Source organism: Dasypus novemcinctus, chromosome 14 (assembly GCF_030445035.2).
Source record: "Dasypus novemcinctus isolate mDasNov1 chromosome 14, mDasNov1.1.hap2, whole genome shotgun sequence".
NCBI classification, from domain to species: domain Eukaryota; kingdom Metazoa; phylum Chordata; class Mammalia; order Cingulata; family Dasypodidae; genus Dasypus; species Dasypus novemcinctus.
Window position 1 is genome coordinate 105,923,566 of NC_080686.1, and position 61,715 is coordinate 105,985,280.

Below are 61,715 nucleotides of genomic sequence, written 5' to 3' on the forward strand. Positions count from 1 at the left end.
AGAGACACCGAGTGCCAGGGCCCCTGAGCAGGGACAGCCAGGGCTCGGGCCGGGCGAGGATGGCAGAGACCCCCGCCCGGGCCCCTCCCACCGCCTGGGTTCTTGGGGTCTGCTGAGGGAAGGGATGGCAGGGCACAGGGGTGACCAGGCCTGAGGCGGAGCTGGGGGCAGAGACCCTGGGGACCTGTCCAGCCTGCCTGGCCATCACTGGCCTCACTTGTGTGTAGGTTTCCGTCCCCACTGCCGCCGGCTCCGAGAGAGGCGCTCAGCCTCTCTCTTCGTGGATTCCCCACCCCCCAGGTCCTATGGCCAGTCCCCTCCCCGTCCCTCCCCCCCCCGCCCCCTCCCCCTCCAGGAAGGGGTCTCTTTGTTGCAGCCGCCAGCCTGGCGCTGACTGCTGGGCTTCCCTGCTACTCCGTGGCAGCCTTTCCAGCTTGCTGCCATCCGGACCACCGCAGGGGAAGGGCAGCACCCAACGGGGACGGCGGCCTGAGCCTGGGGGGAGCCAGCAGCAGGCCCCCCCGCCGCGCCGCGGGTGGTTCAGGCTCGCCAAAGTCGGGCGCCCCGACCGGCGAGGGGTAGCGCTGGGGCTCGAGCCCGGCCCACCCGAGTCGGACACCAGGGACCTGCAGAAGGCGCGCCTAGGGCTGCCGCGACCCCCGCCCGCCAGCGGCCGCCCGCCTCCCCAGGCCCGCCCCGCGCAGCAGCGTCCCGCCTGCCCAGCCCAGGCCGCCCGGAGCAGGCAGCGGCCCTCTGTGCCTCAACTTCCCCACTGATACCGAACAGAGGAGACCAGGTGGTCTGGAGATCTGGGGGGGCAGGGGGGACACGGGGGGAGAGCAAGGGACAGCCGCCCCGCCCCCCCGCCCCCGTCCCTGGAAACAGAGACCCTGCGCCCCGCCTGGAACCGGGAAACGTCCGGCGGAGCTCTTCCTCTCACGCTGGGGAGCGGGGCCTGTGAAAGGGAAACGCGCCCCCCTCCCGGCGCCGGAGGGCGGGCCGCAGCCCCCAGGGAAATTACCGCCGCTCCGGCAGGTTCCGCCCGCCGTGCCGTCAATTTCCTCTCCCCGCGCTCGTGCGCGGCCCCATTATTCTACAAGAAAGAAGGAGAAGAATGGAGCGGAGGCGGCGCTGCCGGCGCCGCGGGGCTGCGCGGGGTGACAGCGTTTCCTGCGGGCGGCCCTGATCCCCGCGCCCCCCCCCCCCCCCCCCCCCCCCGCTTCCTGCCCTCCCCGTCCCCGCACGGCCCCCGACGCCCCGTGGTGGGACGACGCACCGCTCCCCCGGGCCAGAGCGGCCCCTCCTGGGGGCCAGGGTCGCACCCCGAGGTGACGAGCCCGAGCGGCGGGGGCGGTGCGCCCACTTGGCGAGGCCCGGACCCGGCTCCGCAGCCCCAAATGCAGGCGTGGGGGGCCTGCCGCGGCCGGCGAAGGCCCCGGAGACCCCCCCCCCCCCAGGACGGCAGCCCTGCGCGCCCGGCCCTAGCGCGGCTGCCCCCCCCTCCAGCCCCGGGTCTTCCCGCCCTCCCCCGGGGCCGCCTGGCCCTGCTGGCCCCTGAGCCTGCGGCCCACAGGAGCTGGCCCGGCGCTGTCCCAGGTCCTGAGCCGGCACCGGCGCCCGGGGCCTCCCAGCCGGACTCCCTCCCGGACACTGGCGCGAGGCGCCCCTGGGCCCACGGCCCGGTGACAGCTGAGCTTCCGGCGCCCCACCCCGCTCACCCCACAGCCTCACAGATCTCAGACCCCATGACCCCACCCCGCCCCACGGGCAGAGGGGGGGCACTAACTGGGGGGCCTGGCCTTCCTCAGCTACACCCAAAGGGGCCCCCAGAGCCACCCGACACGCTAGCTGCCCCAAGACGGGGGGGGGGGGGGGGGTGCGCACGGCGGAGGGCAGGCAGGGCACGCCCCTGGGGGATGACCCTTCTGTCCTGACCCAGGACCCCAGAAGCCCTGCCCCCAGCCAGGCTGGCCTTGGGGTCCCCACCCCCAGGCCCCTGGAGACCCTCCCTCTGCACCCACGGGGTTCCGGGCGCCCTCTGGCCGCGGGGCCGCACGGCCCGCTGAGCACCTGTGCGCTACCCAGCCCAAGACAACCAGAAGCAGCAGCACGCGCCTTCAAGAAAGTTTCAGCGTTTTATTACCAAAATCTTACAAAAGACTCTGTCTTCAGGGAGGGGGCGGCAGGGACACAGCCTGACAGTCGAGGGTTCCCAGGGCTCCCCCAGGCCCCAGTCCAGCCTGCAGATAGGGGGGCTATGCCTTAGGTGCAAAAATAAACTTTGTGGGCGGCTGGCAGAGGTGGTTTCGGAGGGCCTGTGAGGTGTCCGCAGACAGCGGGCCCCAGAGCCTGCGAGCCCCAGCAGAGCAGGGCCGGCTCGGGCTGCAGACACGCGTCACTCGCCAGCACCGGGGACAGCTGGGTGCTGGTGGGCTGGGGAGGGGTCCAGGCCTGGGCAACAGTGGGGTGGAGGGCCTGGGGTGGAGGGCCTCTTTTAGCCTCTGGAGCACAGGCTCTGAGATCCCTGCTGGCCTTGGGGCCACTGGGCAGGGGCGGCCTGGCAGAGACAGCCAATCTGGGGCAGCCAGGCACAGGCCACTGGGCAGGGGCTGCTGGGCAGGGGCCGCCAGGCAGGGGCCACCGGGCAGGGGCCACTGGGCAGGGGCAAGGGGCTGCCAAGCAGGGGCCACCAGGCAGGGGCAAGGGGCCGCCAAGAAGGGGCCGCCAAGCAGAGGCCAGGGCCACCAAGGAGGGGCCACTGGGCAGGGGCCGCCAAGCAGGGGCCACCAAGCAGTGGCCGCCGGGCAGGGGCCGCCGGGCAGGGACCACCAAGCAGTGGCCACCAGGCAGGGGCCGCCGGGCAGGGGCCAGGGGCTGCCAAGCAGGGGCCACCAAATAGGGGCCACCAAAAAGGGACTGCTGGGCAGGGGCCACCAAGCAAAGGCCACCGGGCAGGGGCCACCGGGCAGGAGCTGCCAAGAAGGGGCCGCCAAGAAGGGGCCACCAGGCGGGGGCCAGAGGCTGCCAGGCAGCGGCCACGGGGCAGGGGCAGCCTGGCAGAGGCCACCAAGAAGTGGCCGCCAAGAAGGGGTCCCCAAGCAGGGGTGGCCAGGCAGGGACCGCTGGGCAGGGGCTCGAGGTCCCGCAGGAGGCTCTCCTGAGGACGGCGTGGGCGGGGGCTCTGGGCGGAAGAGAGGCAGGGCCCGGCTGGCCCACCCCGGCTCCTGCTGCAGCGGCTCCGGGGCGGCTGAGGGCAGGCTCCTGGCACGCCCGCCCTCGGGCTGGCGGCTGCCCTTGGCGCGGCCTCGGCTTCTGCAGGCAGCGCCCGCGGCGGTCCTCGGGTCTCCTCCTCCGCGGGCAGCTTGCGCGGAGGACAGGGGAGGGGCTGTGCCAGGCTCAGCAGACGAGACTCAGGGGGGGCCTTGGGACCTGCACAAAAGAGAAAGCAGCAGGGGGTGAGGGACAGCGCCAGGCGCGCAGCGGGAGGGGCGTGGCAGGAAGCCGGGGGCGGGGGCGCGTCCCAGGGATCCCGCTGGGAGTGGCCGCAGGCTCCCGTGGCAGTGTCGCCTGCAGGGCTGCTGAGGGCCGGGGCTGGGGTGAGCCGCCCTTACCTGTCGTCACCCTCCTGGCTCCATGGGTGTCGGCCGAAGCGGCGGCCAGGCTGGGGGCTCAGCTCCCGTGGGAGCGACGGCCTGCCGCGGTGACTCATGCCGCCGTGCCGCGCTCCTTCTCCAGGCTGCCGTTGAGTCACTGCTGCTGGGGCGAGAGAAAAGCGGGGTCCGTGTGAGAGCCTGGCTCGCAAGCCCCCCGGCCTGCCTCCGCCCCCAGGCCCCCTCTCCCTGAGCTCTGCTGGCCTCTCCCTGCATCTTCCAGTGTCCCCAAGAAGCCACTCCCACCCCCACCCCTACCGCTAAGCTGCCGGGGGTGCCCTGGCCGCTCGCGGTCTCCTGGAAGAGGGGCCCCGGGCCAGGCGCTCTAAGGAGCCTCAAGGGGGCAAGGGCTCACCTGAGGTGCCAGGAGGTTCCAGGGTCCCACGCCTGCTGCTGCTGCGGCCCAGCGGTCCCCGGGGAGGCTGGCCAGCTGCCCTGGGGGGCCAGGCGGTGGCTGTGCGGTGGCATCACGGGAAGGTGAGGTTCCCGTGGCTATGGATCTGCTCTCGGGTGGCCCGTGCCACCTGGTTGCTTGGCTTTGTGAGTGCCCAGAGGCCCGAGGCTGGGGGAGCTCGGGTCCCGGAGTGTGGGGTGGGGGGTCGCTGGCCCAGGGAGGTGCTGGGCCAGGGAAGATGGGGGAGAGGGGGCTGCAGGAGCCTGGGGGGGCTCCGGTGCCATGTCGGGGGAGTTGTCCAGGTCTGGACCGCGTGTGTCCTTGAGTCAGGCTGGACGGCCAGGGCGGGGCGCCCGGCCAGAAGGGGCCCCTCGGCAGGGGCCGGCCCCGGCGTCCGGTCCCGGTGCACGCAGGCCGGCCGGCCGCCCCCACGGCCCGCTACTCGGGCTGCGTCCGGTCACTGGCCACGGACTCGTTGGTGAGGGCGGGCGTGAGGGCCTCGGCCTCGTCCTCGGCGCGGGGCCCCGCGGGCTCGGCCGCCTGCCCCAGTCCGTCCTGCACCTCCAGCCCCCGCTGGATGAGCTGCTCCAGGGTCTTGGGCAGCGGGTGGCGCAGGAAGCGCTTGAGCTTGGGCTGCAGGGTGCTGACCACGTACTGGATGACCTCCTCCTCCTCGGCGTCCACGTGCAGCGTCTGGTACAGGTCGCGCTTGCGCCACAGGAACTGGTCGAGCGGCTCGCCCTGCTTCTGCGGCAGCTCGAGCTCGCGCTGGATGGCCTCGCGGGACAGCGTGCCCTCGCTGTACTGCAGGAACTCCTTCTTAAACTCCACCCAGTTCCGCACCGAGCCCTGCTTGAACTCCCACCACTTCTTGGCCGGCCCGTTCATGTGGTTCTGGATCTGCGACAGCCAGTACTCCTCGGAGCCGCCCACCTGCCGCAGGTACTCCTCCAGGTGGCTCAGGAACTCCCGCGGGTCCTCGAAGATCTGCGTGTCCACGCCGGGGCTGGGCTGCCCGTCCTCGCCCGGCCCCCACGGCGGGTACTGCTGCGCCTCGGCCGGCTCCTGCCCGGGCAGCTCGCCAGCGGCCGGGGGCGGCGTGATGGCGTAGGGGCTGACCGTGTAGTCGTAGCCGTCGGCTTCCTGGCAGTAGCTCTCGGGACCCCCCACGCCCACCGAGACGGTGTGGCGCGCGGGCTGGCCGCCGCCGGGGTACTTGGCGCCCAGGGACTCCAGGCGGTCGGCCCCAGCGCTCCAGCCGGTAGAACACCTCGCGCCACACGTGCATCTCGCGCTTGACCCAGCGCTCCAGGTTGGCGATGGTCTCCTGGCAGCGGCTCAGGCAGGCCTTGATGGACTTCCTCCAGCGCTGCGACTCGCCCGTGGGCACGTAGCCGTCCAGGTTGCTCTCCAGCTTGCCCACCGAGCGGTGCAGCCCCTTCAGCTCCCGCTCCACCTGCTTGGACACCTCGGCCAGCAGGTGCCGGTGCGTCCGGCGCACGTGCTCCAGCATCTCGGCGCGGCACTTCCCGATCTGCAGGATCACGTTGGGCTTGGCCACCGGCGCGCCCCGCGGCCCCGGGTAGGCGTGGAGGCCGCCGCCCGTCATGCGGTCCAGCTCCATCTGCGCGCAGGGGCTCGCCGCTGCAGCTCGGGGGGACGCGGAGGGCGGCGCGGCTGCGGGCTCTGCTCGGGGCGCTGGGGCGGCGCAGCGGCTGCCCGGGGGAGCACGCGGTGCAGTGCGGCGCGGTGCCCGCGGCGGAGCGGCTGCCGGGAAGACGGCGCGGCGGTGCGGGGGAGGACAGTGCCTGCCGCTCTGCGCCGCGCGCGCCGCCCTTTATGCTGCGGGCGCCGGCCGTGGGCGGCCCTCCCGGAGCCCCGGCTCCCATTGGCGGAGCGCGCGGCCCGCAGCGCCCGCCCGCGCCCCTGCGCAGGCCCCGCCTCCCCCGCGCCCACTCGCGCCCTCCCCGGAGCCGAGGGAGGACCCACCCCCCGCACACGTGGCTCCGCCCGGGCTGACTAATCCGCCGGCCCGCGCCGCCGGCCCGAACAGCCGCGGGGACCCGAGGACCGTCCTGGGGAGGCGACATCGGCCCCCCCTCCGGCTCCACGGGACGGCCTGGGCTAAGGGACGGAGGGCCACCTGCCGCCCGCCCTCCCTGGGACCCAGCGAGACTGGGGCCGCCTCCCTCCCAGCCTCTCCAACGGGGAGGAGCCGGGGCCCTCCTCTCCTGGGTGCTTACCCCCTAACCCCAGGAGACTCGGGAAGTACACCCACCCCCCGCATTTAGCCCCTTACTCACACCCAGAGCGGGGCTGGAGTCCACACTCACACACACTCACACACACTCACACACACTCACACACACGGGGCTCCAGGCGTCTGGGTGCTTTGCCAGTAGTGGCCACAGGCTCCTGCCCGCCCCTGCCTCCCAGTCCCTTGAGCCTGGGACCTGGGCTGTCCCCACCCCTTGAGGGACACAGATCCTGCCTGGGGGTCGGGGGTCTGCCCAGCCTCTGGCACTGGTGTGGGTGTGGCCAGGTGCGACCCGGTGTCACCAGAGGCTGGAGAGGGGTGCCTGGTGACCCTCACCCAGGTCCTTGGTAGAGCCCAAGACTTCTCCACTTAGGGGCTCCCAGGAGTCGGGGTGCTAACTGGGGAGGGGGTGTGGGGGAGATGGAGGGGCCCTGGGCCCTGGATCTGGCCCAGGATCTGCAGCTGGCACCTGGCCAGGAGCTCTGAGGCTTCCAGGTCGAGGGAGAGGGGCAGAAGGGGGAGGGGGGAGGGGGAAGGGGGGAGCAGGGAGGAGGGGGGGATGGGGGAGGGGGTGGAGGGGAGAAGGGAAGGAGGGAGGGGGCACCCAGGGCCTGCAGTCAGGAGAGGCTGAGGCTGAGCGAAGGCGAGCGCCATATAAGGAGCTCCGGAAGCTGAGATTCCCCAGGAAGGGGGCCCTGCCGCTGCCCTGGCAACAGGGTGGGGCGCGCCCTTCCTGGGTTACCCCCGCGGGGCCTCCCTGTTACCTGGGCACAGGTAGCTCGCACACCACCACGGCCGCAGCCCAGACCCCCAGGCCCCGTCAGTGACCCCGTCAGCCCCTGCCAAGGCAGCCTCCCCCACACGCCCTGCACACTCAGGACCACAGGCACTCATGCCCCCCACTCGGCCCCACCCCCCTGCACTCATGCCCCCCACTCGGCCCGCCCCGCACTCATGCCCCCCACCTGGGCCCCCACAGACACACTCATCAGTCCTATTACACACTCACACCCCCCACGCACACACTCATGCCCCCCACTCATCCAACCACCCCTTCTCATCACTCGGGGGCACACGGGTCCCACAGGCACTCGGTGCCCCCTCCCCCCGGCCCCCCCTTCTCCGCCGGGGAGTCCCCCCCTCCCCCGGAGCCAATCTGTCTCCTCCTTCCCCTTTGGGGCTTCCGCCCCTCGGGGGAACATCTTTCTGGCAAAAGCTCCCAGCAAAATCGCTCTCCTGGCATTTCTAATTAAAGGCGAGTGGGTGGCCGAGAAAGGAGGGAGGGGGCACCCCAGAGCGGGAGGGGGTGCCGAGCGAGAGAAGCTGCGAGAAGGGCGCGGACAGGAGCCTTCCCCACTGCGGAATCCCGCGCCTGCCCGCAGCGCGGGGGTGGCGGCTGGGGGGCTCCGCAGCGCGGAGGGGTCTGCGCGGCCCCGTGGGGCGGTGAGATTGTCCCTGTTCCAGGGCACCGCTTGTGGAAAGGTGGCCGGGGTCCCCCGGCGCTCTGGGTGGCGTGCAGGGGGACTGCGGGCGCCCTCACGGGAATGAGCGGGGACCCCCGCCCGCCTCCTAGGGTGTACGAAGCCCCCGTGGCTCCAGGGCTGCGCTCAGGCCCCGGCTGAGGCTGGGCCACCCGTGGTGGCCTCCGGCTGCAGGGCCTGCTGGAGGAGGGGGAGCCCTGGCAGGGCCCCGAGGGCCAGGGAGGGGTGACCAGGCTAAGAGGAGCAGGGGGCGGAGGGATGAGTGAGCAGAGGAGGTGGGGAGGGGGAGAGGTGTCACCCTCGCGGGGAACCAGTGCAAGAGGGCGGAGCTTGTCCCCAAGGTGACCAGGGAGGGCAGGGGCTTGAGCCAGACCCCTGGGGACAAACCCACGCCCCCTCCCCTCACCCCTGCTCCGGTGCCCACGGCCCCCTGCCCCTGATGCCATGTCACCCCCATCCTCACCCTGCTCTGATGCCCACATTCCCCCCACCCCTCAGCCCTGCTCCGGTGCCCACGGCCCCCGCCCTGCCCCTCCCTCTTCGCCACTGGAAGGCAGGACCGAGGTGAGCACTCAAGGCCCATGTCCAGGAAGCAGAGGGGGGGGGGTGTCACACAGCGCCCCTCCCCCTCTCAGGCAGCCTCTGCTGGTGACAGGTGACAGCAGCTGTGGAACACTTAATCGCTGCCCAATTATCGCCCCAGAAGCCCTGGCCAACCCCCGCACTGAAGCCCGGGCTCCTTCTGCCTCCAGAACAGAGGCTGGGGCCCTAACTGCGGCGCGCCTCCCCTCCCCTCCACCTCCACGCCCGCCCCTCCCCTGACAGGCAGGGGTGAAGCGCAGGGGGCCCGGCCTCCACCCAGCATCACCGTCAGCACAGGGGTGCAGGTTTGGGGGGCACGTGGGGGGCCTGAGAGTTCCCAGCTCTCAGAGGCAGGCCGGCTGGCTGTTCCGCCGGTCGACAGCTGGAGAGCAGCCTGCCTGAGGAGCGGGCCAGGGGCGCAGTGGGGAGCACAGGGGGGCGCAGGGCTCCCCGGCCGGGTGCTCGGGCCCCGGCCCTCTGCCCCGAGGACTCAGCGCCCCGACCCCACCTTCTGAACTGTGGGGCTAAGGTGCTCCCCACCTTCTGAACTGTGGGGCTAAGGTGCTGCTTTCCAGGTGGGGCCTCCCAAGCCCAGACCCGGGGAGCCCTGGCCGCCCGGCCTGAGTCTCTGCAGCGTCCTGCGCAGCCCCTGGGCTCAGCAAGCCCCCTCCATCCGTCAGTCCTACTGCAGCGCAGCGGCCGAGCCCCGCCCCCTCGGCGCGCACCTCAGTCTCAGGACCCCAGCCTAGCCCCGCCCGCCCGCCGGGCCCCGGATGCACTGCGGGTCCTGCCCCTTGAGCCTCCGTCCCTGCTCCAGGCCCCCCAGGCCTCCTTCTGGGGGTGCACGGCTGTGCCCGCCAGGCACGGAGCGGCCCTCTGTTTGGGGCGGTGGAAGTCACCTCCCTCCCTGCTGGGCCCCCCAGGCCCGCCCTGCAGCTCTCCAAACGGCCGGGTGCTTCCCCAGGGGCTGGGCTGGGGGCCGGGGCTGCCCCTGGCTAAACCTGCTCACCCCCAGAGCCTGCGATCAGCACCCTCCAGGAGGCCCAGCGTGCAGGCCCTCACGCGAGCGTGCGCCCTCACACACGCACGTGCACGCACACGTTCCGCGCACACAGCCGCACACTCTGCCTGATGGCTTACCACCTGTCCTGGCCCCTGCGGCCTCCACCTGCTCTGAGCCCTGCCTGAGGCCTCTGCCAGGCCAGGCCGCCCAGCCCCCTGCCCGCCCCCCAGCCTGCCCATGGCGCCCTGCTTGTCCCAGCGCCTGCCCGTGGCGCCCTGCGTGTCCCAGTGCCTGCCCATGGCGCCCTGCGTGTCCCGCCGGCTGGCTGGGCAGGGGCCGGCAGGCAGTGCTTTGGACCCTCCCTGGAGGGTGAGGTTCGGACTGGTTTCGGTGAGGACGAACCCGCCAGGCCCCCCACCTGCTGCCACCCCGCAGCTGCCCCCTAGGAGCAGTGGGCTGCGGGCTCCTCTGGACTCAGGGGTCTGGGTCCCTCGGGCAGCACAGGCCACGGCGACATGTGGGGGCAAGAGGCGAGGGCGCTGGCAGAGGCTGGCGGGGGCCATCCAGGTTTACCCCTGCCCTGTGGCCGGCTGGCTGGGCCCTCCGTGGGGGGATGCCCGCAGGGGCAGTGGGGACAGAGGCTGGGGAGATTAGGGACCCCAAGGGCATGGGGGGTCCCATGGGCCACATGGAGTGGGGCCAAGACAGGGAGAAAAGGCAAAGAAGGAAAAGATCGAAGTGGGAAAAATGGAGCTGCAGAGAGAGGCAGGGAGAGGCGCAGGGAGAATGGGCAGGCCCGGCCGCGGGCAGGTGCCCAGGGCAGGGTCTGCCACCCTCCTGCCGGCCCCCCACTGGGCCCGCCTCCACGCCGCGCAGCGCAGCAGCCTGGGCGGAGAAGCTGGAGGAGGCCGGGGCAGGCGGGGGTCAGGGAGATCCTGCTGGCCCTGGGTGGGCGCCCCGAGGAGGTACCCGGCCAGGGGGCCCGAGGACCAGAGAGACCCAGGGAGGCGGGGCGCGGGCAGGTGCCGGAGGCAGGGACCTGGCAAGCTCTGGGGCCCGGTCGGAAGCGGAGGCAGATGGGGCCCTTCTAGCACCCCGAGCTGCGGGAAGGAACATTTTTTTCCGAGCCTCCTCTCCCTCCCATCCTCCCTCCTCCCTCGCTTCCCTCCCCCGCCCAAGTTTGGCAGGGTGCGCGCTGCGTCCCGGTCCCCGGAACAGGCAGCCTGTTCGTTCCGGGCCCCACACACCAGAGCCCCCCTCCCTCCTCCTTCCTGCCTCCTGCCTCGGCGCCTCCTGGTCCAAGACGCCCAGGAAAGTTTTGCAATTTTCCAGCACTCCAGCCCAGCGGCTCCCAAGCCGGCTGCCCCTTGTGGGCTGCAGGCATCCCAGACCCCCGCTGGCCCCCTGGCGGCCACGGGCAGGGGCCCAGGGCAGCGCTGGTCCTGAGATGTCCAGGCCCCCACCCAGCTCTTCGACGGCCTCAGTCTTCTCACCTGTAAAAAGCACAATGACCCCTGCCCTGCTCAGCCCATGATCCATCAGTCAGTCAGTCAACAAACCCTTCCCGAAGCAGACTAGGCAGGCACTGGGCCAAGTGGAGACGTGTCCCTGGGAGGGGATGGGGTGCAGGGAGGTGCAGAGTACACCCCAAAAGGGGAGGGCAGCACGCCACGACCCCCACGCGGCCCCTGGAGGAAGATGGGCTGCGCTTGCCGTGCCGTCGTGTCGCCAGCTGAGTCCTGGGGGTGCCCTGGGGGTCTCCCGGGGGGCTCTCTGGGGTAGTTCAGGCTCTTCCTCCCTCTTGCCCTCTTGCTCAGGAGCCTCCCAGTGGGGGGACGGCCCCCAAACCAGCACAAGGAGAGGAGGGGCCAGCCACGTGGTGAGGGCCCCAGCGCCCCGGCCAAGCGCTCCCCGCCCGGGAAGTCCTCATGGGGCAACGGGATTTCAAACGCCCCCTGGGTCCAGCCAGGGGCTTCCGGCCAGCCCGGAAGTCCCAGAGAGCCCTGGAAGGGCGCGGACGCCCTGCCTCCCAGGCCCGCCTCTCTTGCCTCAGCGCTCCGGCCTCGGTGCTGCACTAAACGGCGCCGGGGTTCCTCTCGGCTTGGGCGGGCGCGGGGTCGGGGTTCGGCACTGGTGGGGTGGGGTGGGGGCTGGGCCTTTGGCTCCCCCCCCCCCGCCATTCCCCGTCTAGCTGTCAAATGATCATAAAAACACAGCAGGGCTTTCCATGTTTTCTGAATATTAACCCAAAGGCCGTCTCCTCCGGGAAGCCTTCTGCTGTGTGCACCGCCCTCCCCCACCGTGTGCCCACTGTCAGAGTCCTCAACAGGGCACCTACTGTGTGCCAGCCTGAGCCTGCTCTGGGCACGTGGAGTGGGTAAGACCTGCCAGGCCCTGCCCTGGAGGACACACTGTCTGGTCAGAGACACCCCAAACCCCAAGTGTGTCGGCAATCCTGGGGGCCGGCAGCGGTGCAGCCCGAGGGGCCCCTGACAGGGCAGTGGGGGCAGGGGGCTGCCCTGAGGGCGGCCCTACAGGAGGATGAGGAAGCAGTGACCATGCCAAGGGGCACGGCGGATGCCACATGAGCAGACAGGAGGGCGAGGGCTGGAGAGAGGGCAGGTGGCAGGGCGAGGGGCTGGAGAGGGCCGGTGGCAGGGCGAGGGGCTGGAGAGGGCAGGTGGCAGGCCTGCCCTGCCCGCTGGGGGCCCAGCCTGGCAGAGGTGGGCCGGGGCCTGGGCTGCTGCTGGAGGAGAAGTGGAGCATAAGAGACAGGCGGATGTGGCTGCTGTGGGGTCGACACCCCAACTGTGGGGGGCTGGGTTGGGGAGGGTGGAGAATGGGGGACGGCTGGGGGACCTCAGTTTCCTGCTTGCCAGGTGCTGAGCTCGGGAGCCCTTGAGAAAGGTGCACTGGGACACGGGCCTGGGGGGAGAGGAGCCGGGGAGCCACCCCTCCTCTTGCCCTACTGGGACCCCAGACAGGTCGAGGCCGCCCCCCACCGCCCTGGACGCCCACTGGGACTGGTTCCTATGGCGGGAGCCCAGGAAGGGCAGATCCGCTGCCAGCTGGCCAGCGCCCCATCCCCCCCAGGCTGGGGGTTCAGGACACCCGTGCCAGGAGGGGGTGGCATCCAGGCCAGCCCGCCGCCCCCGCGCCACCCTGCGTCCCTGCTGTGCTCTGCTTCTCCATTTAAACCTCTCCCAGCTGCCAGCAGCCGCTGCTCGCTTCCGGCGCCATAAAAGGAGAGCAGCTGAGAATAGCTCCGGCGTGACGCGGGGAGGATCTTCTCCACGCAGGCAGGCTCTGCGCCACCCTGGCGGGTGAGGAGCACCCCTGCCCAGCCTCCCGCCGGAAGCGGCCACAGCCAGAGCCCTTGACCCTGGCCGCTGTGTGACCTTCGCGGGGCACTGCCCCTCGCTGGACCTCGGTGCCCCGTCTGCGGGGCTGGCACCACCCTGTCTGCCTGCTCGCCCCAGTTCTGGCCCCCGAAGGGCCCTCTGGGTCCCCTGGTGTGCGGCAGGCCGAGGGGCCAAGGGCACCCGCCCTCCCGAGCACCCCTCAGCCTCCTGCGAGCCGGGGACGCCCCGCGGCCCCCCTTCCTGAGCACCTCCTGCTTCGCATCCCCCAGCACCCCGAGACCTGAGACGCAGGGGGCGAGGGTGGGGCCTGTGGGCGGGGTGGGGTCTGGGCCTGCAGACCCGGGGCGGTGGGGTGGGGGGGTACAGTGCTGGGGCAGCTCCGACCAGCCCTCCCGGCCCCCTCCGGGCCCCAGCCCCTGCGACCCCTCAGCTGGGTCCCCCACCCACGTGCCATTTCCTTGGCCAGCTTCTCCCTCCCCTAGGGCAGGCGCCTGGACCCCTCTCCTTCTCAGGCCCGGCCCCCTCCCGGGTCATCTTGGCCCCCCTCGGGCTGCCTGGCTGACCTCTCTGCCGGGGCCCCTGGCCCGGGACCCTCGGCCGCTGGCCCTGCCGCCCAGCACGGCACAGGCCCCTGCACCGCCTCCCCCCACCCCCCTGCCACAGCAGCCCGTCTGCTCTCCAGGGGGAGAAGTGGCGCCCCAGGGCCCCTCTGCCCCACCAAATCTCCTTCCTGCAGGTCTCAGCTCAAAGCCAGCCCAACCTGCAGGCGGGGTGTCCCTGCACCCCCAGGCACCCCGAACTCCTCCAGCTCCCCCCAACAGACATGCCACAGGGACAGGAGACGGGCCTCTGTCCCTGAGGGACGCCAGGCCTGCCGCAGCTCAGGAGGGCGCTGCCGCTGGCCTTGCCCCTCGGGGGACAAGCCCCCGCCCTGCTCCCCCCCGCCCCCCGTTACCACCACCCCGGCTGCTCGGGCCGGCCTCCTGACGCCACGCAGGGCCCCGCTCGGAAGGCCCCGTGCCCAGCAGCCGGCGCTGGTCTCCTGTCGAGCCCCCGTCAGTCCCACGGGCCCACTTGCTCTGGGCCCACACATCCTGCAGCCCACCCTGCCTGCCACGGGACCCCTCCCTGCCCCAGGGGGCCCGGTGTTCTCTGGTCTCTCAGGGGAAAGGGAGGAAGCCCCCAGTGCGGGCAAGCATCTCCCTGAACCCCGGAACAATGTGGGAGGTCACTGTCACCTCATTTTACAGAGGAAACTGAGGCACAGAGAGGGTGCGCGATGAGCGTGGGGGCCCCCAGTGGCCGATTACGATCTCGTCCTGTCCCCCTCGCCTGCCCCTTGTTGGAAGAGAGCATGGAGTCGCGTTTGCAGACGGGTGTTTATTCCAGGCCTGCAGCTGCGCGGTGGCAAAGGCGTGGGTCCCTGCTGGGACGGAAGCGGCTCTGGGGCTCCGGGCACCGGGGAGGGGGTGGGTGCAGAAAGGAAGCTATCCCGGGTCCTGCTGACTGGCCGAGGGCTCGTCCAGCCCGCAGGGGGGATTAGGACGGGTGGCCTTTGTTTGGTACTGAGTCGAAGGTAACGAACCAGGGTCGGCCGCCTTGGTGGGATTTCAAATATCAAAAGATGAAGAAACTCGCGAGAGCTCAGAGAGGAAGCAGGGTGCGAGTCCGGGCTCTGAGGATCCACGGTTTCTCCGCAACCTCATCACACCCGCCAGCTGGGATCACGGAGCCCCGGGAGCTTCGGCCTCTGCAGTCGATGGGGCCGCCTGCCCTGGGGCTCCGCGCAGGTTGGAAGCCCCCTGGGCGGGTCTGAGCCCTCGGGGGTCCCCGAGCTCCCGGAAGCGCTGAAGCAGCCCAGGCTGGTGGACCAGGGAGTCCGGGGTTCAGGGCCAGCCCGTGGGGAGCCGTCCCCACCCACTGGAGCGTCAGCCTGCCCCCCACTCACACACAGTCACCCACAGACACTGCAGGCCCCAGGCCCCACCCAGAACACCCTGCCCCTCCTCCCCAAACGTCCTGCGCCAAAGCCACGGCTGGCGCGCCCCCTCCATTCACCTCGTCCCCCCGGGAGGGCGCGAGCACCGGGACTTGGGCAGACTGCACCTTGAGGCCAGGCTTGGCACCAGACCTGGGCACCCCAGAGCCCAGGCAGCTCCCCACACCCATCCCCCTCACCCTCTCCCCCGGGGCCTCGGGCACCCTGAGCCACCCTACAGTGGGGGTTCCCAGGGAGCGCTGCGCCTTGGCTCCCCGGCCAGGATGCCCCAACATAGGCTGGGCAGGACCCAGAGGTCCTGGGAGCCTCAGGGCGGAGCTCGGACACCCCAGACCCAACTGTGGTCCTGGGGGCCGGGCTCTGCACATCTGAGGCTGAGAGACCAGAGGCTGACCCGAGAGACAGGGGTGAGGCGGTGCAACTGGGAGCAGAGGCAGGCGAGAGGAGCAGAGGGCAGAGCAGGGGAGCCCGTCACCTCCCCGCCACCTCCATCCCCAAGCCACGGGCACCATAAAGATCACCTCCTCCACCTCCATCTCCACCACCACTACCACCACTGCCACCACCATCTCCACCATCAGCACCATCACCACCACCTCCATCACCACCACCTCCATCACCTCCTTCATCTCCACCACCACCACCTCCACCATCACCACTGCCACCACCACGGTCACCACCACCATCTCCACCACTACTACCACCACCACCTCCATCACCACCACCACCACCACCTCCATCACCACCACCATCTCCACCATTGCCACCGCCACCACCAGTCACCACCATCATCACCACCACCATCTCCACCATCGCCACCGCCACCACCAGTCACCACCATCATCACACACCACCTCCACCATTACCTCCATCACCACCATCTCCATCACCTCCTCCATCACCACCACCTCCATCAATCCATCACTACCACCTCCACCTCCACCATCACCTCCATCACCACCACCACCATCACAGTCACCACGACCATCTCCTCCATAACACTGTCACTTCCATCCCACCACCATTCCCATCATCACCATCTTCATCATCACTGCCAAACCATGGCTACTGCCACCTCTGCCACCACCACCACCTTTACTCTCAACACGATCTCCCAATTCCAGGTTCCCATCTGGCTGGCCGTGTAGTTCGCGGATGAAGTGTAAGGCTTTGAGGGAGACAGACCTGCTTCACAGTCCGGCTATTCTCTTTGGCTGTGACCTTGGAGAGGTTAATTCATTTTCCTAATTGGTAAAAACCCAGAAATTGTTTCTGTAACGTGAAAACTGGAAGGGCCACGTTGTCACCTGGGCCCTCTAAGACGTGGCCGGGATCTCCTTGCACATGGCACACGTCCTCACTCCAGGTGCCTCCGAGGCCTCTGCGGAGTGCCCTGGAGTGCAGGGCTGGGAGGACAGCTGCTGAGCCGACGAGAGGACGAGGCCCTGCGACCAAATCTCTGGAAGGTTCTGCTTTGTTGAAACGGTCAGAAGAAATCTCTGCAGAAAAATGGGGCCCCTGCCCCAGCCCTGCAGCAAGCTGGGGAGACCTTTCCTTCCATCACCAAAAAGGAAAGGTTTTCCTCCCGCGAAGACCCCAGCCTCTGGCTGGGCCCGCTTCCAGGACGGGAGAGGGAGCCCCACGGCCGGGGGAGGGGCAGCCGGAGCCCTGCAGAAGTCAGCGCTCCCAGCGCTCCCAAGGACGTTGCCTTTTTTGCCTTGTTGTTTCTAATTAAAAAGAATTAGTCAGAGCGGTGACACGCTTATGGAGCCTGCCAAGTGACATTATTGCTCTGCTTTATTAATAAAACGAAAGGGGGAAACAGATTCCCACACTGCTGGGGCTGCACGGCCCTCGTGCTTGGAGGGTGGGGGGTGGAAGCCCGAGCTGCTTTCTCAATCAGCTAAGTACTCATTAGGCTGCTCTCCCGGCTCCCTCTCCCGCGCTCCCTCCTTCGCTGCCCTCCTTCCCATTTTTGCCTGGGCCAGATGGAAAAAGAAGCACGGGACCCCCTTGCCTCTGCTCCCCCAATACCAGTGAGGGGACCTAAGCTGGGGGGGCACAGAAAGGAGGGCAGAACGGCCCCCAGCCAGGATGCCTCTGCCACATGGGGGGCTTGGCCCGGGGCCCAGGGGAGGGGCTCGCTTTGGGCCCCACCTGACCACCTCCCCTTCTCTGGCCTCAGTTTTCTTGACTGGACAGTGGGAGCACTGAGCCAAGACATCTTTATTCCTTCCCCACCATGCACCCAGGGTGAAATCCGAGGACGAGAGGGAGGTCAGGAACGGGACTGAAGCCCCCGCCTCAGCTCTGGAACGAAGGCAACACGCCCCCTGCCACAGGTGCCTGCAGGAGACCACAGCGGGCAGGAACGGCTCCCCAGCAGCAGGGGAGGGCCAGGTCAGGGCTGCCGCTTTCAGCCGTGGTCATCTCGGGGTCCACCAGGGCACAGTACTGAGATGGGGCTACACTGGGAGAGGCACGTCTGAGGCGTGCAACTTAGCAGGGGCCAAACAAGGGAGGGTGTGCTGCAGCTCCAGCTGGCCTCTCAGCGGGGCCACCCTGTCTGGACAGACGGGGAGGGGTTGGGGGCATTGCCACCGCCCCCATGGAAGACGGCTTGCAAGAAACTGAAAGCAGTTTTCCTACCAGTCCACACCTAGAACGGGGGCTGGGGAAAGGCAAGGCCTGAATCTGTGGATGGTCAACTAAGTCAGTTCTGGAAAGAGTGTCCAAGAGCACTGGGCACCTCAGAGACTGCTGGTCATCACTGCCACTGCCGCCACTGCCATCACCATCATCACCACCATCACCATCACCATCACCACCATCACCTCCATCACCACCATCACCACCACCTCCATCACTGCCATCACCATCATCACCACCATCACCATCACCATCACCATCACCACCATCACCTCCATCACCATCACCATCACCACCATCACCACCATCACCTCCATCACCATCACCTCCATCACTGCCACCACCATCATCACCACCATCACCACCATCATCATCACCTCCATCACCACCATCACCATCATCATCACCATCACCATCACCACCACCATCATCACCATCACCACCACCACCTCCATCACCATCACCATCACCTCCATCACTGCCATCACCATCATCACCACCCCCACCACCATCACCTCCATCTCTGCCATCACCATCATCACCATCACCTCCATCACTGCCATCACCATCATCACCACCACCACCTCCATCACCATCACCTCCATCACCATCACCACCTCCACCATCACCACCATTACCACCAGTTACCACCATCATCACCTCAACCTCATTTATCTTTTTTCACTTAGCAACCCTATCGGTGACTTCCTCTGGTCATGCAGTGTGTTGGGGAATTCCAGAGGTGATTCAGTGGGCCTCTGACCTCAAGGAGCTCCTGGTTTGTGCACAGGGGACTCTGACCCAAGGGTGGGAGTGCTGAGAGCCACAGATCCGAGGAGGGGCTGATGCTCGACTGGGGAGGGGCAAACACCCTGAGCTGTGGGGTGCCAGGGGATCCAGCCTGGCAGCAACCACCCTCGCCGCTCCTGCAGTGACAAGGACTGAGGTCTGGGTCGGTGCCTCGAGGGAGCAGTGCAGCACCCTTGGGCCGCTGTGGCCCTGCTCCGCCAGACCGGCTCCACCACCTGGAATCCCAAGCCAGCAACTCTGCTGGTGTTGGCACCCCCAGGCTGAGTGGGGACAGGCTGCCTGCCACAGGGAGTGAATACCTGCTGAATCACTGTGTGGGCGCCACTGAGCTGTCACCCCCAGCTGCATCCAAGTAGGAGGCAAAGCGCCCCCAGCCCTGTCCCCTGGGAGGCAGAGAAAGTGTGCCGAGCCTGGGTCCTGGCTGGGCACTCCCTCCTCCCCCTTACTCCCGGGTAAAGACCCTGGGGCGTGGGAAGGCAGGAGAGATTGGAGGGGCCGGGAGTTCAAACAGCCTGGGGAGAAGAGCTTGGGGGAGCAGGAAGACTGTGGAGCAGCTGAAGGGTCTGAGGGCCAGGCCAGAAGCCAGAAGGGGGCAGGGGAGGGGTTGTGCCAAGGGTCCTGTTCAGAGCCACCTCTGCACACCAGGGCTGGGAGCAGGGATGGCAGGTCAGAGGGGACGAGGCCAGAGAGGGCACCTGGTAGCACCCTGGCCACCTGGCTCAGAGCTGCCCACGGCAGGCGCCCAGCCAACCCTTCACATTGCTCAGAGATGCCGTGGCCTGAGCCGCGCAGGTGGTCATGGGAACGGGCTCAGCAAGTGGGGGAGGAGCAGGGGCCAGGGGCCAGCGCCTTTCCCACTGCCCTGCCAGGTCTCCCGCTCCAGGTCCCTCCAGGGACTGCAGTGGGCTGCACCTGCCGAGGCCCCACCTGTCAAGAACGGGGGGGGGGGGGTGGACCAGCAGAACTCTCGCCCACGTGGTAGCCCGCCATGGCCTCACACATGCTGACTCTTGGGTCCAGAGGGCCTGGTGACTCGGCACAGTGGGTGGCTTGGCTCCACGTTCACTTCAGTGCCCCGCCCCCATCCCACGGGGTGGGGTGGCCTGGCCCGGGCAGAGGCAGTGCACGCGGGAGGTGGATGCCACGGCTGAGGAAGCTTGCGGGATCTCGGTCTTTTAAAAAGGTGCTCGCTGGGAAGTGGAATTGGCTCAAGTGATAGAGAGTCCACCTACCGCATGGGAGGTCCAGGATTCAAACCCAGGGCCTCCTGACCCATGTGGTGAGCTGGCCCACGTGCAGTGCTGATGCGCGCAAGGAGTGCTGTGCCATGCAGGGGTGTTCCCCGCATAGGGGAGCCCCACGCACAAGGAGTGCACCCCATAAGGAGAGCGGCCCCATGCGAAAAAAGCGCAGCCTGCCCACGAATGGCACACCACACACGGAGAGATGACACAACAAGATGACGCAACAAAAAGAGCCACAGATTCCCGGTGCCACTGCAAGAATGCAAGTGGACACAGAAGAATACACAGCGAATGGACACAAGAGAGCAGACAACGGGGTGGGGAGTTGGAGAGAAATAAATAAAAAATAAATCTTAAAAAAAAAAGGCGCTTGCCAGCCCACCCAACCTCTCCCCCGGGGGGACGCTTGTGCTCTAGCACCCCGAACGGCAAGCAAGGCTGCCCTGTGCCCCGGGAGGGACGCACCACCTCCCGAGGCTGTGTGCCACGTGAACACCTTGGAAGGATGTTATTGGACAGAAGGAAGCAGCTCAGGGGTGGTGGAGGCGGGAGGAGACAGCTGTCTCCCAGCAATGCCCCAGAAGGGCCCCAGGGGCTCCTGACCAGGCCCCGGCCGGCCCTGCAGGACAGCCCTCATCGGGGCCAGCTCCCAGAAGGTTCTGCTCAGGAGAGCTACTCGGGGGACGTCCCAGGAGCAGGGGGCACAGGGGCACAGGGGGAGGGGCTGGGCAAGGGCATGGGCTCGGCTGGAACCCAGTGGGAACAGCACCAGGGGGCTTCCCAGCGGCCGAGGGCCAAGGGGGTCAGTGCCTCCCGCTGCCTGGAGGGGGCACGGCCTCCCAGGCGAGGCTGTCTCCCATCGGCCACGAGCAGTTCTCTGAAGAAAGGGACAGTTGTGCCTTGTTAGCAGCCAGCATCGTAGCTGCCGACGGGCACGCTCAGGCGAAGGGCGTCTGCTAACGCTTACGTACTGCTGCGTAACAGCCTATCAATTATGTACTGCCGGGTAACAAATTTCCCCCAAACTTAGCAGCTTAAACGACACAGTCCTGTTTCATCTTCTGGTTCCTGGGCGGGGAGCTCAGCAACGGCCCAGCTGGCCGCCCTGGGTCGGTCCGATGAGGCTGCACTGACATGTCAGCTGGGGCTCCGCCGTGGGAAGGCACAACTGTGGTGTCAGCTTCTGGGTTCACTGAGGTGGTATTGGCCAGAGGCTGCGTTCCTCACTACGAGAGCCTTTCCACTGCGCAGCTTGCCACGCGGCAGCGACTTCCCCATGTGGTCAGAGAGAGAGAAAGAGGGAGGGGGAAAGAGAGAGAGGGAGAGAGGGGGAGGGGAGGGAGAGGGAGGGGGAGAGGGAAAGAGGGAGAGGAGGAAGGAGAGGGAGAGGAAAAGAAGGAGGGGGGGGAGAGGGAGAGAGGGAGGAGGAGGGAAGAAAAGGAAGGAGAGGACGAGGGAGATCAAGAGCGAGGGAGAGCGGGGTGGCGGCGCGGGCCCAGCAGTGCCTTTGGTGACCCAGGCTTTGGAAGCGGTCGCTGAGTCGGGGGAAGGTTGTTAGGCTCTGACTCTGGAAGGAGTGGGGCCAAGCACCCGTGGACACTGAGAGGCCCTCGGGAACAGCTGGCGCTCCCGCAGTTCCTCCGCGAGGCCCCCCTCCCCTCCCCTGCCCTGCCCCTCCGGGCTTGGTGCAGTCACGCTTCTGGGAGGCTTTCCTCCCCGGGCCCCACCTGGGGAGGGGTGGCCGGTCCTGGCCATTTGCCCCCCAAGAGGCCGACGGGGTGGCCCTCGCAGGCAGGCCCTCCTGCCCATGCCCTGGAGGCACCAGTGGAGCTCCGTGCCTGCGGCAGAAGGGCCCCCCCGGCGGGGAAGCCCGCCCCCCGGCCTTGGCCGTGACTGAGGCCAGGGCTGGCGCTGCACGGGGCCCCACCCTCACCCCGCCGGCCCTGCCCGGGGCCCCCAGGGGAGCAGTCAGTGGGCCTTCCGCCCTCCACCCTGCACGGCTTTTAGCCCCAGTCCAGGAGGTGTGTGAACTCTGGAGCAGGGGAGAGGCCGGAGCCAACGCGGGGCCCTGTACTTTCTCCCAAGGGCAGCGGATGCCCAGGAGGATGCTGAGCGGGGGGGGGGGGGGGGGGGGGGGGGGGAAGGGGGGGTGCCCGGCTGGGACACGCGGCAGTGGTGAGGAGGGGGCTGGGGGTGGCATCACGCACCCTCAGGGGCCGCCGGGTCCAGGTGAGGAGATGAGGCCCCACCCGGCCGGGGTGGGGGGCCTCACAAGATCCATTCAGGAGATGAGAGGGGTCCGTGGGGGCTGCGGAGAGGGGCAGGCACAGGGACTCTGGGCAGAGCACCAGAGGGGGGCAGGGCTGCAGCCAAAGCCTCCAGGGCCCATTTGAGGTGCTTCGGCAGAGGGGGCGGGGGTGTCCCTCCCCCAGCCCCTGCCGTGGTGTCCGCGGGGCCCCTCTGGGCCTGCGCCCCAAGTGCCCAGTGTCAGAACTCCAAGCCGAGGGCCTGGCCTGGGCAATCCCTGAGGGCTTCCTGGTTGCAAGGGCCTGGGGGGCCAGAGGGCAGTGGGAGGGGCTGCTCGGCTTGGCGGGCGGCACAGGCCAGGCCCCTTGGGCCCCGAGGCTCTGGCCTGGGTCCTGCAGGCTGGGGGACCCCAAGCAGCCACACCCAGACCCAGCGCTCGGCCCTGGCGAGGGGAGGCCCGTGCAGGGAGGCCCAGCGGGCCTGAGGTCACGCGGCAAACCTGTGCCGCAGGGTGGGCGGGCGGGGGCTCCGGGGCTCCCCGTGCGTGTGCACTGCCCACACGCGCGCACACAGCTGACACGCCCCCACGCAGCTCGGCGCTGCAGCCCTGCCCCCACCCCCCAGGCCTCCATGGCCTGCAGACCCAGGCCCAAGAGCCAGAGGCCTGCCTGTCCCCAGCACCCCGGAAGGAGCAGGGGGTCGGCGGTACGCCAGGCCCGCCCTGAGGGGCAGGGCCCGCCCCTCTCCCACAACGTGGGGTGTCTCTTGTGGCGGCCTGAAGACCCATTCCCCCCGGGCCCCATGCCCGTGGCCGGGCAGCAGCGGGGCAGGGCAGCCACCTGGCGCCGGGGTCACTAAGGGCCCCCACGGGCCCACGGCTGCTCTGCCTCGTGCCTCCTCCAGCTCCCCAGCCACAAAATGGGGAGAAGGGCGCCTCCTCACCCAGGTTCTTGGGGCTACTGGATAAAAGGCAGGGCACAGGCTGGCCCCGTGGCTCTCAGATGGCCTGCTGCCAGGTCCACAGCCCACGGCCCAGAGCCCACTGCAAACGTGACGGGGCCCCAGGCAGCCCTCCTGGCCCCCCAGGACCCTACACCCCCAGGACCCTGCTCTCCCCCAAGACCCTGCCCCCCCAGGACGCTACCCCCCCAGGACCCTGGCCCCCCAGGACCCTCCCCCCCAGGACCCTCCCCCGCAGGACCCTGGCCTCTCCCAGGAGCCTGGCCCTTGTTTCTAACAGGTCCCTTCGACCTCCCCTCCCCTCCAGTGTCCTCTCGGGAAGCCTTGTCTGTCACCCGCAGTTCACCCCCAGGCCCTCCGCTCAGTGACCCCGGCCACAGGGCCCTTAAGGGGAGCTGTGTCTGAGGCCCAATGGGGCTCCTGCCCCTGCAGGTCCCCCCCCACCAGGGCTCTCTGACATCACCCCCACCCTGGGACCACGCAAAGCCCCATTCCCTAGCATCAAGACACGTCTGACCTCTGCAGCAAAGAGGCCATCCATGCGGCTCCAGTGAAGAGGGGAAGACAGACCTGCCGGGCCTGGAGTGGGAGACCCCAGCACGGCACGAGCTGGCTGGCCCGCCCCTCCCGGAGCCACCTGGACTCGGGGACGCCTCCGCCTGAGCCAGCCGTGAGTCAGCTCCAGACCCCCATCCACCCCGGGCTGCTCACCGCCTCAGGGAGCCTGGGGCCTCAGAGCTGGAGTGGTGGCGGGGTGGGAGGGGGAGTGTGGCCAGGGAGAGCACTGAGTCACACTCGGGGGCGGGAAAGGACGGGGAGGACAGCACAGGCTTTTCTAGGTTAAGAGCAAAGTTCACACAGGGGCTTCACGCCTCTTGGTCTCACCTTCCTGATGACACACAGAAGACAGGATCTAAGGTCAGGGTCAGCACATGGCCAGGTTCAAGGTCACTGTGTGACCAGGGCCAGGGCTCAGCGTGTGAATGGGGCCAGGGCTCAGCGCGTGACCAGGGCCAGGGCTCAGCACATGAAGAGGATCAGGACTTATTATGTGACCAGAGCCAGGGCTCAGCGTGTGAATGAGCAGGGCTCAGTGCGTGACCAGGTCCAGGGTTCAGCACATGAAGAGGATCAGGGCTTAGTGCATGACCAGGGCCAGGGCTCAGCATGTGAATGGGGTCAGGGCTCAGTGCGTGACCAGGGCCAGGGCTCAGCATGTGAATGGGGCCTGTGACCAGGTTCAGGGTTCAGTATATGACCAGGATCAGGGCTCAGCATGTAACCAGGAACAGGGCTCAGTATGTGACCAGGATCAGGGCCCAGCACATGAGTAGGATCAGGGCTCAACATGTGACCAGAGCAAGGGCTCAGCACATGAATAGGATCAGGACTCAGTATGTGACCAGGGTCAGGACTCTGTGCGACAGGACCAGGGCTCAGCATGAGGGCTGTGTGTTCCCTGGGGCTGGGGTATGTCATCCTCCCGTCCTCTTGCAGGCGAGCGCATTAGGCCCCCTGTCCTGCCTGTGCTCCCCTCCTTGCGTACCTGCCCACACGTCCCACCTGGCGCCCTCAGGAGCACCTTCCTGCGTCCTCCCCTGTAGTGTGCTGTCCGCTGGCTTCCTGGGCACTCGTGAGCACTGGCTGGGGCTGGGCATGCAGGAGCCTGCATGATGGGGCCTGGCCCCCGCCCAGAGGGGCTCCGGAGCCTCCAGCAGACAGAGGGGAGATGAGCGAGGGCCGAGGTCTCCCGGGCGGCAGGTGGACGATGACCCAGACCTGGACGACGGTGGGTGAGGACCGCGCTGGGAGGGGGCTCTGAGCTGTCCTGGTTACAGGCTCCAGGGGAGGAAGGGGAGAAAGAGCCCCGCCAGGCCCCGGAGGCTCCCAGGGGAGGCCTGGACCAAGCGCCTCTCCTGCTGGGTGGCCTCGGAGAGCCCACCCTTGCCGGGGCCGGGGCCGGGCCTGCCGCCTGGGCTGGAACTCCTAATGCCCGCCACTGCCACGGGCTCCCGGAGAGCCTTCCCCAGCACAAAGGAAGAGGGGGGCCACAGGCCCTCCCTGACCACACCCCCCAGGGAGGCTCGCAGTCCTGAGGGGCGGGGCTTCTCAGGCCCTTGACCCTGGTGCCACCCCTGGGCCCCCACTCTGTCACCTCTCCCGGGAAGCCTCCCTGGACCCTCTGTGCCCGCCGCGCCCTCTTCATCACTGTCGTCGTCACGTGGGTGGGGCCGAGGCAGTGTCCATCTGGGCCCCACTGACCCCCGCCCCCACCTGCTCGCCTCCCGCCTCCCGCCCACCCCCGGCTCCCTCCCTCTCAGGCTCCTGGGGGGCCACCTGCACTGCCCTGCAGTCTGAGGGCGCTGGGGGCAGCTCCCAGCCTGGGCAGCGTCTACGCCCGCGGGGCTGGGAGAGCCGCCTCCCCGTGGGGGTCCGCCACTGGCTGTGACAAGGGTGTGACCAGGGGCAGTGCCTCTCACACCTCCTGCCCCTTGGGCCCCCATCCCCGCACCTGGGCAGTCGCCATGCCTGCTCCCCCGGGGTGGGCCAGGGGTGGGCCAGGGTGGGCAGAGCGCAGGTCACGGGTGGGGTTTCACGGAGCCCTGGATGCACCCCGGGTGCTGGAGGCCGGGGAAGGGGAGGGCTCCGGGAGGCCAAACTGCCCAGAGCACAGGCCAGGAGGGAGGCCCCGCAGCAGAGCAGGCAGCGGCTCAGGGAGGTGAGGGAGCCGGCGGTGGCAGGAGGGCAGAGGAAACTGCAGGGAGCTACGCGGGAGGACAGGGAGGAACGCCAGAGGCTGTGAACGAATGCAGGAGGGAACTAATGAAGGAAGAAGGTTGGAGGGGAGGATCGAAGGCTGGAGGACATGAATGAATGCAGAAGAAAACAAATGAAAGTTGGAGGCAATGAATTAAGGCAGGGAAGAATGAAGGAAGGTAGAAGGGAACGAATAAAGACGGGAGGGAATGAATGAAGGCAGCAGAGAGGGAAGGCCAGGGGACGCAGGAAGCTGGAGGGAACGCACGAGGACTGGCCAGAAGCCAGTGGCCCGGGGCAGCCTCGGGCCTGGGGGGTTTCCTGGGCGCCCCGCTGCTGGCTGGGGGCCGGGCAGCCCCGAGCCGGCCCCCAGAGCTGCCTTCTGGGGCAGCAGGTCCAGGCTGCAGGTGGCTCCAGGTGCCCGGAAGCGGTGCCGTGGCGGGCGGGCTGCAGCCTGCCGGGCCCTCGCGTCGGCTTGGGGAGGTGGAGGCAGCGCCCAGGCTGCAGGCGAGACCAGGAGGGGCCGGGTGCGCCGTGGCTGCGGACCCCTCGCCGAGCTGCCTGCCCTCCGCGGAGCGGGCCTCCTCCGAAGGTCCTGCTGGGCAGCAGTGCGACTCGGTGGGTGCCAGGCGCCAGGTCTAGGGCCAGACCCACACTTCAGCATGGCCCCTCCGGGCCTTGGTTTCCCCGCTGGGGCTGTGGTGCCCCCCCACCTCTCTGGTCTGCCCACCTGGGGAGGGAAGAGCAGGCTCCCTCGCCCTCTCCAGCCCTGCCGGGTGCCGGGGATGCCCCCACCTGTCAAGAAGGCCCTCCCAGCGCAGACCCCAGCCCTCGGCAGCGACCCCTCCCACTGCCCCATTCCCCATCCCTGCAGTGCTGGGACTCTGCTCGTCTGGGGTCGTGCGGCACTGCCCCCCACTCCAAGCCCCCACTCTCTGGGGCTGGGGAGCAGCTGAGGGCCCCAGGCCCCTCCTGCTTCCCCCTTCCCCATCCTCTCCCTAGGCAGGAGTGACAAGTGACGCAGGCACAGCCGTCACCACCCTCCCGGCTGACTCACCTCTCAGGTATCCGTGGCCCCCACTTCCAGGGAGGGGCCTGGGCGAGGGGGCGGATGTGTGTCAGGAACAGGGGGCCTGCCAAGCCGTCCCCGCGGGGAGCCGCGCCTGGGGCTGGCAGGGGCCGTTTTCCAGGGGCCCCTCGGCCCCTCACCCTCTTCTGTGCGAGGGGCCGTGGCACGAGGAGGACCCGCAGTGTCCTGTCCTGCATGACACTGCCCGGCTGGCCATGCTCTGGGCACAGGCGAGGAGACGCGGGGGCCCCACGCGCCCTCGGCCGTCGCCTCTGTTTCCACCCCCTTTCCCCAGGCGCCTTAGAGCAGCCCACCAGCCACCTGGCTCGCGAGTGCCCTGCGTGGCCCTGCCCTGGCTTGGCCAGGCAGTGGCGTCCCTGCTGGCACGCAAGGCCCGGCTGACCAAAAGCAGCCTTCCACGGTCAGTGCTCCCACCCAGGGCCGGGGGAGGCCGCGGGTGGCCCTTGGCCACATCCAAGCAGACCCCTGTGTTCCCGCAGCCTTGGGGGCCCAGGCTGCAGCCCCGGGAGTGGCTGCTGAGCCCCCCAGGGCAGGGCACTGTGCAATTGTAATTGAGATCACTTGTGGACCTTGCTACCCTGCAGGCAGTGGGCCGAGGAGCGGCCGAAAGCACGACATGAGGGGCTCCAGGCGGAACTCTGCAGGCGGAGGAAACAGCGGGCAGGGGGACCCTTGAGAGCCGGCAGCAGCCAGGGAAGGCTCCACGTCCAGAGAGGAGGTGGCACAAGCCCGAGGTCCCCACGAGGCCGAGGCCCCCCCACGAGGCCGAGGCCCCCACGAGGTCAAGGCCCCCACGAGGCCGGGACCCCACGAGGCCGGGACCCCACGAGGCCGAGGCCCCCACGAGGCCGGGGCCTGCATGAGGCCGGGACCCCACGAGGCTGGGACCCCAAGAGGCTGGGACCCCACGAGGCCGAGGCCCCCCCACGAGGCCGAGGCCCCCACGAGGCCAAGGCCCCCACGAGGCCGGGACCCCACGAGGCCGGGACCCCACGAGGCTGGGACCCCAAGAGGCCGGGACCCCACGAGGCCGAGGCCCCCACGAGGCCGGGGCCTGCATGAGGCCGGGGCCCGCACGAGGCTGGGGCCCTGGGGGAGCGGCGGCAAGGTCCGGCAGGCTGAGTGCCCCCAGCGGGCGGTGCTGCCGCCCTCGTCTGCCCACGGCCCACCAGCCTGCTGAGTCGCTGCCTGTCCAGGGACTCAGCCCACCCGTGTGTGCCCGGCCGCCCACGCCCCTGGATGGCGGGGCCAGGGGCTTGGCAGTGCCAGCCCATGGGGCTGCGCAGGGAGCACCTGCTGGGGGTCAGACCGCACAGAAGAGCCCGGCCCCCGCCCCTGCCCGGCAGGCCAGGGCTCCCCTCGGACATGGCCTCCGCCCGCTGCCCCTGCACCTCCCGCCAGGGCTCCTGCCGGCTCCATGATGAAGGGCTGTGGGGAAGGAGGGGTGCTGGGGGCCGCGCCAGGGCTTCTCCCTCCTGGTGGCCCCGGCAGGGTGCCCAGGCCTGGGCTCTGAGGACACGCCCAGCCCCCGCGTCCCCCTGCTGCTGCCGCCAAGCCCTCGGGGCCTCACTACCTCCCCTCAAGTCCCCGTCCCCAGGCCCTGGCACAAGCTGGGCCTTCACGCTCCATACGGCCCCAAGGTGGTGCGCCAGGCCCAGAGCTGGGACAGGGGCTCTGGACAGGGAGGCGGGGCAGTGGCCTGAGGGGGGGGGAATGGCGGCCACACAGCCGAGGCCCGACATGTAACCTAGACATTCCTTCAGAACTTCTGGGGTGACTTGGGATCCCGTTTAGGGGCAGGGAGCCAGCGGCAGCCTCTACCGCCAGCCAGTAAGGCCCACCCCCGAGGGACCCGGCCCTGCGCCAGCACACGGAGGCGGCGGGGGGAGCCCTTCTCAGCGGGGGCGCCCTGGAGAGGAGGTGCTGACCAACTGGGACGGCCGCGGGGCCCACGGGGCTGGCTGAGGGCGCCACAGCTGACACAAGCTGGGTGGGGACCCGGGGAGTGGCAGGTAGGGCCCCTCGTCTGGCGCTGAGCTTCCCGGCTGGGGCGCAGTGGGCCTGGGGGAGATGGCCCAGGCTTCGGGAGGGCGCCCCAGCCGAGGCCCTGAGCTCCTCTGCTTCCAAGAGCAACGGCCCTGGTGCTCCTGGGGAGACTGAGGCCGGCGGTGGGAGGTCCTGGCTGGCCAGGCGGGGGGGCAGGGAGGTGGAGACCGCCAGGCTCTCCACTGCATGTGGGCACACGCGTGCACCCGCCCACGCCCACGTGGTTACTCACGCCTGCAGGTGCACACGCACGAGCAGCCGCGAGCACGAGCAGAGGCCTGTAGAGGCACTGCGTGCCACATGGGCCCCCGAGCCCTGCCCGCCATCAGGCGGACCTGCTGTCCATGCCCGAGCCAACACCCGGCCTGGACGCTCGCAGCAGCTCCCATGGGCAGTCCGCGGGCCGGGAGGGCCCTCCTGTAAACACGACCGGACTCAGGCGACACGGGGGCCGGGCCTACGACCCCACTCAGGGGCCTCGGGGAAGCGCGGGCGGAGTGCTGGGTTTGGGCTCCTCGGCCCACGGGGACCCTTCCCTTTATAGGAATAAGTGAGCTGAAAGCTTGAGGCCGGGAGGGGCTGGGGTCAGCACGGGAAGGCCCCCTGGAAGCTGCCCTGCCACGGCCCGGCTGCCCCTCCAAGGGCCATTAGGAAACGGGGGTGCAGCGGGCCCGCGGCCTCATTCTGCCTGCGTCCCCGCTGCCGGCGAGCCGCGTCCGCTAGGGCTGTGCGGGAACAAAAGCCCTCAGGGAAACGGCTGCCCCGTAGAGAGGGGCGAAGCGACAGGCAGCAGGGGAGGCTTGTGCTGGCCTGCGGGGGACGGGGCACAGGGAGCCTCTGAGCCCGGGGCAGCCCCCACCCTGTCCAGGGTCTCCCTGCACCAAGAGCCGCAGCTACAGACGGGCACGCGGCCCACCCTGGTGCCCCGCCCAGCCCCTCCCTCAGCAGCGGGGATGCTGCCTGCGACCCCTGCCGGGAACCCTCCTCCCTGGGCAGTGCCGCAGCATCAGAGGGCCCTTGGCACTGTGCGGGGAGGACAGCGGGCCCCCCCACGTCCAGGTGCGCGTCCCGCCCCGCCGGGGAGGAGACCCCCCACGCAGCGCAGCCTGGGGGAGGCGGGGCTGGAACCCTTCAGGCCGGGGACTGTGGGCCCTGGAGGGTCCCGGCCCCAGGGCCCTGGGGAGTGTGGGAGTCCGCTTGGCCTTGGCGGCTGCAGGATGAGGGGCCCTGCCTGGGATGGCCAGAGCAGAGGGTGCTGCTTGGCGCGGGGGCTGTGTGCATGGCCGCCGAGGCTAGGCGGTCCCCCGCAGGGACAGGAGCAGGCCACCAACCCTGGAGGAGGGGGACACTGGGTGAGGGGGCGGGGGGGAGACCCGAGGGTCCAGGACAAGTGCCCCAGCTCCTCTGGATGGCGGTCCCAGCCATGCTGGGCCCTCGCGTGCCCGGCCACCTGCCCTCAGTGGCACGCCCCCAGCCCCAAGGTCAGCATATGCTGGCCCCACCCGGGTCCCCAAGCAGCCGGCGCTGCTCCCCCAGAGCTCCGTGCAGCCCCCACCCACCCCATCCTGGCTGCACTCAGGCCTCCTGGAGGGCCAGACACCCTGCCCATGTCCCACCGGCCAAGCAGCCCCAGCACAGCCCCCAGCCCCGGGCGCGTTGCCTGGTGAGCTGACACACACGTGTCCACGCGGGGGCGCACGCGGGGCTCCGCCTGCCCCAGTACCGCCTTAACACAGAGCCACCTCCTGGGGCGGCTCCTCCGCCTCTCCAGGGCGCCTTCCTGCATCGAGCGCAGGGTGCAGCCCCCGGGGCCCCCGGCCCGCAGTGCCACGCTGCGTCCAGTCAGCTCCAAGCACTGGCCAGCAGGCAGAAGGGGCATGTGCCAAGGGCCTAGAAAAGGTCCAAGGAGCAAAACCTGAGACTGGATGGCCTCGTGGCCATGAGCTTGGCAGTTCTGCCCCCCAGGAAGGCAGGGGGGTCTCACCAGGACGAGCAGAGCTCGAGAGCAGGCAGGACGCCTGGCGGGGGCTGGGGGGCCGGCCGTCAGAGCTGCCCCTTATCTGACTTCGTGGCTGGGGCTGTCACGGGCAGCGAGGACTCAGGTGCGCAGGCACCCCCTGAACAGAGGAACCCAGGCACCCCCTGAACAGAGGAACCCTGTCGGCTGCCTCAGTTCCTCGGGCTGAGCACACAGCAGGTGCTCCATGTGTGTGGCTCTGGGCTGGTGCCTGCGGACGCCTCCTCCCTGTAGCGGCTAAGGGGGGACCCCGGCGGCAGTGGGGAGCTCCTGGGTCGCCCCACACCTCCAGGCCCAGAGGCACACCCTGCCTCCGTGCCAAGCCGCCTCCCCGGGAACGCTGGCCTATGGCAGGCCGAGACTGCCCAGAGGGCGCAGGGGCGGGGCCCGCACGTCTTTCCTTTCTTAGACCCCACCCACCCCGTCCACCCACCAAACATGTGCTGGGCCTTGGGTCCCGGGGGTCCACGCGAGAGCGTCTTCTTCCCACACGCTCCGCCATGGACGGCAGCGGAGTGTGGACACCGCACGTGTGGAAGTGACGCAGACGGGCTCAGGGCTGGGCCCTGGCTGCTCCTGCCCCTCGATTCTCTGGCAGCCCCCTACTCCCAGAAATGACAAGGAGGTGGGGGTGGTCCACCCAGAGGCCGTGTGCCCAGACCACCTCTGGCCAAACTCCCAGGCCGGCCCTCCGAAGGCCTGCTGGCCCGTGTGGATAGGCCCGTGGAGATGCCCGGCTCAGAAGACAGCAACGCCCACCTGGCGGCCCCCACCCTGCCTGCCCGGCCCTCCCACCCGGGCCCCTTCCTCCCCAGGCTCGGGGGCCGCAGGCGCTTGGCCCAGGGAACCGCAGCAGCAACCTGCCGCCCGCGGGCTGCCTCCCAGGTGCGCAGGAGGCAGGGCCACGTGCCCACTGCAGCTCGAGGGCGCCGGGAGGCCGTGGGCAACCTGCTGCCTGCGCCAGGCTGGCCGACCCACTGTCACCGTCAAGTGGGACGCTGCAGAGGAGCACACGGAGCTCCCGGAGTGCCCGAGGGCCCCCAGGCCTGAGGGCCAAGGACCCCCACGGTCCCTCAGCAACGCTGGCCAGGGGTGCAGGGCGGGCCGGGGGACCGGGATGTGGGGGGGACCAGGGTGCGGGGTGGGAAGCGGCGCTGGCCAGGCTGGGGCACAGGCTTGAGATGCCACCGGCAGGGCCAGCCTCGGAGGCCCCTTCCCCTTGGCGGAACGTGGATGCACTGCCGTTCAGGGACAGGGACGGCTCTCCAAGCCAGCTCAGCGGGTGCGCAGAGGGGCGCTGAGGGTGGCTGTGCTGCAGCCAGGAGGAAAGGCGTCAAACGGATCAGGGGTCCTCCAACGGCCCTGGGGGGCTCCTGGCACAGCCTCGTGGCCACCAGAAAGAAGGGAGCCCCGGCGTGGCCCCACCCAGACTGCTTGGAGGAAAGGACGCCGAGGCCAAAAGGTCATCTCTTGACGCTGACTGCTCGCGGCGGGGGGAGCCCGGCCGGCCCGCAAGGAGCGAGCCCTGGAGGACGGGCGTGATCAGACGCAGGGGGCAGGACAGGTGCACACAGGGCACCTCAGAGATGGCCGAGCGGGACCCCAGTCCCGGCCGCATGCCGGGCACTGCGTGGCGCGAGAGCCTGCGCCCTCGGGCGCTCCCCAGGTCTCTAGTGCGGGCTGGAGGAGGAAGTCGCTGGTGGCTGTCACGGCGGGGTGTGAGGCAAGGAAGGGGGGACCTGCAGCCGGTGGTCATAGGACCCCAGCCCCCAAGGAGCACAGGATCGAAGCCAAGGAAGGGAGGGCCCTGGGGCCGCTCTGAGGACGCTCAGCCACCAGGGGACACGCGGTTATTGCTGGACTGTCCACAGCACAGTCAGGACACGGCGGGTCCTGAGGGAAGAGAAGGGTCCTCATCCCGCCAGATGGGCCACCTGCCCCCACGGGGCGCTGTGCGCCAAGCGGAAGCCCCCTGCCCCCTCCTTGCTCTGCCTCAGCACCACCAGCCGAGCCCACGCTGCTTACGAACCACCAGGGCAGGGCAGGGGCTGATGGGGAGGAAGTGGTGAGGGGCAGGGGAGCCAGCAGGGGAGCAGGTGCAGGGGAGGGGTCCCGGCATGCCCATCTATACGCCAGGAGAGGGCGAGGGGCTCTTCGGGGATGCACACAGCAACCTTCCCATCATGCCTGGGGCAGCTGTGATTCCGCGGCCTGCGCTGAGAGGCTTGGCCACTGCCACCGGGGACAGGCCTGAGCCCGATGCACGTGGATGCCACCCCAACGACGGGACGGGCAAACCACGAGAATGCCGTGCACCGAGGAAGTCCCGCCCAGGACTTTCAGGCGCGCATCTAAAGCAAAAAACACGTGTCCACGATGGAAGTATATTTTGGCAATACTCAGGTCCTCGACCTTTGGAGAGATGTGAAAATACACTAAGTGGACTGAAAACCCAACGCCTGAGGTCCTCCCAGCCCTCACAGGAACAGGAGTCTCTTGGTGGAACAAACGGGAAACTCTGGACTGGAGACTGCTGATTTGGTTGTCGTAGGGTGAGTTCAATCAAGGAACGGAATCCAGAGCATGAGAACGCAGATGAGCACGCTGAACCGTTACAGTCAGGGAGGAGGTAAGTCGAGCCTTAGAGGGCTGCGGGCAGCGACAGCCTCGGACGCTCGGGCCCAGCTGGGAGGCTCTGGGCCGGCCGGCACGTGGACGCCGTGTGTCCACAGCTAGCTGGCAGCCATCGGCCTGTGCAGCCCGCTTCTTCTGAGGGCCACTGTGCACGAGGAGCAGGAGCGCGAGCACCGCGGGAAGCCTGACACCCCGGCTGGCCGCTGTCCAGGGTCTCACGTGGAAGCCTAAGCCGTGAGGGTCTCGTGCCCCTCCTGAGGCTCAGGAACGTGGCTGGCAGACAACGCGGCGTCGTGGCCTCGCTCGGCGGGAACCTAACTGGTTCCCGGGCTCAGGCCCTGAGGGACGGAAGCTGCTGTTGATATGGACCAACCTTCCAAAAAGGGGCTGCCGGGGGACGACTGGGGACCACGCAGACAGTGGCGGCCACCTGACGGCTGCAGAGGTCAGACCCACTGCCCGTCACACGGCAAGCAGGAGACTGCCGGCTCGGGCTGGTGCCGCGTGGTCCGCGCCCGCAGCGCCGGCCTGTGGGCCCTGCTCAGGGTCTACCTACCCAATCGCCCCGCCCCATGCAGGTGAGGGGCCGCGGGGACCCTGCTCTCTAACACGAGCACCCAGAAGCTGCCTGGCGCGGGCCGGGCTGCGGCCAGGACGAGGCTCTGGCCGGTACGGCTCAGGCGGGGGCGGGAGTCTTCCAGGATACACCGTCACGCTTCCACACCACGACACGTCAGGCGGTCAACGCTCCGCTGCAGGGGCGGGGTGGGCCCTTCGGGCACTGAGCACCGCCTGCTCGCGGCGCCCCCGCGAAGGCCTCCACAGGGCGCGTGCCCTCCTCCTCGGCCGCGGCCTGGGCCACGTGCCCACGCCTGTCTGCCGGAGGCCCCGAGCAGGCGTCAGTCCTCACCGCACGCTGCCGCAGACGTGGAGGGCACGGGGCCCTGCGTGGGGGCCAGGTACCCCCCGGGGCAGTCCTGGGGCTTCTCGGCTTTGACTGCGGCCCTGAGAGCAACATGCTTCCTCACCAGCCTCTGTCGCACAAAGACCGCGTGGAGGGCGCGCAGCTGCCCCAGCTCCTGCGTGCTGAAGCAGGGCTGCCGCTCCGCAAAGCTCACCAGCGAGTCGAAGGAGGTGGCGGCCTTCTCCCAGGCTGCCTCGGCGCCCTCTCCGGCACCGGCCCCGCCACGGTCCCTGCCGGCCGCTCCCACCTTCTCTGAGCTCCAGACAGCCGCCAGTGCCTCTGCAGCAGCGGCACCGCGCGCCACGCCGACCTCCTTCTCAGCTTCCCCCCACTCCGCCACCTCGCTTTTGTCACATGGGGGGCTTGCGAGGGCGCGGCTGCCTTCCATGAGCTCCATGATGTGCACAAAGGCCTTCCTCGGAGGCTGAGCCCTCACGCACTCCTGTTCCTCTTCCTCGGAAGAGGAGCCTTCGGCGAGCACGGCAGCAGGCCACAGCTTCCTCCACGCCCGCCGCAGCACCTCGCCGCCCACCGCGCTCCAGGCGCAGGCCACATTCACCACGGCGTCGTGGGCGCTGTGCCGGGCGTGGAGATCCTGCAGGGCGGCCGGGGGGTTGATGAAGTTCCTCATGAACGCCCGGCGGATGCCCTGGTCCATGGGCTGGAGCAGCGAGGTGATGCTGGCGGGCAGCAGGACCGCGGACACGTTCTCAGAAACCAGCTCGGACTCCTGCGGGCGGGCCCGCGAGTCGTCCAGCAGCAGCACGGCCTTGCTGCCTTCAGGCAGACCGACGGCACGGAAGTGCTCTTTCACCGAGGGGACGAAAATGTGGTGGAACCAGTCGGAAAAAATCTCCTTGTCCACCCACGCGTTCCCTTGGGCCTTGTAGGCGACGGGCAAGTGCTGGATGCCCTTGAAGGCCCTGGGGCCCCCACACTTGCCCACCACCAGGGGTTTGATCTTGTGGGAGCCCGCGGCGTTTGCGCACATGAGGACGGTCAGCCTGTCCTTGCTCTGCTTGAGGCCGGCCACGGGCTCGCCTTGCGGGCTGGGGTTCGGCAAGCAGCACCAGAAGAGGCCGGTCTCGTCGGCGTTGTAGAACTGCTCGGGGGACATGCCGTGCTCGGCGACCAGGCTTCTGAAGAACCCGCAGAACTGCTCCGCGGCCTGGTGGTCGGCCACCTGCTTCTCGCTGGACGCGTCCAGCTTCTTAATGCCGTGCCTCGCCTTGAAGCGCCACAGCCACCCCCCGGAGAACACGCAGGGCTCGGTCAGCCGCATCTGCTCGTAGAAGTCCTTCGCCTTCTCGATGAGCATGGGGCCCGAGACGGGGACGCCCTCCGCGCGCTTGGCCAGGAACCACTCGTAGAGGACGCGGTCGAGGTGTTCGAGCTTGGGGGTGTGCAGGGTGCGCCGCTGCTCCAGGGCCTTGTTGCAGTCGGAGCTGGCGAAGAACCGCAGCAGCTGCGCCTTGTGGGCCTTGATGTCGTACAGGGTGGACATGCCCACGTTGTACTCCTGCATCAGCGCCTTCCGGCTCTCGCCCCGCTCCAGGCGCGCGCAGACGTCGATCTTCTCCTTCAGGGTCAGCACCACCCTCTTCCGCTTCTCCCCTCTGCTCTTCCCGGCGGGCTGCTTGGCGGCCATGGGGGGCTGGCTCGTCCCCCCGCCCCGGGCTGGGCAGCCTCCTCTCTCCTTCCCCTCTGCTCCCGATGCCCTGTCCTGGCCTCGGTTTCTCTCCCCACTCTGCCCACCCGCCCTGCTGCTCCAGGGCCACCACGAGCCACGCTTCCCGCTGGTTGCCTCCGACCACTCCCAGCGTCCTCTCACCTCAGCTTTCTCTCGTTTTCTGGGCTCCGGTGGCGTGGCTGGCTCCTGGTGTTCTCTGTGAGGAAATGACGGTGCCGGAGCCACTTGCCTTCTCTGCACCCCAGGCCTCGACCACCTCAGGGAGCTGGTGGCGGCCGCTCCCCCCGCCTTCACCTGCAGCCTCCACCCTCAGGACTGACCGGCAGTGGCAGGTCCCAGCTGGCTGCGGTGAGCGGAGGCGCGCTGCTGCGCTGTGGGAGGCTCTCTGCACTGCCCAGTGCCTCCCACGTGCAGGGCTTTCGGAGCTGGAAAGCAGAAGGGGGAGAGCGTTACACAAAGTCTGCTACAGCATCTGTAAGACATCCTTGTTACCTGAGAATCCTCAGGGAGCGTCACCAAAATGAACACGTTTGCAGATGAAAGGCAACCTGAGACAGCTGGGAGGAGACGCGGCCCGAGGGTGGTCTGCGGGCTGGCGGTCTGCTCGGCCTACCGAGGTGCTGGGCACACGGGCCCTGCCGCAGGGGCTGCCAAGCAACCCTGGAATCATTCGCCACAGCCCAAAATTGAAAGAGGCTCTCACAAGCACCCACCCGGAGTGAGTGTCTTGCCTGGGTTGCTCACTGCTGCCTGACCTAACGGCCTCCTCCAGCCCCTGCCCCCTTTCAGAACAGTCACGGAGGGCCTGGAGGGGGGCCAGGGATCCAGAATCTTAGAAAGCGCCTCTGAACTCAAACCCCACCAGGGCAGGTCTCCCGAAATCAAGAGGGCCCCAAACTGCCTCTAGAAGACGAGGCCTCTAAAGTTTCCTTTCAACGGTAGGCCTTGCACTCCCCCCAGGGCGGAGGTTCTCGGCAGCCCTACTGACCGCCAGAGCCACACGAAGTCAGGCTCCGAGGAGCCACGGGACGGGCGACAGGTAATCCGGCACGGTGTAGACTCAGCTCAGCACACCCGGCCCTGAGCGCGCTCTTTGGAATCCTGAGGCCCTACTTGTCTACCAAAGTGGTTCCTCAAGTTGGTTCTTGTTGCTTAAAAGTGTCTATCTACCTGGCCTCTAGGACCAACGGCAGGACCGCAGGCTCTACTGGGCATGCGCACGTACTTGCACGCACACCCCACATGGACACAACACGCTTATGCACACACACACACTCATGCACACATATTTGCATAGAGTCCTGAAAAAGCCACCAGAAAGGGTCAAGCCAGAGCAGGAGCTTCCTTGTTCACTGAGGACACCACATGACTAAATGATCAATTAGTGCCAGAAACAATCACAATTGTCTTAGGGCACCACCTGGAAGCAGCGTATGTGCCCTCTTTAAGTAACCAGTTATGTGCCCTCTTTAAGTAACAAGGTCTGTTTTTAAGTTTACACACTCATCTCTGACCAACGTGTTTGTGCAGGTGAAACAAGGCAGCTGAAAGCACACTGTCCAGCTTTCAGAAAATAATACTTCCTTTAAAAGTGAAATTCAATGATTATTTCTGAAGTAATTTCTTAAGACATAAAGGTAACATAGCACGGCAAAAAAAATAAAATAAAAAATTATGGTGGTTTCTAACCTTACTACCACAAAGGAAGCACTGGAGGAGTACCCCGAGGTCACCTAAAAATAGATTTAAACGTTATTTTGCTGTGCCTAATGGGGGTGGGGGGGATTAGGTGACAGAGTCAGGCAGGAGAGAAAAGAGGGAAGCACCCACCCACATCTGAACTCCTCCTGGTGTGAGGGGAAGAAAACATCCTTACAAAAGGTCCTGAGAAATTGAGGGGAAGGGTGGATGGAGGGAAGACAGAACGCGGGGGAGAAATGACCACAAAAAAGCGGTCAGGACCTTGGGGGGAGAGAGATTTGGCAGTCTCGGGGCGAGAGGCCCGGGGAGGGGGCGTCCTTTGGCAGGGGCCGGACATCAGGGTGTGCGTTCCGCAGGGAGCAGGGGGGCGTGCCTCACACACAGACCTCAGGAGAAAACAGGGCGGCCTCTTGGGGTTGCTACTGGAGAGGATCATTATGAAAGCGCTTCTATCCCAGACACCGTGTTTGAGGGCTAGGGCCCCAAACAAACAAAACAAAAAAAAAAAGCCAAGTCGCAGCCTGGTTTCTTTGGGGGAAAAGGCAGCAGAGACTAATGCGCAACCAGGCACGGCGGTGAGGGCTGGGGCTGAAAGCGGGAATTCGATTTCGGGGAGCCCCGGGAGGCGTTTGGGGGGCTGGAGGGCGGCTCGGCCCAGCGCCTCGGGAAGGCGGGAGCGGCGGGAAGCACAGGCCGGTAGGGTCCCTCGAGCCCACCGCTCGGGGAGGGGTCGGCGCCCAGGAGGGGGCGCTGCTGCGCGGAGCGGCGGCCGCGGAGCCCGGAGGCCCGCCCCGGCCCGCCCCGGCCCGCCCCGGCCCGCCCCGGCCGCGCTCCCGCGGCTCCCGGCACCGCCCAGACAGCCCGCGGGGCCGGGGCCCCGCACTGCGCCCGCCCCGCTCGCCCAGCCCCGGCCCGGCCCCCACTCACCCTCCGGGCCCCGAGCCGCCGCCACTGGCCGGAAGTGCCGGCCGCTGCGCTCCCCGCCGGTCCGCGCGTCTCCGCGTCCCCCCACCGCTTCCGCGGACGCTCTGGGCAGCGGGCGGACTCGGCGTCTCGATGCCGGCGCGGCGCGACGCGGGGCTGCGGGCGCGGCGCCTTGCGCATGCGCTTCTGCAGCCGGCGAAGGGGCGCAGGTGCCGGGTTCGGGAGCCTTGAATGAGGACGTGCGTGTTCGTTTTGTAAATGCACAACTTCTACGATCACCTTCTTGTTCACGTATGTTCAAGTATGAGTGATACACTTCAATAAAATTTTATTTAAAAAAAAAAGGCGCGCAGGGCGATAGCGGCCTCCGGGTTGGTGATGAGAGGACACCCAGGGCAGAAGGGGCTGGGGGCACGCGAAGGCCCGGTCTTGGCGGCCTGCGGGCGAGGAGAGCCCCGTTGCCCGCCGAGGCCAAGGCTTCCAGTGGGCTGGATGGGGGCAGCGCTGCTGTCCCTCCCAGAGCAGCCTCCAAGGGCCCGTTTGCCTCCTCCTCGACCTCTCAGCTGGGAGCCCCACCCAGGCCTGGTTTGGACGCTGAGATTTGGACTCGAGCTGGCGCTGTGGGAGGTTGGGGCTTTGGGGGATCTAGGGAAAGGGTGAAATTCTTTTGCATGTGGGATAGACGTGAATCTCTGCCCCCCAACCCTGTAGATACACTCCCTTTTAAGGTAAAAAGGACTCTGGATTAAATCCAGACTCGTGGGTTGGGAGGGGATTCTGGATCGTCCAGGTGGACCCAATCTAGCCACAGGAGCTCTTATAGAAGGGCAGTTGAGAAGGTGATACCGTAGCAGAAGCAGAGCGGGAAAAAGTTGTGGTGAAGGAAGCAGTGGTTGGAGCAATGCAGTTGGAAGGTGGAGGAAGGGGCCCCGAGCCAGGGACTCAGGCTGCCTCTGGGAAGTGAGAAGTGCAAAGGACAGATTCCCCTCTGGAGCTCCCAAAGGGGTCCCGCTCTGCTGACACCCTTATCTTAACCCCTCAGACCCAGTTCAGACCTCTGACGACCAGAGCTGTCAGATAAGGAATCTGCTGTCTAAGCCCCGGAGCCGACAGTGCTTTGTCACAGCAGCAGTAGGGAGTTCATAGATTTTGAACCACCCCCTGCCACTAGCTCACGTGGCTCCTGCGACTCCTCATTCCTCACTCTCCCTTCTGGACCCTACCTGGCCAGGCTCACTCCTCGGCCTTCTCTCTCTAGCCACACCCACCCTCCAGGTGCTCTCATCCCATCTCGTGGATTTAAATGCTCCCCAGTATGAATTGGGGTCCCTGCCAGAACCCCTCTCCCAAACGCCAGGCTCCTCTGTCCTCAGCACCTCCCCACAGATGTCTCCCCAGCACCTCAAACATAGCACTTCAGCGTGACCTCGGTCTCCCTGCCCAGTGGCCCCTGGAGCACACCCAGCTCGGGAAGTGGCCCCTCCAGCTTCCCAGTCTCTCAGCCTGCACACCTCAGCTTCACCGTGCCTCTCTCTTCCCCTGACACCCCACAGCCAGGCTTTCAGGAAATCTGATTGGCTCTATCCTCAAACTCCAGCTAGCCTTTGAGCTCTTCTCATCGCCCGCCAATTGCTCTCACTCTGGCCCAAGCCTCTCTAGGATCTCACGGTTGCCTCCTCTCTGCTTCTACCCATGTCCCCACGTCAGCTATTTAATGCTGCGTAACAAATCACCCCAAAACTTGTTGGCTTAAAAGAGCCACCATTCAAGGGGGTGTAAAATGATGAAGCTACTGTGGGAAACAGAGTGGTGATTTCTCAGAAAGTTGAACACAGAATTAGAGTTTGACCTGGCAGTTCCACTCCCAAAGATCCACGCGGAGAAGTGAGAACAGGACTGTGGACAGATGCTTGTACGCCGGTGTTCCTCAGAGCATTATTCACAATGGCCCAAAGGTGGAAACGGTCCAAGTGTCTGTCAACAGCCGAACGGAGAAACAGCATGTGTTTCGTTTGCATGACGGGTTATCATTCAGCCGTGTGAAGGAATGAGGCTCGGACATGCCGCAACACGGAAGAAACATCTAGAAATTGCAAATTGCAAAGACAAAAATTAAATAGAGGCTACCAGTGGATGAGGGAGGGGAGAAGTGGGAGTTTCTTGCTTGGTGGGTACGGAGTGTGATTTTTGAGAATGTTTAAGTAAATTAGAAGAGCAATCATTCTCACACACGGTTCTGTGGGTCTGAGCTTTGGCATGTGAAGGTTAGATGCGTTTGACTGACGGGGGATCAGGCATGGCGCATAAGGCACCTCCCCGTTCTACCGGGGTGGGGTCTCCTACCAGCTCCTGGGTGGGCGAAGTCGCCCCCTCCAGCCTTGCTCCCTGCGCGACACTCTGCTGCCACCTGGCGGACACGAGATCAAATGCACCTCCTAGAACTGGGAGGGGCCGAAGGGGTGGGGGCTGGCGTGGAACTGGGGTCGAACCCCCCGGGTGGCCCCAGCACCGCTCTGGGACCCTTGGGCTTATCTCGAGGACTGAGTCCATGCCGGCCCCGCTGGCAGAGAGGAAGGGGTCAGAGAGTATGAAGAAAATACACAGGTGTGTCCCGGGCCCTGTGGGGAGGGTGCCCCCTCGGCCCCCCACCCAGTGGACAGGGTCAGCCCCGCCGGCTGCACCTGGACCTGGACCCTGGGCGTGCGACCCGTTGGTGGACAGAGCCTTCCACCCCATTGAGAGGAGGCCAAAGCGAGTCGGGGTGGGCTGCGCCTCGCTCCGGGGCCCTTGGAAGTGGGAAAGCTGGACGGATGGCTGGGCCCCTGGCTCCCGCGCACCAGCCCGTGCAGCACCCCGAGCAGCCCCCGTGCCCCGCGCAGGCCCCCTCCCGGCCCCCCGCCTCCACGGCCAGCACAGTGCAGGGAAGCCCAGCTCCTCACGGTGATTGGCTGCTTGCTGTCCCCCCGGGGCCCAGGGGGGCCCCGCCTGGGGGTCTGTGCCTTCCGGGCCCCTCCCCATTCCGCCGTGCCCCTCGCCAGGTCCTGGAGGCCTTGCTGGAGAGACCACCCCCGGGTCCTCCTTCAGAGACGGTTTTGGGGTGAATCGTCTCTTGAAGGAATGAGGGGGGCTTTGGCTCACAGGCTGAGGGTGCTTGGTAAGCCCATGCCCTGCTGGCAGAGACGGGGACTGCCCCAGGGTCTGGGGTCTCCTCCCTTGCTGATTTCGCTCCTGGTGGGAGTGGGCGTGAGAGGAGGCTCATGGCCACAGGGTTTGGAGAGCGCGGGGAGGAGGGGCTCGGCGTGGGGCTGGGGCGGCTGGCTGCCGGTGAGAGCAGGGAGGGGGTGGCCCCGGCTGCCTTGGTGCCCCAGGAGGGGGCAGGTTTGCGGCAAGGTCACTGCCAGCCCACAGGGTGTCACCCGCTCTGGGGACGTGGCTTCCCCAGGCCCAGGGCTGGGGGGAGTGAGAGCCAGGGCTGAGTCCCAAGACGGGGAGGGGAGGGTGCTGGGGGGGGTAGCAGGAACTGGGGGTGCAAGCAGTTTCCCAGGCTCCAGGCTGCCCAACCCGCTGCCTTAAGGGTCCTTGCAGGACTCAGTGCCCAAAACATACACACACGTACACACATACAAATGCACACTCAAATACATACTTATACACATAGACACTTGCACACGTGTACACACACATATGTACATACACGCAGACACACATGTAGACACACACTTGCATACACAAGCACACACAACATGACCATTTCTGGAACCCAAAATGTTCCCTGGGCCACGCCAGCCAACAAGCAGGAGTTGCATTGGTGGGAACTGGTTTTGGCCCCCAGAGCATTGGGGGCTGGGCAGGGGGTGGCCCGAGAGAACAGGAAAATCTGGAGTCCCAGGAGGTGACCGGCAGGGCAGACAGAGGCCAGATGGGAGGGAAGGAGAGTGCAGGGTGAGGCGAGTCGGCACGCCCAGACCTGTCCACCTCAGGAGGGCGGCGGGAGTCAGGACCCTTGTGACAGTCCTTTCCAGGAAGGGGATCCAGGCTCAGTTTAGGCTCAAGGCCTGAATTCATTGTGTGCACAAAGCACAGGAATCAGACTGTGACTCTGGTCAGGGCCCAATATGTAATCAGGGAGTGGCTAGCTTCAGGGTCAGTATGACTGGGACCAGGATTCAGTCTGTAATCAAGGTCAGGACTCAGCATGCCACCAGGGTGAATGCTCATTCTGTGACAGGTTTGAGAACTTGGCGATCAGGATTAGTGTTCAGCTTGATCAGAATCCATCAGTGATCAGCATCAGAAGGCTCAGGGCTCAGTATGTGAGTAAGGTCAGGGCTCTATGTGGAACCAGGATTCAGGCTCAGCATGTGACCAGGCTTGGGGCTCAGTATATAAGCAAGGTCAGGGCTCCGTGTGGAACCAGGATTCAGGCTCAGGATGTGCTCAGGATTCAGGCTCAGCGTGTGCCCGGGCTCACGGCTCAGTCTGTGACCAGGGTCAGGACTCAGGGCGTGCTCACCGTGAGGCCCAGCTCTGGGCCAAGGTCAGGGCTCCACCTGGGGTCAGAGTGGGGTTCGAGGCCCAGTGCTCCAGGAACCCAGCATAGCCACGGCGTCTGGGCCTCCCCGGACCTGGGTCTCCGCGCAGCACCACGTGCTTCAGCAGCATCCTCGGCGGAGAGCCGCGCCTGCGTGGCACACAAATGTCCCGGACACTGCCGGGTGTCCCCTGGGGGACAGAGTGCCCGGTGGAGAACCGCCGCCTTGGCGGAAGTGCCTGCCTCGTTTCATCTGATAGGCAGACACGCGCACATTGTAAATATTTGAGTTACGGATGTTCCGGGGTGGTGCTGGTGCCGCCAGGAGAGCTCGGGCCCAGGGGCACCGCAGGTGGGGGTCAGACGGGCAGGCGCCCGCCTGGAAGCGCAAGGCCATGAGCCCTACGCGGGGGCACGGGGGCGGGGGCAGGGCCGTTCCTGGGGAGAGCCGCGGGGGGCCTCCTGGCGCAGGGCCCGCCCCGGCCCCTGCCTCACCGCCTCCACCGACCGAGCCGGCCCACGCGGGCACCCCCGCCCTCCTCTGCGAAACCGGGGTCACAATCACCCCGTGTCCCAGAACGTCGCAGCACCTCTGAGCTGACAACAGGGAAGCGACCAGAGAAGGCAGGTGGCTGGAGGGGCTCTCCCCACCCCCAAGGACTCAGCACCCCCCAAGAGACATGGGCCCCTCGGCTTTCCCCTGCCGCCCCGGCACGTGGGGACGGGACCCCCGCCCTGCAACCTCCTCGCCTCCCCTAAAACGCCCGGGGCCCCTCACGGGGAGAAGGCGCGTTACAAGGCAAGGCGGGCTGCGCGCAGGGGCCCTGAGTCACCCCCAGGCGGCGAAGCCGCTGGCGCCCCGAGGCAGGAAGAGGGGCGAGGGGTGTGGACGGCGCCGCCCGCAGGGCCACCCCGCCCCGCCCGGCCCGTGGCCCCTCCTGCCCGGGAACCTGTTTGTCTTGACCTCTGCGTCGCCCGCTGGCACTATATAAGGCCGCCCGCCGCCGGCCGCCTGCTGTGACCATGAAGGCTGTGTCCCTGCTGGCTCTGGTGGCCGTGGCCGTGGCCCTGCGGCCAGGTGAGGCCTGGGTGGGAGGGCCGGGGGCCCCGAGGGAAGGAGGGGGAGCGGGGGGGGGGGGGGGAGAAGGCCGGGTGGGCGGTGGGCTGGGTGGGGCAGGGAGGCCAGAGGCCAGGGGCGGACAGGTGGGTGGTGGCGGGCAGGGCCACGGGGGTGGGTGGGCGGCCTGCTGGGGTGCGGCTGTCCCGAGAGGACCCCGGCTTCCCCGTGCCCCGGCTTCCGTGGCCTCGGGCGGGGGGTGTGCACTCCCACCAAGGGTCCTCGTGCTGCTCCTGACCTAGCTCCTCCCAGCAGAGCGTCCCTGAGCTCGTCTCAGGGCCCCAGGCCCCCCCCCTCTGAAAGCAGGGGCTGGGGGCTCCGGGGAACCCCCTCCCAGAGGCGGGGACGCAGGCCTGGAGCCCTTGGCCCTGTCGCGGGGGAGGAGCAGGGCGCCCCGTGCTCGGCCGGCAGTGCGGCTGGCAGGTGCTTTCCCAGCAGCCCCGAGGGACACGGAGCCTCGCAGGGTGGGCGGGCCGGCGCGCAGCCCCTGAGGCCCCCCGCGCACCCCCCAGGCACCGCCCTGCGCTGCTACTCCTGCCAGGCTTGGACCAGCGGCCAGGACTGCCAGCACGTGCAGAACTGCACCGGGGCCGAGACCCAGTGCCGGACCGAGCGCATCCGTGAGTGGCCCTGCCGCCCCCGCGTCGCTTCCGGCTGCGCAGGGCCCCGCCTGCCCCTTAGACTCCCTGCACTGCCCTGCTGTGGGTGGGGACTCAGCCAGCTCGGGTGTCGGTCTCATCCTTGTCCGTCGGTCCACGTGTCCCCCTATCCACACGGACGTGCTTGGCTCTGCACCCATCCATCCCCACCTTCTCCACCCACCCATGAGACCTGTCCATCGAGCCGTCCACCCCACCCCCACCCCCATCCTTCCCTCCTCCCATCCGCCCATCCCGGCGTTCTCCCATCCATCCAGGATCCAGCCACCCCCTCCCCTACCCCCATCCCTCCTTGCAGCCTCCCACCCCTCCATCCCTCCAGCCCCCAGTCTCCCATCCATCTAGCCCCCCACCCTCTCATCCATCTAACCCCCACCCACCCATCCCTCCAGTCCCCCACCCATTCATCCATCTAGCCCCCCACCCTCCCATCCATCCCTCCAGTCCCCCACGCATTCATCCATCTAGCCCCACACCCTCTCATCCATCCAGCCCCCCACCCATCCATCCAGCCCCCCACCCAATTAACCATCTATCCATCCGTCAAGCCATCCACGGGTCCACCCACCCATCTCCCCCCTATCCGGCCCCACCCCTGCATTCACTCACTCAGGAAGCTTTTGGCGGACAAGACCAGGCCGCGCCCTCACACTCCTCCTCCCCGGTGACTCTGCTGGTTTCTTCCCTTTCTTTCTTTTTTCCCTTGATTAGGGAAGTTGTGGGTTGACAGAACAGTCCTGCATAAAATACAGGGTTCCCATACGCCCCCCCCAACACCCGGCCCTGGTGGGGAACGCCTGCTCCGTGCGATTACAGCCCGTTTTTATAACTGCGCTATCGAATGGGGAGGGGGAGGGCGGAGGGGGCGGAAGGGGGGCGGAGCGGCGCCTCGACACCCAGCGCCCGCCCCGCCAGGTGCCATCGGCGTCCTCAGGGTGGTCAGCAAGGGCTGCAGCTCGCACTGCGTCGAGGGCTGGCAGGACTACTACCTGGGCAGAAAGAACGTCACGTGCTGCGCCACCGACCTGTGCAACGCCAGCGCACCCCGCGCCCCCGGGAGCCTGGGGCTGCTGGCGGCACTCGGCCTGCTGCTCGGCGGCCCCGGCGTGCTGTAGGCCAGGGCCGCGGCCCGCCGGGACCCCTCGCTCCTGCCGCCCAGCCTGGGCCCCACCCGGGCCCCACGCAGATCTGGCTTGAGCCTCTGCAGCTCTGGGCCCTCCCATGGCTGCTGTTCCCACTGCTCGAGGTTCCAGCCCACCCCTCGCCCTTCAGCTCCGGTGCCTCTTCCTCCAGGAAGCCTTCCCCGCCTGCCGCCTCCATGAGCAGCCGGAGGCCCCGAGCCTGGGGCCACCCCCGGGAGGGCCCAGAGAAAGCCCGGATGGAATGAACTGAGGACTGGGGGGTGAGGGAGTGCCGGGAGCCTTAAAAGCGAGGCCTGGCAGAAGAGACCCGCTCCTTTTCCATGGGGTCCCCGGGACCCGCCCTGGCCCCCAGTGGACCCTAAAAATGCCTGTTGATTGGCTGGTTGAGCCTCTGTTCTTGTGTGCCGCCCGGTGGGGTCAGGGTCAGGCTCGGGGTCCTGGTTGGGGCCGGAGTCGGGGACCTGGACAGGGCCCTGGTCAGGGTCGGGGTCTGGGCAGGGGCCCAGATGGGAGTTTGGTGGGGGTCCCGGGGCTGGGCCCTGTCCAGCCTGCCCGTGTCTGTGGTTGTAGCTGGGTCCTGTGGGGTGGAGCTCTGGCCTCTGGGTGCCTGGGAGGGTGGGCTGCCCAAGGCCCCTGTCGGACCCCTGGCCCAGCTGTGTGGCCTCCAGCTCGCTGCCAGACCTCTCTGAGCCTCAGTGCTAGGCTGCGTGAAGACTGACCCAGAGAATTCCCAGGAAGGAGAGGGCGGGGGTCACCGAGGCCTCCCCGCGCCCCGCCCCGCCCTCCCCGGCGGCCTGAGGGAAGTGGCCCTGTTTGTAAATTGACCTTGGCTCTAAGAGCTCCAAGCCCGCAACAAAAAATTCAAACGCCAAAGGGTGCCCCGTGCCCGGCCTCGCCCCCAGGGGGCCCCCTTACACCTTCTTCTTGGGGCGCCTTCTGCGGACACCCAGTGGCCTTGCATGCACCCCGTGCAGGGGCGTCCGGGGGGGGGGGCAGGCCGGGAGGGCGCTGCCCACCCTGGCTTTTGCGTTCCCGGGAAGCCCCTCTGTAGTCCCAGGCTGACTCCGCCGGGGGTGGGGGCTCCCGAGTCAGGCCCAGGAGGAGCACGGGCTCGCGAGGAGGGTCTGCCCTGGAGTGCGGTCCACAGGGGCTCCAGCCGCTCCTGGGGCCCCCCACCCTCCCCTGCCCCACGGCGACCTCAGCTGGGACCTGCCCTCTTGAGGCCTGGGTGGCACGGGGCAGGACAGAGGTTCCCCAGGCCGCACCTCCAAGGGGCTGGAGCAGCCCCCTGGGCTCCAGCACGTGGTCCACGGGCCTGGCGAGCCTGGGCCCAGGGGCCAGCGCGGCCGAGCCGCCGGGCAGGGCCGCGGGCTTGGGGCCGAGTCGTCAGGGCCCTCGGCTGGGGGTGGCGGGCGGCCAGGCTGCGCCCCGGCCCGCTCCTCTCGAAGCAGCCGGCCGGGTCGCGGGCAGCCTGCCCTGCTCCACTCGCCCAGCCACAGCGCCCGAGCTCTCCGGCCCCAGGCGCCCAGGACACAGTGGCCACCCAGGTCCAGCCCAGCTGCCCCAGCCGCTCTGGACACCTGGGGCCGTGCCTGGGCCCCGGAGCTTACAGTAGAGTGGGAACACTGCGAAGAGGAAAACAGCTGGTCCTCGCCATTGCTGGAGCGCGTATGTGTGGATTTGCCTATTCGCAACAATTTATTTGAAACTCCAAAATCAACACTTGCAGCACTTTCAGTCATTTGCAGGTAACTGCAGCGCTGCAAAACACTTTTTTCAGATTATTTTAAATTTACTTTACTTTGCAAAATAAAAGAGGCACATGGCTAAAGAAGTAGACCATAACGAAAGATTTAAAATAAAAGGAAACAGGAAGCGGCTGTGGCTCAATCAGTTGGGCTCCCGTCTACCATATGGGAGGCCCTGGGTTCGCGTCCCGGGGTCTCCTTGTGAAGGCGGGCTCGCCCGCGCACCGTGGAGAGCTGACAACCTGCGCCCTGCGGAGAGCTGACGCAGCAAGATGATGCAACAAAGGGAGACAAGCAGACACAAGAAAAACGTGCAGCAAATGGACACAGAGAGGAGACAGCAAAAAACAAGGCACAAGAGGGGAGGGAATAAATTAGTAATTTTTTAAAAAATAAATAAATAAAAGGAAACAGCTGCTGCCCCTCTGCCTTGCCCCCCTCAGTTCACCTGACCTCACCTGTTAACACGTGCTAGACAGAGGAGGCTTGAGCTTCACACACTCCCCACCTCTCCACCCTCAACCTGTGATAAATATTTTATTTGTTTCTTAGTTTTCACTGTCCCGTTAAATACCTAAAAATACAGCAGAATCTTGTGACTTCCCATCTTATGAAGGGGATATTGGCACTATTAATTCATCCTAGCACCTGAACTCCCTAGTATTCTATGGTTTAAATATATGTTTGTATCTCTTTTCCCTTCAACTTTTTGTTTTCCTGGAGTTTCAACGTGCCTTTCTTTTCTCTTATGCTGCCTGCTCTTGTCACACCCTTAACTTCTTCCAAAGCTTCGAGCCCTGAGCTACGAGCTGCTTCCCAGCAGAGGCTGAAGGAGGCGACGTTCTCCCCTCTTGCTCTGTCCTCTCTGCTCTCCTTAGTGTCTCCTTGTGCCTCCTGTTGGTGACCTCACCGGGCACAGGGCTGCACTTGGTCCAGCATCCCGAGCCGGAGGCTGATGTGGCCTCCACAACGCACACGGGACACACCGGGTTCAGGCACGGGTGCCGGCCGGGAGCTCGGGGCAGCGAATCGCTTTCAGCAGCAGCCCCCGTGGACCAGGCCACGTCCTGATGGGCGGGTGACAGCGGGCCCCACTCCGGGCCCTCCCTGCCCCCCGCGGACCCGCGGTCCCCGCGTCACCACCTCAGCGTTCGCTGACCTTACAGAGAACTGCCGCCCGACAAGAGTCGGCTGTGCACGCGTGCGGGGTGTTAGCGGTGAGCGCGGGGGCGGGGGGGGGGGGAGAGCAAGGAGAGGGGCGAGCGCGAGGCCCCAGACAGGGTGCCCGAGCCGAGGCCTGGCGGTGACGAGAAGGGCCACCCGCACCGCGGCCTCGTCCTCGTCCTCGACACATGCGGCGGGGAGGAGGGGTCCTTCTCCCGGGGTACAGGGCAGGGCCCTGCGGCCCCGGGCGGAGCAGGTGAGGGCCCCGGGCGCTGACCCCGGCGCCTTCCCCGGATTTGGATTCAACGGCCCGGGTGAGGACAGCGGGGACGGCAGAGAGGTGAGGCGCCCGGACCCCGGGCCTCCCCTGTGCCAGCTGCTCACGCCGTCCCCGGGCTCACGGGCGCTAGCCCCCCTCACCTCGCCACGGAGAGACAGGCTCCCTGGGGGCAGAGGTCCTCTCTCCAAGGGTGGGGCCGGTCCCCAGAAACAGCCCCCAGCAGGGTGCAGCCGGGGGCTGACCTTGAACCCCGGCCTCTCCCCACAGTCTCTCCTCTTTAGACCCCACAAAGACGAGAAACCAAAGGCAGGCCCTGCACCCCAAAGCCTCAGGGGACACCTGCGGACACTGCGATGGCCGAGTGGGGTTCCCGCCATAGACAGTCCCACCTACGGTCCGGCCTCTCTTTGGTCAACTGCTTCTTTTTTTCCTTCAGCCCTCAATAAAAATATTTTCTTTATAAATCGAATACATTTTAATAATTACTTTCAAGGGAAACGTTACCCTTTCACACCAACTCACATTCAACAGACCAAACTCTCTTAAGTAAGTGGTCCGTGTAAAAACAAGTTCCATCAAACAATGTACACAGCAGTATTTTTACATATTTGAATTTTCTCTATTACTTGACCTGACCAGCAAATCTTTCAAAGTACTTCGACTACTCTGTGAAAGTCTAATTCATCTCATCCAGTGACTCCCATGTCCTCATAAATATCCCATAGTTAACGACTACTTTGTAAAACTGTCTTAAACTTTTCAACTAAACATTGACAAAATCAATTTGTCAATTATGCATTTTGATTTGGAATCATGAGACCAATCTGCTAGATCCTCTGATTTGAGAAATTCTCTTGATCCTTTAAATACGAATATACACAGATGATTCCTAACCAGCTGGAATCACTTATCGGCTTTGTATTTCACCCTGGCCTGGCCTGAGCTTGCACTTTGTCTCCAGGGAACCTGTGTTCATTTTTTTTTTTTAATTACCTTTTTTTATAAGTTAATAGATCACACAAAATGTTACATTAAAAAACAGAAGAGGTTCCCATATATCCACTCCCCACACCCCCACCGCCATCATTTTTTTTATTGTATTTTTTTGAAGTTACATAGATCACAAAAAACTTTATATTAAAAAGTATATGTGGTTCCCACACCCCCACCCCGCCCCGTGTTTGTTTTTGAGCTGCGGTCCCAATCAAAGGCGGATGTCCGGACCGGGGGCCCAGGTGGTTGGACAGGACATTCTTGTGGACGCCCCGCAGGACTTCTCACTGAGCGCTAGATTTCTAAATTATTCACCAAATGTGCTTCCCCGTCGTTGAAGGGGAAATAGCTCGAGAAGATAGACCCTTCCTGGGGGGCCTTTATGGGGACACCCCAGTTCCTAGCCAGGCTCCTCCCTCCTGGCCTCTACCTTGCACCCCCCTCCCTGGGCCCCCTCAGGGTCTAAAAGGGGGGTGGTCCATTCACAGGATGCACCACCCCCCCAGCAGCGTGTCCCACCTGGACTGATTCAGCCAGGACTGACTGACAGCCTGGGGGCTGCAGGGGGACCTCACTCCTGGTTGAACAGGGGTTCAGGAGGAGCTGAGGGGGCTGTTCGGGGCTCTTGAGCCCCCTCTGGGGTCCTCCCCGCAATGTGAAAAGTTATCTCCCCAAGTTTGTGGCAATTAACCGTCGGACGCCCGCCCCCCAGCCCCCAGCGGGAAGGATGCTTTCCAGCACAATCCAAACCCATAAGAGAACAATGCTGTTCCGTTCTCCTGCCGCAGGGCCACCTCCCCTGCAGGCGTCCTTCACACCCCAAGAGCCAGCCTTCCTCCCTCCCTTCCTTTTATTTTATTATTTCTCTCTCTCCCCTTCCCACCTCCCGCCGCCCTCTCCCCCCCCCGTCTGCTCTCTGTGTCCATTTGCTGCGTGTTCTTCTGTGTCCGCTTGCATTCTTGGCAGCACCGGGAATCAGTGTCTCTTTTTGTTGCATCACCTTGCTCTGCCAGTTCTCCGTGTGTGTGGCACCACTCCTGGGTGGGCTGCGCTTTTTTTCTTTTCCCTGCCTGGGGTGGCTCAATGCGGGGCATACTCTTTGCACGTGGGGCTCCCCTATGCAGGGGACACCCCTGCGTGGCACAACACTCCTTGTGTGCACCAGCACCGCGCGTGGGCCAGCTCCACACGGGTCAGGAGGCCCTGGGTTTGAACCCTGGACCTCCTATATGGTAGGCGGACACTCTATCAGTTGAGCCATGTTCGCTTTCCAGGAGCTGTCTTTTCTTCTTTTTTTTAAGATTTATTTTTTATTTATTTCTCTTCCCTTACACCGCCCCCCCCACCCAGCTGTCTGCCATGTCCATTTGCTGCGTGTTCTTCTTTGTTTGCTTCCATTGTTGTCAGTGGCATGGGAATCTGTCTCTTTTTGCTGTGTCATCTTGTGTCACTTCTCCGTGTGTGCGGCGCCATTCCTGGGCAGGCTGCACTTTCTTTCACGCTGGGTGGCTCTCCTTACAGGGTTCATTCCTTGCGCGTGGGGCTCCCCTACGCGGGGGACACCCCTGCGTGGCACGGCACTCCTTGCGCACATCAGCGCTGCGCATGGGCCAGCTCCACACGGGTCAAGGAGGCCCGGGGTTTGAACCGCGGACCTCCCATGTGGCGGGTGGACGCTCCATCTGTTGGGTCAAATCCACTTCCCTAGAGCTGTCTTTTCTTTGCCTCCATTTCCAGACGGTGTCCCTAAGAGACAGGCGAGCCCGCTGCTGGCTGCTCCCAGCAACACGATGAAGTTGAACCCCCTGCTGTTTAGAACTGGGAATGGGGGGGGTCCTGGCCGTCCCAAGGAACCCGCTCAGGTACCCAGAGCCCCTCCCGGGCCCTCACCTCACGTGGGCCAGGGCCAAAGAGGACAAGGCATGTGTCCAAGTGCTGGAGCGGCCGGGAGGCAGCGCCCGGACCCCTGGGCTGACCGCCAGGGAGTGGCGTGGCCCGCGGGCAAGGGCCCTCTCTGCCTGATGCCCCGGCCACGCGGCCCACACGCAGGAGGACTCGGTAAGGACTTCCCGGGCAACGTGTACCAGAAGAGCTCCGGCGCGCAGCTCCCCGGGAGCAATCCACTTGGTCTCCCTGGGGCGCGTCCTGCCAGCGGAGGCGCCGCAGGCCCTGGGGACACGGCGGGCAGCGAGGAAGACCAGGCCCTGGCCCCCAGCCTCCGGGGCCAGTGAGGAGTGGGGTGCAGTAGAGGCTGGGCGGAGAAGGGGGCGGGCTCCTCTCTGTTCCCCAGCCCTCTTGGACGCCACCTCCAGGGCAGCCCGGCTAGGGGCAGGGGACAGGGCAGCCCGGAGGCTGCATTCTCTGGCCAGCAGGCAAAGGGCTCGAGGGACATGACCCCGGTCTCTGCAGCCTGCGGGGCCGCCCCCGCCCCCCAGGGGACAGGCAGCTGAGGCTGGAGGAGTGAGGAGGGCAGGTCTGCAGGGACGAGTGGGAGCAATGAGCAGGAAGGTCCTTCTCTCCGCCGCCGGGGCTTCCCGGGATGGCTGGGGCTGCCGGGACAGGCAATGAACTCCCCGTCCCCGGGAGTATCCAAGCAGATCAGGAACGCTAGTTCCCACTCCGCCATAGCTGCCAGTCCCAGAAGAAAGCTCTGCAAAGGACTCAGGCCCTGCCAGGCTCTGTCCAGGGAGGTTCTCAGGCCAGGGGGCTCCCCCATGGAGAGGGTGGTCAAAAACCCCGCACTGGAGCCGCGGCCAGTCTCGGCCTCGCAAGGGCCCCCCCGCCCCCACGCCCCGCTTATCACTCGGGACCTCAGTAACCCCAGCAGTTCTTCCCGGACCAGGGACGCCAAGCGGCGCGCACCGGAGACACTGCAGCGCGCACTTATCCGAGGGCCCAGGGGGACGGGGGCCACCCCACCCCACCCTCGTGACCCCGAGCGCGACCTTTAACACACCGCTGAGTCATCCACTCTTACCCGAGGCTATCTGCTGCCGTTTCCCTGGCGCCAAGGCGTGGGAATGCTGGGGAATGAGTCTGGGGGACTCAGGCTCTTTGGGGTAGGGGGGTTAAGTATCGGCGGCGGAGGGGGAGGGCAACGAGAGGTCACCGGCTGGGACGGGAAATGCGCCTCGGGGCCACCTGGCCTTGCGCTCTGAGTCCCCGGTGCGCGCACCAGGGCCCTCCCCTGCGGAAGAGGGGAGCCCCCCCCCCTCCCGAGGTCTGGAGCAGAGGCTGGTGGGCTTGCAGGGGAGCCCCGCATCAGCGCCGCTGGGGACCGGCTGGGTGCCACCTGCCTGGCAACGTCCCCCAGCCTGGGCCGGGGAAGTGCCGGCGCCTCTGCTCCTCCTCGGACACGGGTCCAGGCGGCCTCGGGGAGAGCCAGGGAGAGAGGGGCGCCGGGTAGGCGCCCGGAGCGGAGAGAAGGGCGCCGCCTGCAGTGCCGGGCGCCGCCGCCAGAGGGCGCCGTGGCCGCGCCGCGCCGCGCCCCGCCTCGGGGAAAGCGAAAGCCGCGCGGGCGGGCGGCGGACGGGACCACTGCGGGCGCGGGGGGGACCGCGGCGCAGAGGCGGGGCGGCGGCGCGCGGCGCGGGCGGCGGGCGGCCGGGCTCCCCCTCGGGCGGCGCGCCGCGGTGGTTGGCTCCGGGCCTGGCGGTGCCGGCCGGGGCGCCCGGGCGCGCAGAGCCCCGCGCCGCGCCGCGATGCTGTGGGTGCTGGGGGCGCTGCTAGCCCTGGCGCTGGCCTTCTTCGCGCTGCTGGACGGCTGGTACCTGGTGCGCGTGCCGTGCGCCGTGCTGCGCGCGCGCCTGCTGCAGCCGCCCGTCCGCGACCTGCTGGCCGAGCAGCGCTTCGCCGGCCGCGTGCTGCCCTCCGACCTGGACCTGCTGCTGCACATGAACAACGCGCGCTACCTGCGCGAGGCCGACGTGGCGCGCGCCGCGCACCTGACCCGCTGCGGCGTGCTCGGGGCGCTGCGCGCGCTCGGGGGCCGCGCCGTGCTGGCCGCTTCGTGCGCGCGCTACCGCCGCTCGCTGCGCCTGCTGGAGCCCTTCGAGGTGCGCACCCGCCTGCTGGGCTGGGACGGGCGCGCCTTCTACCTGGAGGCGCGCTTCGTCAGCCGGCGCGACGGCTTCGTGTGCGCGCTCCTGCGCTCCCGCCAGCACGTGCTGGGCACCTCGCCCGAGCGCGTCGTGCAGCACCTGTGCAAGCGCAGGGTGAGCGTCCCCCCGGCCCTCCTCGGCCTCCCCCATCCCGCGCCTTGTTCTGGACCCAGGGCCTCCCTCGCTGACTCCCTCCGGGCCCGGGTGGGGGGAGCCGGGGCCCGGGTTGTGGGGGGGGGGGGAGGGGGGCCGGGACCTAGGATGCGGCTGTGCAGTCTGCCCCAGCATCCAGCCCTCTTGCCGCGTCTTCCAAACGGGAGAGCCCCTGGCAGCCGCCGCTGCTGCGCCGCCCGCAGTGCTGAAGCCTCACCCCCCACCCCCCACCCCCCACCCCCCACCCCCCGTCCTAAGCGTAGAAACTGGTGAGTGAGGGTGGCAGTGAGGGGCTGTGGGCTACATTCCCCGGGTCAGAGGGGGCATCGAGGCCCGGCGGAGAGGGGCTGCCGCAGCACCCGCCTGGGGCTCCTGGGCCCTCTTCTCCCTGCCCGCCAAGGCCGGCTGCTGCAGCTTGGCAACCAGGGCCCTGGGGACGCCAGGGCACCGCAGCGGCCGTGCTGGTTGCCAGGGCAGGCTCCTGCCTCAGGCGGCTCCTGACAAGTTGCCCGAGCCTCAGTGCCTGCCGCCAGGGCCTGCGCCACTGGCCTCAGATGGGAGGGATGCGGCTGCGCCGCTGCGGGGAATATCAAAGGTGGGGAAACCGAGGCCCGGAGAGGCGCCGGCGGCTCCCAGGGCTGATCCAGGCTCAGTGTCTGCGGACAGGAATCCCAGGAGGGCCTGGCCCTGCCCCACCCCACTGGGCAGACGCTGGGCTCTGCGGCCCTCAGAGCGGGGAGTCCAGGGAAGGGGCGGCCGTCAGGGCGCTCCCTCGCTTAGTGACCTGAGAGCCCGGGTTTGGAGGCAGAGGAGTGGGGGGCCGCTGCTCTGTGGGGGAGGGCGGGGCTAGAGGGCCGCGGACTGACCCCGGAGGGCCCCCGGGGAGAAGTGAAGGCTGGGGCTAGTGCGGCCGGAGGAGGCAGGTTGGGGCAGGTGGCCGGGGGCTGCCCTGGGCGGGAAGGGGTGTGGTTGGGGCAGCCCGAGTCCAGGTGCCCCGGGCGCTGCAAGGTGAGGGGCAGCAGGGTGGGGGCGGGGAGGCCGGCCGGCGCAGGGCCTGGTGAAGCAGGGCCAGCACTGCCTGGACTTGCCACGTGCCCTGGCCCCGTCCACTCCCTGGCCCCACCCTGCGTCTGCGGGAAGAGGCCCCGGTGCTGCCGAGCAGGGTGAGTGCTGGGCGCTCGGGCCGGGAGCTCCTGGTGCTGGGAGACCGAGCACCCGAGAGGGCGCGCAGAGCAATGCCGCCCGCACTCTCCGGCGACTCTCCCCCCAGACCACTGTCCCTGTCCCTGGGGTCTCATAGCTTCTCTCAAACCCACCAGCCTCAGAGGCTTGGGCCAGAGTCCTCGGGACACACAGGGGCCCCCGGCACAGCCCCGCGGGGGAGACAGGGCCGACCAAGGCCGAGTTTCCAGGGCTACAAGGGGGTGGTGCGAGGGGGCACCTGGCCCAGCTGGGGAGGGCCCCGGGGAGGGGCTCCCGGACGGGGAAGGGGCGCCCCAGGCTGCCACCGAGGCTATGAAAGGGCCCCGCGGACGGAGGGATGGGCTGAGCAGAGGCCCCAGGTGTGAAGGCAGCGGCCAGGCCGCCGAACCCCGGGTCCCCGGCCTCAGGGACCCCCTCTCCCCGCAGGTGGAGCCCCCTGAGCTGCCCGAGGACCTGCAGCACTGGATCGCCTACAACGAGGCCAGCAGCCAGCTGCTCCGTGCCGAGAGCGGCCTCAGCGAAGCCGCCAAGGAGCAGTGACCGCCGGCCCCGTGCCCGGGGGGCTCGTGCACCCGGCCCACCGACCGGCCCCTCCTGCCTGCCCAGGGCACGTCCTGGGGCCCAGCCGGGCCTGGCGCTCCACCTGCTGGGCCCCCCGTGGCCGACGCCTCTCCATGCCCGGCCCCACGCCGGGCAGCGGGCAGGGGAGGCACGGGAGCCCTGACTCGACTCGGATCTGCGGTGGAGACAGTGGGCACGGTGGGGTGTGGGCCCTGGGGGCCCTGCAGTGAGGCTGAGAGCCTGCAGCTGAGCCAGGGCAGCGGGGGGCCCTGACGGTGGGCCAGGGCGTGTGGCTGGGTCGGAGCCTGGGAGTCGAGCTGCTGGGCGGGCGGGCATGAGCCTGATCCCAGGCATGGGGCCAGGGTGCTTCGAGGGGCCACAGGCTGCCGGGCAAGGGGGGAGCAGCCCACGGGTCAAGGGGCTTTGGGCAGGCACCAGGGAGAAGGGACAGGCCAGTGTCTGGCAGATGGGGTGAGTGGAGGCTCCTGTGCAGAAAGGTTTTACCTTAGCCACTGCTCTCCAGGGTGGGGGGGGTGCTGGGGCACCCTGGTTGGGGCCCGTTGCCAAGTAGAGAATGGATGTGCCTGGTGGCTCTGCGGTCTGCGTCTGTTCGTGGCGGCCCCAGGCCCTGTCCTGCAGACATGCCCGGCCTGTGGACACCCCCGTCCTGTGGCACCAGGTTTCTCTTAGATGGACTGGGCTGGGACGGGAGGAGAGGGCCTTGGCTGGTGGTGGGCAGGTGCCGCCTTCCTGAGAGCGGGCGGGCGGCTGCCCTGGGGCCTGCCTGCCGGCGACACTGGGCTGCTGGCCAGGGCTGCCTGCTCCTGCCTCATCTGCCACCCGACAGCTGGGAAGACGGGCCCGCAGCCCTGCCCAGGGCCCTCGGCTCGCGGAGGGGGGCAGGCTAGGGGGAGGGCATGTGCCCGCCTCTGTCCGCCCCCCCCGGCTGCCACCCCGGAGCTCCCGCCATGCCCTGTCCCCTTGCCTGCACTTCCTACTCTTACTGTACACCTGCCATGGGAAAGCTGCAATCTTTCTGTTTTATTTGAAGAACGCACAAGATTAAAGGATTTTACACGCGAGCGTGCTGGGGTCCTCTCTGCGGTCCTGCCCCCCCGGCGGGGCCCAAGGCAGGGCCAGGGAAGGAGTGGCCGTGTCGCTGGAGGCGTCTTGCGGTGAGGGGGCTGCAGGCTTCCCGAACCTAAGGGCCACATTTTGCAGGCGTACAGCAGGGGGCCCCAAGGTGCTGGGCCGGCCTCCTGAGTGCAGGCCTGTCCTCACCAGGTCGCCCTGCCAGGCGCCCAGCTTCACTCCCTGGAGTCCTGCAATCCCGGTGCCGGACAGGACAGGGGCACCCAGGGGTCTGGGCTCCTGGGGCCATGGTGTGTTGGGGGGGGGCGGGCCCAGGCCGGGAGCTGCAGGGCGAGGTGCCTGGGCCTGCTCCACCCTGCGTGGCACCACGTGGAGATGGCAGTGGGGCCCCTGGGTCCGTGGGGCAGTGGAGAGGTGGTCCTGCTCACCTCCGACCCCAGGATGCATGATGCCCCAGTGCGCTGGGTCACCTGGCGGCCCTTGTGCTGAAGTGTGGTTTGTAGCGAGGGTAGGAATGTGTGTGTGTGTTCATGTTATGTACTGCTTGTGCGTGTGTGTTCACATCTGTATCGAGGGTAGGAGCATGTGCATGTCTTGTACGTGTGTGTATGCTCGTGTGCATACATGCACATGGGCTCGTCCGTGTGTGCACACATGTGGTTGCGTGTTTCATGTGTGGGTCTGTGTCCGCCTGCGTGTGTGCTCGTGCACGGGCCCCGGGAGGGCTTCCGGCCAGGAGGGGCTCTGGAGGACAGGCCTGGCGCGGAGCAGGCCGTGGCCGCCTGGGGTGGCGCCAGCCGGGGGTCCGCTGCCAGTGCATTTGCCGCTGGGATTTGACGTGCACCTGCCGCCTTGTGCCGGTGGGACCGGCCCAAACCTGGACGACCGCAGTGGACACTTAACGGGAGGCAGCTCTGGTTGCGCGGATGGGCTCTCGCTCTATTCTCTGGCCTCGCCCCTCAGTGGATCCTGGCTTGGACCCTGGCAGGGTCCAGCCTCGGTGGACCCTGGCTTGGCGCAGACCAGGCTTCGGCGGGGGTCTCGTTCCACGGGGTCTCGTTCGTGGAGCTGGAGAGGATCCTGCCAGAGGCCTGGTGGCCGAGTGCAGGGAGCAAGGAGGGAGAGGTGGCAGAACCCGGGGGCTTTGGTGGCACCTCAGGGGGTGCCCTCCTGTCCCTGGGGCCACGCCTTTGGGCTCAGGCAGCAGCCAGGCTGCCACGGTGTCCCCCAGGGCCCGGGGGTGCACGCCCCCGCCTCTGCAGCCTTGCCAAGCCTGCCTCGCGCCCATCTCTCGAGCCCCGGGCCAAGAATGGCCACCAACCTTACCAATGGGGAAACTGAGGCTGGAGGCGCGCCTGACCTGTGGCAAGGCAATGGGTGGGGTCTGGGTAGCCCTGGGTTTGGCGGCTGCATCCCACCCAAGCCCCACTGCCCACCTGCATGTTGGGAACTCAGTATCCACTTCTCGGCCCTGGCTGGCCGGCCTTCACTGGCTTGTCCTCTCTCGCTTTTCTTGATTTTAAACTAATGGGAAAGCAGCACTGCCTTTACTGTGTAGACGGCTGTGGCGGGGGTCACAGGCCCGCCCCGTGGTGGGCACCTCCCCTCCCAATGCACTTTGCAGCTCTCTGGTTCAGGACATGCGTCCCCCATGTCCTGGGGTCCACTCCCCCATTCTGAAGGCCCATTCTGGGGTCCTAGGATAGTGAGAGCAGCTCATGCCCCCTCCCATTCAGCCCGCCCAGGGGCTGTGGTCGGCAGAGGGCAGCCCTCTCCCCTCCTCCCCCCCCACCCACGCCTGGTCTGCCCAGGAAGCTGGATCTGCCGATGCCTCTTCCCACCTCCCCGTGGCCAGGACTGACCCCTGGGGCCGCTGTTCTGTCCACCCCAGGGCTCGAGGGGAGGCGGGGCCAGGCCAGGCTTGCCTTGGGCTATGGAGGTAGCCCTGGTCTGAGGGCATGGGGCTGGCTTGCTGGGGGTGTGGCCTGAGCGCCCTTCTCCCCCAGGACCCCCGTCTCCCATCTGTGAAATGGGCCCGCTCGGCAGATCGCCAGCACCAGGCAGGACGGGGGTCCACACCTGGGTCATCGACTTGGTACACAGGTGGGGGTGGCGGGCAGAGCTAGCCCTGGCACGGCCCTCTCCGGTCCGGCTGCCTGACCCGGGTTCCCAGCCTGGCCATGCCTGGAGGCAGAGGTTGCGCAAGCAGTGGGTGGGCAGTGCCGGTGCAGTGGCCCCGTGGGCTGGCGGGAGCTGGGGCAGGAGCAGGTCACCTGAGGCTCTGGTCGAAGAGGCGCCCTGTGAGCTGGGCCAGCCTCAGAGCCCATGCCCGGGGCCACCCCGCCCCTCTGCTCCTTCCAGCCTTCACGCTTGCGGCCTGGCAGCTCCCGCCCTTCTCAGAGCCTCTGCTAACGCCCCGCCCCCAAGGCCCAAGTGCTTAACCCCACCTGCCCCCCTGGGGCTGGCAGTGCCCGGTCTGGGGAGGAAGCCTGGGGCAGAGGCAGGGGGAGTGGCGTCCACCCCTCCCAGACCCCCGAGATGGGGAAGCTTGCCCTGCCCCTCCTGCCCACCCCCCCGGGGCGGGGGTCCTCCTGCTGGAAGTGGGCAGCCGTGGCAGAGCTGCAGGGCCGCCAGCGGGGGCGAGCGAGGCGTGCGGGGGCGGGGGCTGCCTCCTGGGGCCCCTGCCATGGGCCCAGCCTTGCCTGTCCCCAGGGTCTCCAGCCTGGCCCTGCAGCAGGTGACGTTCTCCCGCAAGGGTCCCACAAGGGTAGCTCGCGGGCTGCTCAGGTGCGTAGCTTCACCTGGGCGGGGCGGGGCTGGGGCCCCCACACCCAGCCTCTGAGGTCCCGCCTGCTCCCCCCTCCCTGCTGTGGTCACCAGAACTAGGAGGCAGGGGCTCCAGCCTCTGGGCAGCCTGCCCGGGGCCCCCGCCTGAAGGGCTCTCGTCCCAGCCCCTGGGGAGGCGTGGCTCATGCTGCGCCGCTGCTGCAAGGTCCCCCCCTGCTGGAGGACCCGTAGCTGCACCCCTCGAAGTCTGTGTGCTTCCCTGGGGAGCAGGGCTGTGACCCAGTCCCAGGCCAGGCTGGACGCTAGATGCAGTGGCCTGGTCAGGGCAAGGGGGATGGACATGGTGGGCTTCAGCCCCGATGCCCCCACTGACCCCTCCCCACTGAGAAGCTGGAAGCAGGCCCAGGATTCCCACGAGCCGATGATGCCAGCCCACTCACCCTGCCCACGCCGAGGCCCCAGAGCAGCAGGGCAGCGTGGCCCCCGGGGCACCCAGTCGTGGGTGTGGGTAAGCAGGAGGGTGGCGCGGGCCGGGCTCCGAGACAGCTTGTCGCCCGCCTGCCCCGGGGGCGGGGCCCCCCAGTGGCCCCCCGGGAGCCCCAGTCTGAGCATCACACCCTGCCCTCTGCTTGCTCACCTCCAGGGCTGGCCGCTCGCCCTCCCCGGGCTGCTGTGGCCTTGTCCCCTGCTGGCCCTTGCACTTGGCAGGCCAGGCTGTGCTGAGGATGGGTCCGTGGCCCTGGAGGGAGGCCATGCTGGAACTGTGGCCCCGTCTGGCAGACGAGGGCCTGCACTGGGATCTACCTCAAACCCACCCAGGGTCAAGGCCAGTCCCTTCCACACCCAGAATCCCTCTCCCTGGCAAGCAGCTGGTAGAAGCACCCCAAAGCACAGGCCAGGAGTAGAACGGGATGAGCGCGTGTGGAGGTGGGGGGGCCAGCCCCGGGGCCCTGCGTCACTGCCAGCCCCTGCCCCCGAGTGGCCTTCAGCAGAGCCCTAGCTGCTCGGCCTGGACAATGGCCTCTGAGGCCTGAGCCTCTCCTCTGGCCATCGCCACTGCCCTCCCCCCCTGCCCCCGAGTGGCCTTCAGCAGAGCCCTAGCTGCTCGGCCTGGACAATGGCCTCTGAGGCCTGAGCCTCTCCTCTGGCCATCGCCACTGCCCTCCCCAACGCACCCTCCCAGGTCTACACCGTGCTGGGCCTCCACCCTATACCTCAAAGCTGGAGCGCCCAGTCCATAGGCCCTCCTCCCAGAGCCCTTCCAGATAGCCCAGCCTCTCTAGTTTCCCTCTCCTCTGTGGTCCTAGTGGGAGGCTGGGTGGGTGGGTAGTGGAGGAATAGGAGGATGGGCGGATGGATGGACAGATGGATGGATGGATGGTGGAAAAGATGAATGGGTGGATGAGTGGGTATTTGGGTGGATGGATGGGTGGGTAGGTGGATGAATGGATGGATGAATGGATGGGTGGACAGATGGGTGGGGTGGATGGATGATTGGATGGATAGAAGGGTGGGTGAGTGGATGGGTGGACAGATGGACAGATGAATGGATAGGTGGATGGTGGATGGATGGATGAGTAGGGGTGGATGGGTGAACAAATGGATGGAGTTAGATGGGTGGGTGGGTGGATGGGTGGGTGGATGGATGAATGGGTAGGTGAGTGAATGGATGGATGGTTAGATAGGTGGGTGGGTGGATGGGAGGGTAGATGGATGAATGGGTA

General features: G+C 67.3%; 4 protein-coding genes across 5 annotated transcripts; 2 read left to right on the plus strand and 2 right to left on the minus strand.

Annotated features, from left to right (window-relative positions):
* Nucleotides 1–2,116: 2,116 nt before the first annotated feature.
* On the minus strand, nucleotides 2,117–5,773 carry ARC (activity regulated cytoskeleton associated protein). The gene is given in 4 exon segments (XM_058276290.1): nucleotides 2,117–3,429; nucleotides 3,612–3,753; nucleotides 4,006–5,289; nucleotides 5,291–5,773. Coding segments are annotated over 2 exon segments (1,185 nt in total). The 5' UTR covers nucleotides 5,669–5,773; the 3' UTR covers nucleotides 2,117–3,429; nucleotides 3,612–3,753; nucleotides 4,006–4,482.
* Nucleotides 5,774–32,918: 27,145 nt separating this feature from the next.
* JRK (Jrk helix-turn-helix protein) lies at nucleotides 32,919–38,539 on the minus strand. The gene is made up of 2 exons (XM_004484493.4): nucleotides 38,465–38,539; nucleotides 32,919–36,261 (listed from the first exon to the last, which is right to left on the minus strand). The coding sequence occupies exon 2, from the start codon at nucleotides 35,792–35,794 to the stop codon at nucleotides 34,082–34,084; it is 1,713 nt and encodes a 570-aa protein (XP_004484550.1). The 5' UTR covers nucleotides 35,795–36,261; nucleotides 38,465–38,539; the 3' UTR covers nucleotides 32,919–34,081.
* Nucleotides 38,540–43,317: 4,778 nt separating this feature from the next.
* Nucleotides 43,318–46,292, plus strand: PSCA (prostate stem cell antigen). The gene is made up of 3 exons (XM_058276291.2): nucleotides 43,318–44,070; nucleotides 44,622–44,729; nucleotides 45,684–46,292. Exons 1-3 carry the CDS (start codon nucleotides 44,016–44,018, stop codon nucleotides 45,881–45,883), a joined length of 363 nt encoding a protein of 120 aa, XP_058132274.1. The 5' UTR covers nucleotides 43,318–44,015; the 3' UTR covers nucleotides 45,884–46,292.
* Nucleotides 46,293–53,746: 7,454 nt separating this feature from the next.
* THEM6 (thioesterase superfamily member 6) lies at nucleotides 53,747–57,194 on the plus strand. 2 transcript variants are annotated; one of them, XM_004482138.4, is made up of 2 exons: nucleotides 53,747–54,309; nucleotides 55,978–57,194. In XM_004482138.4, exons 1-2 carry the CDS (start codon nucleotides 53,797–53,799, stop codon nucleotides 56,089–56,091), a joined length of 627 nt encoding a protein of 208 aa, XP_004482195.2. In that variant the 5' UTR covers nucleotides 53,747–53,796; the 3' UTR covers nucleotides 56,092–57,194. The 2 variants fall into 2 exon arrangements, with proteins under 2 accessions (XP_004482195.2, XP_004482196.2); XM_004482139.4 differs by having other exon boundaries at nucleotides 53,747–54,150.
* The last annotated feature ends 4,521 nt before the right edge of the window (nucleotides 57,195–61,715 follow it).

Excerpts from the sequence above, each read along its gene's own strand:
- PSCA (XM_058276291.2), top strand. The coding sequence starts at position 44,016 with ATGAAGGCTGTGTCCCTGCTGGCTCTGGTGGCCGTGGCCGTGGCCCTG. Across the intron at positions 44,071-44,621 it reads GGCCGTGGCCCTGCGGCCAG|GCACCGCCCTGCGCTGCTAC; the intron begins GTGAGGCCTGGG and ends CGCACCCCCCAG. Across the intron at positions 44,730-45,683 it reads GTGCCGGACCGAGCGCATCC|GTGCCATCGGCGTCCTCAGG; the intron begins GTGAGTGGCCCT and ends CCGCCCCGCCAG.
- THEM6 (XM_004482138.4), top strand. The coding sequence starts at position 53,797 with ATGCTGTGGGTGCTGGGGGCGCTGCTAGCCCTGGCGCTGGCCTTCTTC. Across the intron at positions 54,310-55,977 it reads AGCACCTGTGCAAGCGCAGG|GTGGAGCCCCCTGAGCTGCC; the intron begins GTGAGCGTCCCC and ends CTCTCCCCGCAG.
- JRK (XM_004484493.4), bottom strand. The coding sequence starts at position 35,794 with ATGGCCGCCAAGCAGCCCGCCGGGAAGAGCAGAGGGGAGAAGCGGAAG.